Source organism: Chaetura pelagica, unplaced genomic scaffold (assembly GCF_000747805.2).
Source record: "Chaetura pelagica isolate M959 unplaced genomic scaffold, ChaPel_1.0 scaffold193, whole genome shotgun sequence".
In the NCBI taxonomy this organism is placed as follows: domain Eukaryota; kingdom Metazoa; phylum Chordata; class Aves; order Apodiformes; family Apodidae; genus Chaetura; species Chaetura pelagica.
The window spans coordinates 391499-447096 of record NW_009952562.1 but is presented as its reverse complement, the minus strand read 5'-3'; the positions used below and the strand labels follow the sequence as shown (position 1 = coordinate 447096).

The 55598-nt window shown below is 43.3% G+C and overlaps 2 protein-coding genes across 2 annotated transcripts; one reads left to right on the top strand and one right to left on the bottom strand.

The window, feature by feature from the left end:
- The first annotated feature begins 6294 nt into the window (after positions 1-6294).
- MYO1C (myosin IC) lies at positions 6295-34640 on the top strand. The gene is made up of 33 exons (XM_009993295.1): positions 6295-6312; positions 13916-13975; positions 15071-15226; positions 15824-15939; positions 18476-18674; positions 19488-19568; positions 20342-20521; positions 20711-20809; positions 21028-21141; positions 21671-21742; positions 22004-22123; positions 22335-22417; positions 22996-23101; positions 23476-23556; positions 23927-24018; positions 24234-24328; positions 24524-24570; positions 24847-24927; positions 25109-25214; positions 25729-25846; positions 26071-26184; positions 26367-26443; positions 26609-26677; positions 27038-27122; positions 27326-27485; positions 28118-28201; positions 30516-30609; positions 30718-30773; positions 31211-31346; positions 32496-32566; positions 32998-33095; positions 33352-33451; positions 34402-34640. Exons 1-33 carry the CDS (start codon positions 6295-6297, stop codon positions 34426-34428), a joined length of 3195 nt encoding a protein of 1064 aa, XP_009991597.1. The 3' UTR covers positions 34429-34640.
- A 1943-nt stretch (positions 34641-36583) lies between these two features.
- Positions 36584-48208, bottom strand: YWHAE (tyrosine 3-monooxygenase/tryptophan 5-monooxygenase activation protein, epsilon). The gene is made up of 5 exons (XM_009993293.1): positions 48011-48208; positions 43054-43160; positions 42079-42285; positions 41339-41475; positions 36584-37491 (listed from the first exon to the last, which is right to left on the bottom strand). Exons 1-5 carry the CDS (start codon positions 48206-48208, stop codon positions 37439-37441), a joined length of 702 nt encoding a protein of 233 aa, XP_009991595.1. The 3' UTR covers positions 36584-37438.
- Between the last annotated feature and the right edge of the window lie 7390 nt (positions 48209-55598).

The window sequence follows — 55598 nt, the reverse complement described above, 5'->3', positions numbered from 1 at the left end:
AAGTTTTTTTTATTTTATGCTTTTCAGTCCTAATCCCTTTCTAACACTAAACCTCTTTTCAGAAATGCAGAAAAAGAAATTTGAAGGACTAGGAACTGTCAGCCACCAATGTGAGCTATAAAGCCTTGTCTGCAGCCTGTAAGTTTTGCCTGTTCTTTCTCAGCCACGTTCTTCTCACTCAGACATAGTCATCCAAATGCTTTGGAAAATAAATTTTCTTTTTCAAGTTATTTTAAAAAGAGTGCAATAGGGTATTTCACCTGGATCTGCCAGGCTATCAATAGAAAACTAATGGCTGTGTAAAAAGCAACGATAATTGTATATTAATGAGGGAAAAGTTTCTGTTTTGCATGTGACATGAATGTGTATTTAAAGGAGACTGGTCACCAAAAGCACAGAGATAGACACAGGCTTTGAACACTTAATTTTTTCTGTGAAAACATTTTTTCCCCTTAAAAGGAAGATGTAGGTCCTGCCATTGGGAGTGGCTGTTTAGAAAGTCAGTTGGGAGGAATGTACATCAGCTGAACTGAGTCAGGCTGTTTGTATTAACAGCTTCAGCAGAACAGCTCTTCTTGTTCTTGCCCCAGACTCTGCAGGGGAGCTGCTTAAAATGATTGTATCAAAGTAAGGGCAAAGCAATCGAGCTGAATTCACTGTTGTTTTTAAACTCTTTGCTATTGAAGTTAGTTCAACAATTGCTGTTGGCTTCAGAATGGGTAGGGTGTGTTTGTACAAGCAGCTGTGGAGGCAACTATCTCATAGTCCTGTCAGACACCCCCCGAGCTGTGGCGTGGGCAGCGTGTGCGTGGGACAGAGCGGGGCAGCCACATGCATGAGACAAACTGGCATCATATTGTTGTTATAAAGCAGGACTTTGTTCTGATGGTTACTGTCAAAGCCAGTCATTCATTTCTGTTTGGTTCAGCAGAGAGCAACAACAAGGAAAATTTATCTTAATTTGTTAGATTAACCCAGTTTCAGTTTTCACTCACGTCACAGACCAGGCATCATTGTGTGTTCGCGGGAGCCAGAACTAAAAACGAGTGCTGCTTGTGTGCTTTTTAATCTGCCCTTTCTCAAACATATCTGTCATCGGAGGTATCAAAATAGTGGATAGCAGTTACAGAGAAAGTGTAGAAGTCCAAGGAGAGGTGTACACCTCCATCTTCAGTTTTTGTAATATTAATATTTTTTTTTCCTAATATTCTTGTGAAAGGATGAGCTTGGGAAGATAAGAAGCTTCGTGTTCTCACTGTTGAAGCTTTCTTGAAACAAACAAAACCAGTATTGACAGTATAAATTAGAATCCAAAATAATAATTTAAATATTCTTTGTCTTCTGGTTTTTGAACCCTTTTGGCCACACCTAACATATTCTTAAGCTTTTGTCTATAATCATGCAAATGCATCCACACAGAATTGGAGAATTTGGAGAATTCGTGATGTCATGAGGTCTGCAGTAAAATTAAGGACCCTGACCATCTTGAGACACCTTTTGAGTGAGTATAGTGGGCCTTTTATTTAACCTCTGTAGGTCTGCAGTTTCATAACTGAGGAGGAACGTTGTGTCTCCAGGGACCAGTATCCCGTGCCCAGGCTTGTTTGGGGGACACCAGGCTACTCTGACCCTGAGGAAAGAGGAGATGCATTAGTACGAAGAGGGTAGGAAACAGTGCTTAGCAGAGCTTATAGTATGGGAAAGAGGTTCTGCCTCATTATCAAACCTGTTAAAATATTTAGTGTTGGTTCTTCAGCAGGGCATTGATTGATTCAGTTATTGTGCAGTCAGATGTTCATCTTTTGCTGGAAAAGGGCTTTTTTTCTAATCAATGGGCTAAACATCCTTCAGACCCTCCATTTCCTTCTGTAGGGTGTCTTAGGAATGCAAGGTATTTTAATCAGTTTTAGGTCACTATAGCCTGGACTGCAGGACATGTGGTAGGTTAAAGAAATTACTATTTTTTGTTGAAGAAGTTCCTCTGACCTGCAAAAGGAAGGGCTCTCAAATTCCTGGCCTGTTTAGGGTGGTTTGTTTCCCATGGTATCTTTGCCAAGTTCTTTCTAATTATGGAATGCATGTTACTCTGTAGTTCTTTTGCAAGGCAGAAGTAATGAATATTATAAAAATCCAGAAAAAAGAGATGCATTGATAGATGGACTTGACACCCTTTGCTTTTGGAATAATGTAGATGTGATCCACAGTGATTTTTGAACAGCATAAACCCAAGCCAACATCTCTTACCTCCAGATTTATATTGTGCAGTGTATCTGGCATGGCAGGGGGAAGACTGGTTTGCTGCTGCTGCTTTACTGGGGCCAGACTCTTTTTCCAGCAGGGCCACTGCTTGCGGGTGTAGCTCAGCAGGTCACGCACTGCTCTGTGAGCCTGTTGAAGCAGGGCTGACAGGAAAGGTTTCCAGTCCCCTTGCTTTGAATGTGGAATTGTATGCAGGGAATCAGCTGCTTATCAGCAACGAGCAGAGCAATCCGAGAGCTCTAATCCAGGGTTTATGAGTCACTTCTAACTGGTGAGGCCTGGAAAACTTGATTCATCCCTCTGCCTGTGGTTGCCTGTAGTGGTAATACAGACCTAGCCAGCCACCCTCAGCAGAAATCACAGACAAGGGCTGGGCTCTGTGGCTTAAAAGGAAGAGAGCCTGGTTTTATCTCCTTCATATTTTGGGATCAAGATCTTTAAATCAAAATTATGTTGGTTATCTGTGCTTTCCAATTATTTGTTTCCCCTCCCAATTTCGGCTAACCCACACACGGGAGTTTTCCTTCTGTGACCTGGGCAGTAGTTTGACTACAGAAAAAAACAAGTTTTGATTATAGGACTTCCCAGTGAATGAATAAATAAGAGCTCTGTATAAAAAAGCCAAGGGACATTTGTAAAAAATGTGCTTCTGAATATTGGGCTTTTGTAAATGCTTCTCTTAGGTGGCATTTTCAGTGATGAGATGTGTTCTGAGTGGTCTTAGGAGGTGGAAACTAGGGAAAAGGTGAAGTTGTTGATGTGAATATAACTCTGTGCTAATATATAGCTTAAAATTGTAATATTAGTTTTATTGACTGTGTTGTCTGGCTACAACTATATTGATGTGAGAAATGGTGATGGAGAGCTGACATTCTCCTCCTGAGGAATTAGAGCTGCCAGGCTACAGCTCAAATTATATTTGGAGAACTCTGGCTCAGGGCTTGCTGTAGTGTTTTGGTAATGGCTGATGTGCTTCAGTTTGGGAAATGTAGCTTAGACTGCCTTTGATCCTATCTGTCCTGCACTGAGCTGTGCTGTTTATTTCTTTCAATGCTCTGAAAGAGACAAATGCTAAACCCACCTCTGAAACGTGTCCTGAGGCTGCCTTCGTTAATAATTCACCTAACTCCTTAGGAGACTGATGATAAGTGACTAAAAATCATGCCAAATAGTTGTGCAAGAATTGAGAGGTACTACGGATCATTTTTCCAAATGAAATTTGAGGGCAGAAGAGCTGGTGGCTCTTTCCAGAAACGTTATCCCAGCTTCATCACAAATCCTGGTAACTGATGGCACCTCCTTCCCGTGGGGAGTGACATTCACCCCAGTGCAGGATCCTTGGCATCAATGCTGTGGCCTTGGCTCAGAGCTAATTAGAGAGAAGGGCTGCACCAACCACTGCAACATCTGCTACACTTCTTGGGTTTTAAATAGCCTCCTAGCTGAGCAGTGGCAAAGCACTGTCTTGTTTTACTTTAAAAAGCTTTAAAGCAAGTAGCTTTTTTATATAAATATTTTTACTTTAAAGCTTGACTTTACCCTTTCTGTAACAGAAGTTGAAAAGTATGTATTGTGATAAGGAAAAAAACCCAAAACCCAACAACCCTCTTTAAACAGAGCTGACTGCAGATAGTGCCAGTCATGAAATAGCAGCAGTGGAGCATGGTTTCATGGTTCTGTCTGTTCAATGGTTAGAGGGCCTGCCTCTTGCTGCTGCAAAACGTGGGTGATGACTGCCACGAGGGACCACTTGAAATGGATTCCAGGAAATGAGGGGCTTGTAAATGTTAGGTCTGGGCAGATATTTAGAGAAGGGCTTACTCAGTAGTGCTTCATGCTGCCTGGGGTCCTGCAGTCACATCTGCTCTCAGACTAATGCACCTAAAAAGCCTCTTGCAGCCTTAGAGAAAGAAAATTGGTTTATTCTTTTTTTCTGTTATCCTATGATAATGAGAAAAGCCTTCCCACTCTTAAGAAAAGAAAAAGAATATCCTCAAAAAGAGTTTTATGATGACAGGAGGGCATTGATCAGTTTGCCACCCCTGTTCACCTGCATGTGGTCATGAGCTGGTGATTAGAGCTGACAGGCAGTGTGAGTGACTTCAGTGTGATACCTAAATTCCAGAAGTATTTGAAGAGATGCAGGAGAGAGGCAGCAGTAGTCTTTTTCCAGGAGATGATGCACAGCAGGAAAGTTTGTTCCCATCAGTTTTGATAAAGTTCTTGTGGAAAATCAGGTGGTGTTTGGATCAGGCTGATGTTTGCTTAGTGCAGATGTGGCCACATGCATTTAGAGCTGAATGTTCAGCTGATGAGTCTGCAGTGTTAGACTAAATCTGAGACTTCCTAATTGCAGGTCCAAGGTACGTGTTTTGCTCTGTGTTTGTGTGGTGCCTTGTACTCTGGATGAACCTGCATCTAGTTTGTAGCCTTTTGCTGTGCTCTTGGTTAATTGTAGGGTCCCATGTTATGGATCCTGTGGAGAGAGCCTGTTACATGGTGCAGATTGTTGTTGCCTGTGTTGAGAGACTTGCAGACAGAAACCCATCATCTTCATTAGCTGCTACTAGTCAGATCAAATAGCTGGCTAATTTTTTAGTCACTGCTGCTTGGAAATGTAAGGTACTCTGGCTCAGAGCAGAACTGCTCTCCTTCAGGGGTCTGCCTGGCCAGACTGCAGCTTTGCTCTTCTTGTGAACTGCTTTTGACTTGAACCATCTGAAGGTTGGTACCCCTTAGCTGAGCTCTGTGCCAGAGTAGCTTTATTTCCTATACCTGAAATTCACTTTAGGATGAACACAGAGCTTAGGCCATTGAGGAGCAAAATAATTAATACAGTCACAGAATAATTTTGGGTTGGAAGGGACCTGGTCCAACCCCACTTCCAAGCAGATCCTATTTAGATCAGATTGCTCAGGCATTGCCTGGTTGAGTCTTGGATAACTGCAAAGATGGAGTTTCAAAACTTCCTGGGGCCCTTGTCCCAGTATTTTACAGCACTCATTGTGAAAATAATTTCCTAATCTCTCACTGGAATTTCCCTTCTTCCAGCTTGTGTCCAACCTCTCATCCTTTCACTTTCCACCTAATACTAGCAAAAGCTGTCTATACATTTTTATTTTGCTCAAAATGCCCTTATCTCTGAGTGGTAGTGGTGGGTTTTCACACTCGTTGGTTTAGCAATGCCTGTTAGGTTTTTTTGTGTAAAACAAAACCCTAATGGCCTCAGGGAGACCTGAATGTGTCCTTCTGTTTGCAAGGGCTGGAGACAACAGGCAACAGTGGCTTGACTGTGACCTACTGGGAAGGTTTGTACTTTGTAGTGCAGGTTATTTTGTGATAAGGACCTCGGGGACCTCCATATGGAGTGGGTGTTTTGAGGGTGGATGTCTCAAAATGTTTCTGGAATTAAATACTGCTGAGCCAGTAAGCCAAGTCTGTGCAAGGGCAGACAGGGCAAACGGTCTTACCCCTGCACCCTTTGTGGCCCTTTGATCTACAGGGAGAGTGATTACAAGTGTAACTGTCGGCCCAGGAGGCTGTGCTGTGGTTGGGGTGAGCTGGGCGTGGGTTTGGGGAGCCCTCTTGCTGCTGCTTCCACGCAAAAACTTGCCGCAATGAAGCAGATCGCTTCCTGTCCCGTTGGCTGTGGTTTCACATGTCGGGCTCTGCACCAGGTTTTCCAGAGCCTATGATTACTTTTCTTTCCGTTTTCCCCTGTCACTGGGCAGCAGGGATTCCCCAGGCAGGGGACAGCTGACTTCTCTTCTTTGGGCTGCCTCTCCCTATCCGTCTACAGCGACTCTTCTCTTTGGAAGGGGAGTTCCTCTGCCTCTCTTTGGAAAACGCCCTCTCCAGGATGCTCCAGTAGGAGCTGGTGGGAGGGAGGCAGTTCTGACTGTGCCGAAAATGTAATGAAAAAAAAAAAAAAAAAGGGCAGTTGACAGAAGGGAGAACTTGCCCTCAGATTCCTGCTTTTTGTAGCAGCGTAAACTAAGTCTCTGCAAGTGCTGAGGGAGCTGGCAGGAGGCAGAAATGAAGTTCAGAGGCGCGGTAAGATTTGTTCAACTGTTTCAGCGTTTTTGCAGCTTTCGGGTGTGTATCTAGGCTGAGAAGAAGGGAGGTAAATTCTCAAGGCTTCAGGAGAAAAGTTAAATGCTTCAGCCTGCTTTGAGAAAGACCCGTTCTTTGGAAAATGATGTGAAAGGGGTTGAAATAGAATTAAAAAAAACAGGTGACACGTGTTTTGAGGAGCAAGCCAAGGTGAGAAAGTGGGAAGGGGGGGGGAAAGTCGTGCTCTTGGTTGGGGGAGAAGTAAGGGTGGAGTTTTCACTTGGGTGAAGGGGCATGGAGATGTGAACATACTGTACTGAAGCTGTGCTCTGCTTGGGTCCTTCCCGGGACGTGGGCTTCTTCCTCCATGACTGCCACCCTGGGGAATAGCAGGAAATACCTGCTCAGGGACTCATTGCCACTCAGTTCCTCCAGGGTGCATTTACTTCAGCAAAGCTTTATCCATGTTTTGCAGCAACCAGAAAGCCTGGATCTCTGTACTGCATTGCAGGACAACAACCAGGAGCTGAGAAAAATAGGTGGCAAAAGATTGAGAAGACTAGGATTGTTACCTGGAAAAAAATGAGTGAGAGAGGAGGGGAAAAAATAATATATACAGTAGTGCCACAGAGGAGGCAGATTATGAGCTCTCTTTTTTTTTGTGTGTGTTATAACATAGGAAGAGGGACATTCAGTTATGGTAAAAGTTGTCAAAGCGATGCACAGATGATTTTCATACAGTGCATAATTAGGCCACAGAACTCACTGACACTGGAAGATGCTGAGATCAGGAATGAGGGAATGTTATAAAAAAAGTGTACATGCGCTTCTGGGGTGGATAAGAATGTACAAGGCTTTAATGAGTAAACTTACCAAATTTAGGAAGGATTGAAAATGTCATGTCTGTAGAGTTAAGCAATTCTCTGCTGAGGAAGAGTTACCATGGGACTAGAGTATCCCATCCCTGCTCAATCCAGAGATCCCTGCATGCTTTCCTGAATAGCCTGGTGTTGACCACTGAGAAAGGGGCTTAGTATTGAAGGGAAGCACAGAACTTCTGGAGGCCCTGCCTAGTCCTTCCATGCAGCAGCACAAATGAAGGTAGAGATGACAGTGCTCGAGGGGCTTGTGCTTGGATTTCTGTTGGCATGTAGGATGGTGGAGCCAGGAAACCTCTGTTGAGCAGTGGATATTGAGAAAGGGTTTCAGACGTGATACGTGCAAGCGTGATGAGCAGTGATGTTGCCGAGGGTGGTGCTTGATGTTCTCCCAGAGAACATGTGGGTGTGGAAGTGCCCTTCACATGCCCTGGGAATGCACTGGAGTGCTTGTTCTGTTCGGAAAGTTTTGCTATCTTTGAAAGACATAATGGTCTGAAATGGTTGTGTGGGGTGTGTGGAATCCAGTGGAGAAGTTGGGAACATCTGGTGTGGGGAAGGGCAGGACTCTGCAAGGGTAACAGTGGGAGATGTAGGAGAGAGGGCAGGACATGAACACTGGGGGTCACAGCAGCAGGCACCTCAGAGCTGGCAGGTGAGCAGCTGCAGCTGTGACTCTTACCAGGGTTTGAGTGTCTGCTCCCCTCTCACCCGCTCAGTGCCATCTGGAAGGCAGTGGCAAAATATAGCTGGAAGGGCAGTGATCCAAGTTTTTGGTTTTTTCCATCTGTTTGTGTTCAGAAGCTCCTGGGACATGCAGAGCCTGAGGTCACAGGTAGCACTGCTCTGCAGACTCTGATCAGCAGCATCTTTCAGCTAGCAACAGCTTATGTCGTCTGTTCAGGAGCAAAAATGTCAGCTCCCTAAATATAGAAATTTAGTGTATTTACTTTTCCAGCCTTGGTGATCTTTCTTTGCCTAGTTCAATTTTTTTGCTGCTATTTTATATTTAGCTTGTGGATTGAAATATCAGCGTCCCCTCTTAAGGGTGAACATTCTTCCTCTCTCCAAATCTGCTCTTATAACCACCTTTTTCTTTTCGCTATGAATTTCTTCTTTTTTCCTAAGTTATTTCCTCCCCCCAAAACCCCATGAAGTCTAGAACATGCTGTAAACATTGAACAAATTATATTACCTGTTTGCCATGCAAATCTCCATGGCTTTCTTTGGTTTCTGGTCCACCACAATTTACATTTCTAATTTGCATTTAAGCTCCTTAGATGGATTCTTACTGTTCTTGATGTTGCAAATGTCAGATGTCACTGATTAGTATATTAAGAGTCATAACGAGTTGCAGCAACATCTGCACTCTGCATTATTGTTTTTCCAAAGATTAAATTTTTGCTTTCACAGTTCTAACTCCCCATGACCTACGTGCATTTGATAGATAATTAGAATAATGCATTCAGTGGGATACGTTGCTTACATTTCCCACTCTGCTGTGCATTTTAGGATGGGAGATTAAATGGTTCTCCAGCTTGGAAAGTGAGGGAGGCAGAACTTTAACTTTTAGGCAATTTGCTAGTGGGGATGTAAAAAATATTTGTGAGAGCAGAATGTGCTGTGTTGCCAATTATTTTATGTTTCATTGTATTCCAGCTTGTCCCTTCTCAAAATATGGAAGATGTCAAAATAAATAGTTTACAAGAATTAGTCAAAGAACCAGAAATGCTACTTTCTTAATATAACTTTTTGAATATGTTTTCTGTAGTTAAACCCTTCTGACATGGGGTTTAGGATTGGAAGAGAAGTATCAGAAAGGGAGAACCAGGTTCTGAGTGTGGGCAAGTGCTCCCTGACTCCAAACATTCCTTTGTTGCTTATGTATTGCTCTAAAAGAAGCAAGAATAAAAAATAATTCTGCTATAAATGGTCCTTGAGTGGCAGCTGCTGACGTTGTAACTTTTTTGCAGGTTGAGGTTCTTGCCTTTTAACTCCACTGGTCTGTGTCATCAGAGTAGTTATCTGGGTTTGATCTCTTTCAATACAACAGTTCTGATTTTTCTCACATTGTCTGCTCAGAACAACTTATTAGCACCTTGTAGGAAATATCTTCATGTGCCTTACATAACTAAAATAAAAATAAAACCTTTCCTTTTGTCATTTCAATTTTTTAGACTCAACAAGCTGAATACATGGTATTTCTGTCATATCCATTATTGTCTGAGCTCAGGTGGCTTCAGAAGGGACAGATAAATCCATGTAGTTGGTTGCAGAGGATTTTTACGTAAGACCCAAAACTGCTTCTCCAGGAACCCTCTCTCTAACCGAGCTGTTGACTCTGAAGAGATCTGTGACCAAAGTGTGCAGCTCATTTTCAGTGAGGATCCAAAGTGGCTGCACTTCAGTCTGTCAGGGATTTGCTGGCAGGTGGCAAGTGCTTGACTAAGATCCCTTGATTCGAGTCCACCTCAGCTGTTTTCATTCTTGTTTTCCCTGTGTCAAAGAGGAGCTATCCCACTCTGCACCGCAGGAATTGAGGCCATGGGTAAAATAATTGATTTTTGTCTGCTCTACTGTCTAGCCCATGCCGTGTCCAAACCCTTTCTTAGGCTGTAGAGTGGAGCAGAAATCAGAGGAATTTTTTTTCCTTCCTGCAGCTTTGGCATGGCAGTGAAGAATGTCATACTATCCAGGAGACAAATGCTTTTTAACTGCCACCTCCCCACAAGAAGTTCATTCTTGGTTCAGACTTCTTATTGTCTTCCAGAATCTAATCTGACTTTCCCTTCCCACTCACATTGGGTTCTTGCCTGTTCTTCCGTTCCCGGCTTTGTAACTATTTCTGGACTCCACAGATCAATCATCTTCCACTTGATCCCAGGATGGATCAGAGAGCACCCGCTTCCTGTGGTTGTTCTACTGCAAACCTTCTGGTCTACTAAATAGATACTAGCTAGGTTGTATAAATGTGCTGTCACAGGAAAGCACTGAAACGTCCATGTTAGATGTAGAAGCAGAAATCTTGCTTACCTGCCATGACTTGTCTTTCTAAATCAGATTATTATAAAGCCTCCCTGCTCCCTAGGATACCAGTCACGTTGACAATACCAGGTGCTTTTATGTGCATCACTTATGGATGCTCCAGGAAGGAGTGAGTGGCCTGAGCTGTCAGATGATGCCTATTCTCTCAGCAGTTTGGCAGCACGTGTCTGCCTGGGATTGCTGTGCCAACACTGAACACTCAGGTCCCTGTGGGATAATCAAGGCTGGAAAATGTTGGTGTAAAAGACTCCTTCCTACTGGGCTAGGTTCCTGTGCAGTGCATGGGCATAGACCAGCTGATGGACAAAGCAGGGGAAGGACTTTCTTGCTCACTTCAGCCCTGAGTTCCTGTGCTTGTGGCAGAGCTGCCCTCCATCTTCTGTCACAAAATTTCCCTGGTGTGCTCAGACTGAGTGACTCAAGTACTTTGGATTTCGTTGTGCAGAGCAAAATGTCTTGGTTTTATTTTTTGAGGTGTATTAGATCTCCAAGTCCTAAGCAGTGGAAAGTCTTTATCATACTTTGCCATTTAGCATAGTTCACAAGAAAAATGTTTGTTTGCACCTTCACAATACCATGTCAGAGAGTTACCAGTTCAGTTTAGGAAACTCTGGTACAGCTTGAGTGCTTTTGTACTCCCAGGAGCTGTTGTGAAAGTATTTTCTAGTCTTGTTGACTCTGTTGTATGAATACAGAGAAAGGCTGGAATCTCAGCCAACGTAAACCTGGCTCTGCAGTCTGCATTGAGCAGCACAAGTTTACATCAGCTGAAAGTCTCTCCCAAAATTTAATCACACAGAAGAAAAAGGCATGTGGAAGTACCACTTGGGTATTGGCACTGACTTGGTCCCCACCATTCAAGAGTGATGGCTTTTCCATTCCTGGCAGTGAGCCACTGTTGTGCTGGTGCCTCTGGAGAAGAGATCAAAAGCAAAGAGTGGGTTAAAATAGTGTGGGAATGAGTGCCTTGGAACTGTATCTCAGGGTGGGTTTGAGAAACACAGTGGCAAAAGTCAGCTTGTGCCTCTCTCAGGCAGAGGTGACCATGAGGATATGTTTTACTATGGTTTGGAAGGTGAGAGTGAAGGCACAGACACTCCTAAGCCCACAGGCACCAGGATCAGATGCAGATTGCTCAGATTTTTGTAATTCCCTGTTTGCAGCCTGTGCTGGGTGTGGCACTGGTTTGGTATCTCCTGCAAAGGTTGGGATCCTCAGCCTGGTCCTCCTTTTCATCCGTATAGGCAGGGTGAGGTTGCTCACCTCCCTACCTGTTACTGTCAGAAGGGCACCCATGCTCCCTCTGCCCCTTGCCCTGGGTCTGACACTCCCCTGGATCCCATGCTAAGGTGCTTCTGCTCACTATGCTGACAGAAAACTGCCAGCTTATTTGTTCCTGGTTTTTGTTTGCTGGATTAGTGAGTTGCATCAGTTCAGCTTAGAGAGGGGTAATTGCTTGTGTTAACACATGCCAGGGAGGCAAAGTCCAAAGGAAGGGATGCATTGGGTTTGGTGGTGATGGCCCTGGCACTGCATCTAACTTGCCTCTGAGGTGGTAGTTTCACAGGCACTTAAAACCATTAGGGACTTGCCTGCTGTTGAAATACTTGCTGCTGCCCATCTCCACTGCAGTTCCCTGTCATGTGTGGCTGGATCTGTCAGCTATTGTGAGTGAGTCTGTGTGGAACCAGTGTGGGAAAATGACCAGGATTAAAATAATAATAAAAAAATCTGAGTTAGTTTTAATCCATGCCAGATTTCCAGTCTATCTTATTGCACAAGTACTAGGGCCAGTGCAAGCCAGAGGGTGCAGCTGCACAGAGGGCAGGTTGGATGTGCCTTTCGCTGGGGTTCTCAGCGTCAGAACAGCTCCTCTGCCACTGCCACTCTCTCAGCAGCTTCCAGGAAAACTGATCTTCACAAGGATGGCTCTAATCAGACTGTCACAGCCCACATTCTCCTGATTATTTGGAATATGTACTCCCTGCCACGGGGTTTCAGAGTTGTCCAAGCTGATGTGTAGTGCAGCACTGAGCAGAGGCATGAGGGGCCAGTCAGCTGGAGGTGTGTGGGCAGAGATAAACACATCCACTGCAGGGACCCTAAGGGAGCCAGTCCTGTCCACAGGCAAGCTGCTTTAATGGTTAATTAGCTTCACTGGAACATTGGAGCCCCCAGACTGGGTTTTCCAGCATTAATTTACAGCCACCAGATTTGATGTCTGCCCGCTAACAGAAAATAATTAACATTTTAATTATTTTAATTTATTCAGTGCCTTACTGTCACACTCATCATTCAGGAGGAACATATGGTCCTCATTGTGATTGCTTTTTTCTAAGCAGTGTCTTCTTTACTTCCTTTCTTCCTTCTGTGTTAGTGTTCTATTTCCGTTTTGCAAAATGGCCTTCTTTTCACCTCTTTTCACCTCTGTTGAAGTTACTGGCAGTGAAATAGTTAATGTTGACATTTTAAGTTGGTGTTTGGCTTGGACATAAGCAGTTAAAGCAAATGAGCAAATCCTGGCACAGAGCAGCACATACTGCTCAGCTGTGGTTTATGACTGGTGTTTATATTTGCATTGAGCTCAGGCTTGTGAGTGTACAACACAGTGATTCAAGTTCATATTTTCTGGAGAATAGGTAACCTGGTCACATTTAATTACTGCTGAAAAGTTGTATGTAGGTATTTTTTTAAACTGACCAAAAAGGTAGTTAATTTTGTTTTCACAGAGAGAGGTTGCAATTGGATAAGAAAAAAATGTGAAGGAAACTGAAAGCTACTTAGCCTTAAATGCATGTCCCAGAGGAGGCAGCTGAAGTGCAGTTTTCTGTGTTTTAAGTAGGATAGATGGCAGCTCCTTGGGCTGGATGTGTGCAGCTGGGATCAGTCTGTCCCGAGCTGGAAGGAGTGGCTGATGAAAGAGCTGCTGAAACTGTTCAGTGACGTTTGCTGTGAAAGTCTTTAGGATTATATAAACTGGGATTAACTGCGAGAGTGGAAGCTTCTCCTCAGTTGTTTTTGAGGCAGCTGTGTTTTAAAACTGTTTTCATAAACGTACCCGCTTGAAAATGAGTTCTTTTCTATTGCTTTTGCCCTGGTGCCCATCACCTTGCCCAAAAGCTGCTGAAGGATTGCACTGTTCTGAGAGAAGCATTCTGATTTCTAGACAGAGTTTATTTGTAGGTGATTTATCTCCATTTCTTTTGCCTGCGTTGTCCTTTATCTTGCCACCTGTCTTCTCCAGGGCTTATCCCTTCACCTTGGCACAGAGGGGAGAAGAAAACAACAAAGAACTTTGCTGAAGGTGTAGAGGAGTTGCTTGGAAAGCTTTGGGCGTTTTAAGATGCTTACTTATGACAGTATCCACAGAATTCCTCCTAAAGCTTAGAAATAAGGCTTTCCAGAGCATGAGACTAATTGGAAAATGAAAAAAATAAAAAGGGGGGAAGTAAAATGAGGTTTCTTTGTGGTGTTTGAGCCATTAGAGTGGATCTGGATTTGAGATTTCCTAGTAGCTGGTTGTAGGAACTAATTTTTCTTGCTAAAAGCTGCTGGGGTTTTTTTTGGGTCCAAATTTATACTTCAGTGGGTCTTGCCTTTATTACTACTAATCAAAACTTAAGCTAAACTTTCATCTGACCAAGGTTGTGTTTATTTTTTGTTTCCCTGCACGCCATCAGTCCCTGTGCTCTGACCACTATTATATCTTGAGAAGGAGCAGAAAGGAACTACCTGACAACGTGAGTCAGCAAAAATAATCTACATCATTGTGCAGGGTTTTGGGATGCCTGGGGATTGCTATCAGTGCTTGAGCCCATTTAGGAACACATTCCTGTGGTGTTTGTGCCAGGGGTGGCAACATCCCAGAATGTAACGTTCTCTGAAATGCATGAGTGCTTTAGGGAAATGATTTAGGAGATGAGTGCTTGCTATGAGGAGTCTGCAAAGTAAGAAGGATTTGAGAATGTGGTAAGGAAATGCAGACAGATGTGAGGCAAACTGCTCAATACACTGTATCTCCTGTCTGATTTCTGTGATGTTCTCATCTTCTGTGCCTTGTACATGGTCTGGCTCTTGGGTTTAATTGCCTTTAGCAGAAATTTTCCCTGCAAGAGTGACTGAGTCACTTGGTGCATGTTTCCTCTCCCTGTTTTTAGTACATGAGGTTGAGTGAAATAAGCAGTCAGCAGACCCGTGTTTTCCGAAGATGGTTGTGTCTGAACCACATCATATTGAAATTGTCACCTTAAAAGAGGGAACAGAAGTTGCTTGATGCACGGAGTAGATGTTAGTGTCACCATAAATTCAGTGGCATGGGAAGCAGAAGTGCCCATTTCTCATTAGTTCTGAATTTTCCCATTGGGTGTCTTGCTAAACTGGTCAGCAGCGAGAAGCTGTTTGCTCATGAGATTAATCATCATTAGTCATAAAAGATTCCTTACCTCGAAACGCCTTCCTGGTAGGAAATGAGAGACAAAAGCAGAGAGAACATGTTGCAGTCTCACTCCTGCTGAAGGATACTTGGGAAGGGAAATTGTAATTCTACTCTCTTTATGAAATGCATGTTTGATGGATTGATTTCTTTAAAGTGATTGGAAATTCAGCAATAACTTTTCCCTAATGCTGGCTTGCCTGCCATCAAAGCAATCAGCATAAACCAGCTGATAAATCGTTAGAAGAGATGGAGCAGTGTGCTCAGCAGTAACTGCAGGGGGGTTACTCCCATATCCTCTCCTGTTTATAGGTTGTCTGTAATTGTGGGGGTGGTTCCTGTGGGAGTATGAGCTGTGTACAAACCCACAGAGATCCCAACCTTCCTCTGCTTGTGGTTGCAGGGAGCGGGGACTAACGGCATCCGGCTGACCATGGAGAGTGCCCTGACAGCCCGTGACCGGGTGGGGGTGCAGGACTTTGTCCTGCTGGAAAACTTCACCAGCGAAGCCGCCTTCATTGAAAACCTGCGGAAGCGCTTCAAGGAGAACCTGATCTATGTGAGTAGCAGGGTGACAGACACCAGTGTCCATCAGGCACCTGAACCCGGGTGTTTGCTGCAGGAAACACGCCATAGCTTTGCTCTGCATTTGGATTTGGAGATGGTGGCAGCAACATTTAATAGACCATGGTGGCTTGTGTCAGAACTGGTCTGGGATACTGTCCTGTCAGTAACTGTAGGGACTCACTGCAGTGCTCCACTTGAGGTCTGCTGGCATTTTCAGGTCTTGCCAGCACTAAAAATCCAACTCACACCACAGTCTGTGTTGAGCTTTCAGTAACCCCATGCTTGAACTTGATCCTAAATCGTTTATCAGAAATAATCCAGTGTCATTGTTTGTTAGAAGCTCTGTTTGCAAGTGCTGTTTATCCGGCAAGGATAACATGTCTAGTGTAACTCCTGCAATGCCATTCTCACTGTGTGGAGAGGTCACTTCTCCAGCACCCTCGGCCTCTTTGGAGCCCTCAGCAGCATCCCCAGTGTACAGGGCAGGCAGCTCTTGTCAATAATGTGGAGCCTTCACAGCAGTCTGGGCTCTCAGAGCACCCGCTGCCAGACCTTCTGTAACCTCTCTGCTCTGTGTTCTCTTTTTCAGACATACATTGGCTCAGTTCTGGTGTCTGTTAATCCATACAAGGAACTGGAAATCTACAGCAAACAGAACATGGAGCGGTATCGTGGTGTCAGCTTCTATGAAGTTTCTCCTCACCTGTGAGTGGCCTGTGGGTAAACAGTGCAGTTGGTGCCATTCCCAGGCAGATGTGTGCAGTAGTGACACGTGAAAACAAGCAAATAGGACTTCTCCTTGTCCCAGATGCAGCACTAAAAATCCCAGGGATATAAAGGATCCTTCAGAGGGTGTGGTATACAGCTCTTTCTATTCCTGTTCCTCTCTCCAAAGAGGATGAGTTGCCTTTGCAAGAGCAGTATTTGGAAAGGGAGTTGGTTCCTTCCTGGCTGGAGGAACAGCTCTGCTTACCCAGCCCTGGCAGGACAGGAGTTCATTGTTCCAGGGTTACTTGGGGTCTGTGTGTCCAGGCTGTGAGCTTCCCCTGCTGCTGCCTGGCTCATTGAGTAGGGGCTAACTAGGAAAGAGTTTTTAGGGGTTGCTTTCCTACCTCTGCTCTTACTGCCTGGCCAATATTTATCTGGTATTTCCCTTGTTGCTAAGATACAGTCAGGCTGTTGGAACAAGGAATGTATTTATTTACATGGTCTGGCCTGGTGAGCATTCCCAATTTCCCATTAAAAAAAAAAAAAAAAAAAAGTAAAAAAAAGTTTGAGGTTTAAAGTTATTTTTGAAAGCATTTGAATTTTTTTGTCAGACTGAAAGAGGAAGATGACTGAGAGCTGAGGGTATTTGGCTCCAAAATGTGTTAACGTTTTCTTTCAGGACCAAGAGCCAAATTCTGAGCACCTCTTGGAGGTTTTTTTGTTTTTTGTGTTTTGGGTTTTTTTGTGTGTTTTTGGGGGGCTTTTTTTGCGGTTTTTTTGTGATGATGTTTTCTTTTAAGAGGTCTTGGAAGACTAAATGGTATTATTTTTGAGCAAAGTATTTGGATTGTTTCTTATTACTGGCACGTAGCCCAAGAGCGTCAGCAAAACAGAATGCGTTGAAAGCACAGGGGGAGAGAAGCACCATTACTTGAGAAGGTCTGAACACTTGAAGTTGTCTTTGTTGTGATGAAAATGTGATTTTTATGGTTTTTTTCAGGCTTTTTGTGTGGCACTGTGTGGGGAATGGTTAAACCTGAAAAACCCGTGCTAAGACCTCCCCTTAATCTAGACGTGCCAACACGTGTCTGCATGCAGATGCCCCAGCTGAGGGATCTGCCCCAAGAAGGTGACTGGCAGCAGCTTAAATCAGCATCAGGCAGTTCCTGGTGAGGCAGTTGAGGGGTGCAGAGGTCACATCTCTAGCTACAGGTTGTCCAGCCTTGACTCCACTGTCAGCTCTTGCACATTGTTGGTGGTGCTTTGGTTCCCTTCAGCCCTGCTGTGCAGGCAGAGACCTGGCTGAGGTGCAGCCACTTCTGCCTCTGATCCTGGCACTCTGAAGGGCTTCTTTGTCCTTATATGAGAATTTTGTGACTCTGGAAAACTTCTGGGACTGTGGCTGCCTTTTTATTTGTGTGCAGTAGGTACAGGACTGAGCATGATGTCAATGCTCAGGTGTAACATGAAGTGCTAAGCAGATATGCTAAATTCCTGTATGTGCTACACAAAATTACTTAAAACACAGAGTAGCTGATTATTTCTGAGGCTGTTCTCTTTGTTGTTTTTGCTAGTCCTGTAAGAAACTGTAAAATGTGCAGCTTGTAAGTAAACCCTTGGGAGCTCTGATACCAAGTACCAGTGCTGCTCCAACTGGGAAAACAGTATTTCTTGTTAAATATTTTTATAGTTCCATTAAATCCCATTACATTATTAGATTATTTGTGGATTTAAAAATATTCTGAGGAGCACTGAAATGCTTTGTAGAGCAGCACTCTCTGCTTCTCCTTTTATAGTATTTCAGGTGCCTTTTTTCCTTACTCTAAACTGATTCTAGAAAGCCAAAATACCTCAATATTGCTATTCCAGTGTCAAAACTGTTTCAGGGTAGGCCTGAGCTCTGGGTTCTCTGAGGTGTGTCACAAGCAGCCATTCAAAGAAGAAACGTTATCCCTGTGGGCTTGAAACACAGACTTCCCAGAGTGACCTGTCACATCCTGTCCCATTTATAGCCTGGCAGGGGGTGCAGAGATGGTGTCATCTTTAAGTGAAGTGATTCTGTATGTGGTGTGAGCATCACTGCTGGCTTTCTGCTTGCACTTACAGCTCTGTAAAAGCACCCACCAAAGACATGCAGTCTAGAGGCAGTTCTTAACATTTAAATCAAATTAAATTTACATTTATTCAGCTGTTTTCAAAATACTCCAGAGACAGGATTGAGATGGGAGGAGAAGGACCTGTGGGGTAGGGGTGCAGTTGTGTTGCTAGGGAGCTCATTGGTGTTGCCTTAGCACCAAGTATTAATAGACTTGAGAAGGCCACGGTTGTTATTTTGGTGTGATTATTTCTAATTAATTTCACAGTGTGAGAGTTAACCACAAAAAAGGCGTATATAGAGGTGTCAGCCACTTCCTGTGGCGTCACCAGCCCATGGTCACATCTCTTTGAGGTGTCCCTGCTAGGAGCTCACTGTGGGATAGCTGAGGCACCTCTGCCCTGCACACACCCATGCCTGGCTGTCCTTGTCCCCCAGCTATGCTATCGCGGACAATTCCTACCGCTCCCTGCGCACGGAGAGGAAGGATCAGTGCATCCTGATCTCTGGGGAGAGCGGGGCTGGCAAGACAGAGGCCACCAAGAAGATCCTGCAGTACTACGCTGTGACCTGCCCGGCCAGCCACCAGGTGGAGACCGTGAAGGATCGCCTGCTACAGTCCAACCCCGTCCTGGAGGTAACTGCTGAGCCTGCAGCAGGGAGCCCTGCCTTGGAGTCACAGCAGCGCTCACAGCTGGACCCCGCTGGGCTGAGCGGGGTGTGCGGAGCTGTTGATGTGTCCTGGGAACGCTGCTTCACAGCACGTGGGCAGAGCCTTTGTGGTGCTCTCAGGGGAATCCCGGCCTGCTTCCAAGCCTGAGGAATGGCCCTTTGCTGCAGAGCTCACCTGGCCCTTTCCAGTCCACCAGGAGCAATCCTGGAGCAGCCGGGCTGCGGGGAGGGAGACGTTGGGTGTGGGAAGGGTTCTGGTGCACTGCACAACTTTGCCAGGCCAAAGCAGACACGTCCACAGCCTTGCTCTCTGATAGATGCCTCTAGATGCATTTTCTAGTACTGTGGTGTCCTCTAGTGTCCAGTCCTGAGCTGCGTTTGCAGGGCCAGGTGCCCCCCCCCGAGAGGGGACAGCCTGGCAGGCTGTTGGGACAGTGCCTGCTGGGCTGTGGTGGCTGCAAGCAGATAGCTGTGATGAGAGGAAGCTTTGAAAAGACTGTCAGCCATGGCATGTGTTGTCAGCAGAGAGCTGGCATTCAAATGAACTTCCTGGGGGGTAGAATTGTTTCCAGAGGCATGTTCCCTCTGCAGTGCCTGCTCTGGCTGCAAAGATCAGCATCAGAATTTGGGCAGGAATCTCTTTCCTCCTTGGTTTCCCTTGCAAAAAGGACAAACCTGGGCTATAATGGCTGTAAATGCACAACTGGCAGCCTTGCCAGTGTTTATTTATAAACTTATTTGATGCTTACTTGTTTTTCTCTCCTAATTTTCATTTCAGGCCTTTGGAAATGCAAAAACTCTTCGGAATGACAACTCCAGTCGATTTGGGAAATACATGGATGTGCAGTTTGATTACAGGGTAACTTAAAGACTCTTTTATACTCCAGAACTGGTCCCAGTCATAGCAGGTCTCTGTTGCATGTGCTTTCTTGTGCTGTTGTGTGTGTGGAGCAATTGTTTTGCATTCCCTTGATGATGACATAAGCAGAGTCTATGGGAGCAAAGTTTGGTTCCAGAGGATTTTATAGAACACGCTTCCCTTTCTTTCTTCCCTCATCTCTCTATAAAAGGAGGCAGACCAAATCCTCATAATTCTAGGGTATATGTGCACCATGCAAGTGGATAGTCCCAAACTAAATCCACACAAACCAGCTGTGATCTGAAGATAATCTCTGTCCTGTGTAACTTTGATAATGTTTGTTTTGATTCTGATCCAGAATGCACCACACTGGGAAGATTAACATAGTATAGAACTGAGTAGTTGGGAATACTGCAGTGGTTTAAATGTCTCAGTATGTAATTCCTCCACAGTCAGAGTTTTGTTGCTTTTCCTTTGTGTTGAATTCCTTCTGAGAAGGAATTGTACAGATCCCCTTCAGGATGTGCTGTAGCCATGATCTGTATAATTGCACGTTGTTATCACTTGGTAGCTCATTTTGTATACACTTCAAAACTGAAATTGCCACTCTGTTCTAGCTGAAACAGATATTGACACAAAACGATGATGATTTTTCTTTCTGTCTGACAAGGCTGTCATCTTGTATCCTGTTTGTCTTTGAGCAGACCACCAAGAAGTACTAATATTTTCCTCTATGTTGCTGAACTATTTCACTGTATCTGGTTTGATTTTAGGGGGCTCCTGTTGGGGGCCACATCTTGAACTACCTCCTGGAGAAATCCCGAGTTGTGCACCAGAATCATGGGGAGAGGAACTTCCACATTTTCTACCAACTGCTAGAAGGAGGGGAGGAGGACTTACTGCGGAGGCTGGGCCTCGAGAAAAGCCCACAACAGTATCACTATTTAGTAAAGGTGTGCATTAATTAATGAGTTTTATAATATTTTTATTTTATGAAACCAGTATATTCTCCGTTGACTTTAGTTTCCTCCCCTCATTTAAAAAATAACAGTGATGACTGCTATGAAAAGAAACATGGCAGAAGTGCATCAAGCATGAGTTAATTTCTGTTTGACAATGAATTATGTCAACTGTCTTTTTAGGGTCATTGTGCAAGAGTCAGTTCCATAAATGATAAAAATGATTGGAAGATCGTGCGACGAGCCCTGTCCATCATAAGCTTCAATGACAGCGAGGTGGAGGTAAGACATGTTTAGCAGCACAGCTGAGTTTGCCACTTTTAAGGAATTTTTCTGCTTTGATTTATTCTTTCTGACCAAGGGCAGCCTTCAGAATGAATGTATTCTCTGCAAAATTCCTGGAAAAAAACCCAAAACATTCTTATAAAATGTTAATTGACACAAGAATTTCACTGTCTTTGTTTCATCATTTTGGTTTCTGCCTGTTGCTTCCATCCTAGGATCTGCTGAGCATCGTGGCCAGTGTCCTGCACCTGGGCAATGTGCAGTTTGCTGCTGATGAGCAAGGGAATGCCCAGGTCACTACAGAGAATCAGATTAAATACCTGGCTAGGGTGAGTATCACCACTTAGAGATACATCACAGGTAAATCAGAGAGTTTCCTTAATTTGAACTTGGTACCATTGTGCCATTTTAGAATATGATTCAGAAGCTTTAATAAATTAATTTGACCTAGATAAAAATGCAAATATTAACATCAGAACCCTTTCAGTGACAACTCCTCTATTTACCTCTTGATCCACCACTGACTTGAGGTTTTCACCTTCACCTTCAGACAGTGGGACACGAATAGACCTACTCTGAGGAAGAGTTTTAAAGACAGATCTTCAAAGAAAGATCTGGCTTTACTTAGTCAGTTCCTTGTGCCAGAATAAGCAAGCCAACTTATTTGTTAGGTCTTATCACTGCCAGAAGGGAGGTGGTGTGTGGGAGGAGAGGACTGACGTGTCAGTGGGAATGGGAAAATAAAGGGCTGTTTCACTTGACATTTTTGAGGACCAGCTTTTCTGTTCTCTTCATATTGTTACTAATAAATTTGATTTACTGCTCTGTAACTTAATTGAATATGCTACTGCTTTGCAGCTTCTAGCAGTTGAAGGCTCTGTTCTTCGAGATGCATTGACCCACAAGAAGATCATAGCAAAAGGGGAAGAGGTAAGAACAGGGAGTGGGGCCCTGGGAGGCACATGGGGCTGAATCAAGGTGGTGACAGACACTCTCAGCACAATAACCAGGCTATTGTGTCGCCAGTGCAGGAGCCCACAGCCCAGCACTGACCTGCCTGTACAGCCACAGTGCTGTGAGCTGAGCCCAGGCAAAGTGTTGTTGAATGGCTGTTAATGAACAATGAACTGGGGAAATGGAATTCCTCCCTGGAATGGCTGTTGAGTGGCTGTTCTTTCCTGCTGCACACAGCTGATCAGCCCTCTGAACCTGGAGCAGGCAGCCTATGCCAGGGACGCGCTTGCCAAAGCGATATACGGACGCACCTTCTCCTGGCTGGTGAACAAGGTGAACAAGTCTCTTGCTTACAAGGTAAGTGAACCTTTTGTTTGCTGATACCCAACCAAGTGTGAAAGGAAGTTCCAAATACTTTCACTGCAAAGAAGTGGTAACCCCCATGCTGGACAGTGATTTCTAAGTTAAGAAGAGGTTTAGAACTAAACATGTAACTAAATGGGTAAGACTCTGTGAAGGATAGTAGCTGTGACCACACACCAACCTTTATTTTCTTTTCCTATTGCAGGAAGGAGAGTTTCCAGGCTGGAGGAGTACAACAGTTCTAGGATTGCTTGATATCTATGGGTTTGAGGTTTTCCAGCACAACAGGTTTGTTCCAGGCAGTGTCTGAGTTTTGAGTAAACTCTGCATGACTTCATTCATGGTAGTGTTTTCTCTCTGTTGTGAAATAAGACATTACTCCATTCTCCTAGTAAGAGAGAGATGACATTTAAACTTCAGTAAATCAGTTGAATAACTGATAATCACAGGGCTTCTAACACTTGGGGCATCCAGCTGATATTTAGCATTTACAGCTGTTTATGTTCCTGGTATTTCAGAGAGATTGTTGAGGAAAGAACAACTCTAAAATGGAGTGTGTGACTGTGCTAGAGTCTGGGACCTGACTGGCAGACAGCAATGAACTGAGACTCTCAGATTTGCCCTTCTTAAAAGTTTTTGTGTTCCTCTGTGTTCCACCCTTTATGTCCATTTTTCCCTCCCAGAACTTTTGTGAGAGTCACTAAACTTATTAAAGTTGTAACTTCAGTAACTAAGCATTTCACTAAATCTGGTCTGTTTCTCTTGATTTACACAGAAATCTATTTGTGCTGCTGCCCACTGACTGTAGCTTCTTTTACTTGTGGTACAGTGTTAGTGATTATTTTCCTGTTTTTTTTTTTTTTCAGCTTTGAGCAATTCTGTATTAATTATTGTAATGAGAAGTTGCAGCAGCTCTTCATAGAGCTCACCTTAAAGTCAGAGCAGGAGGAGTACGAGTCGGAAGGGATAGCGGTAAGAACCAGTCACTTCACTGTCCCCTTTGCAGCCCCTCCTGCAGGCCAGAGGGCAGACCATTAGAGAAGGAGCTGCTAATCATGGTCTGCAAAGTAAATTAATTTAAGAACTTACCTTTTTCCTTTCTTTTTAAAACACTTTGGTAACTCTGTGGTACAGCCAGAAGCTATTAATGCCTTTCCAATGTTTTACTCTGATTTTTAAAAAAAAGCTTTTTAAAGGGAATGTAAGGAAAACAAATTTGAAGAGTAAAAAAGCTTTGTTTCAAGTTTGACAGAAATATTATTTAAATAAGGTGCTGTCTGAAATGTTTTTGGTTTTTTTCCAGTCTAGAAATGTTTTCACCACAGTGTGATTTCTTTTCTTTGTAGTGGGAACCAGTTCAGTATTTCAATAACAAAATCATCTGTGATTTGGTAGAAGAGAAATTCAAAGGCATCATTTCTATTCTGGTGAGTTGGCAACACATTTTTAAATGAATAATCGGGGGCAGGGTAGTGGAAAACAAGGAGAAGGAAACAGTTTGAGCTTCTGTTGGGACTGTTGGAGCAGGCGGGAAGAGCAGTGATACACAGAACAGTGACACCACTAGTAGTCACATTGTATTGCCAATACTATATTGCCTCCATCTGCTGGCAAAGCAGCTGCCAATCCAGGCAGTCTGAAAGGAGGAGAGATTTTGGCTCAATAGTTCTTCACCTATTGAACTAGGAGCTGGTCTGCCTGTGGAAAGGGCAAAGGGTCAAAGTGGGGCAGCAGTAGAGCTGCCTAGTGTGCTGGCAAGCACGGAAGAAATGAACACTAGAATGGGTGTGTTTGTAGGATGAAGAGTGTCTGAGACCTGGGGACGCCACAGATACAACATTCTTGGAGAAACTGGAGGAAACTGTGAAGAACCACCCTCATTTTCTCACGTGAGTGTTCACAGAGCTGAGGTCAGTTACACTGGTAGGATCTCAGCGTGTGACAGAGCCTAGAGCTTCAATTATTGCTGGGTAACATTATACCCCCTGCCCACCTGCTGTGTTCATGTAGTCCCTTTCTGGGGTGAGATAGAATCAGAATTTGAAGTGAACCCCGCCATGAAAGAAATGTTTGCTTCACATGAAGCTTCTTCCCTTTCTCCCAGGCACAAGCTGGCTGACCAGAAGACTCGCAAGTCCCTGGGAAGGGAGGAGTTCCGGCTGCTGCACTACGCCGGGGAGGTCACCTACAGTGTTGCAGGCAAGTGTGGGCATCACCTCTGCTGGCTGTCACTCCTGTCTTCTGCCCTTTGAATTAGAACAGCCTCACTCTAGTAAAGAAAAATCTGGGCATAGAGTACATCCACACATCATTGGATTAACCAGATGAATTTCCCATCTCCAATTCCTGCCTTCCTGTGGTGGTGACAGCCTGAGACCTTTCTTTTTCTTCCAGGTTTTCTAGATAAAAACAATGACCTTCTCTTTCGGAACCTGAAGGAGGTGAGTGTGGATAAAGGGTGTTTCCAATACTTAGCAGAATAAGGAGCTGGGTTTAAAAAAGGATGGCACCTGAAGGAAAAGATTCCCTAGACCCTGCCTGGAGATTGTCCCCCCATGGGGCTGCACTATGAAAAGATAAAATGAGGTGCCCAAAGTTCATTTTATTATTAAAAAGCAAAACAAAAACCCCCAAACAGAAAGTTTTGTCCCATGTTTCTCTGATAGATCTCTGGGGAATACTCTGTACTTTATCTCTGAAAATGTCTCTCTCTGCAGACCATGTGCAACTCTGAGAACCCCATCATAAATCAGTGCTTTGACAGGACTGAGCTGACAGACAAAAAGAGACCTGAAACGGTAAGAGCAGCAGAGCTGGCTGGGGGTGGGACTGTTCCTCTTGCTTCAGACGTGTCCTGTCAACATAGTAATTGAGTGTAAGCCTTGTACATGCAAAGCTGAGAGCCTGAGGTTTGTTCTGCAGTCTCAAGTATTAGGTACAGCCCTCCCTTCATACAGAGTTTTCTTTCTTCTCTCCTAGGCAGCAACTCAGTTTAAAAACAGCCTCTCCAAGCTCATGGAGATTCTGATGTCCAAAGAACCCTCCTACATTCGTTGCATGAAACCTAACGATGCTAAACAGGCTGGTATGACCCTGGTGACTCTTCCTCTTTTTCTCTGTGACTGCTTATATATAGATCCCTAGATCCCAGGCAGTGGGGCACAGAAAGGAGCTCAAATGAAGTCCTGCCAGTTTTCTTTTCATTTTGAGTCTGCCAGAGCTTCTGGTAGGGAGGTGGGGGCAGTACCAGCAGCAAGGAATGGGCATGGCAACTCTTGGGTGGAGTAAGATCATGTTTAAAATGAAGAATGATTAAAGTACCTAACTTCCTTTTAATGACCTTTATTCCCTCTCTTTTCTTACTCGTGTGTAGACAGAACACCCTAAAGGAGAGCTTTTGGGAACTAAATATAAATGTATCTTAAAAGGAGGGGGGGGAAAGACAGGAGACGCAAAGTCAGTTGTGTGGGACTTGAACCTCGAGGCTGGGTGAGAGGTTAAAAATGTTTAAATAGAATTAAGAAGTGAGCATCCCCCTTCTCCAGCTGGAGGGACAGCTACACATTGATCATGCTTCTCTATTTGCATCCTCTCTCAAGATCGATTTGATGAAGTTCTGATCCGCCACCAAGTGAAATACCTGGGGCTGATGGAGAACCTCCGCGTGCGCAGAGCTGGCTTTGCCTACAGAAGGAAATATGAAGTTTTCCTGCAGAGGTAGGACTGCCCTGGGCTGCTCCCTCCCTGCTGCTCCCTCCCTGCTGCTCCTCCCCTGCTCTCAGTCCCACAGGCTGGGGAGCTGTTCCGAACAGCAGTGACAGCCCTTACACCTGACCGAGTTATTTTCTTGAGGGAGTGAGAATCAAGGCCTCTCCCCCTCCCCATCACCCTGTGGGGACTGCACATCTCTACCTAAGATTTCTTCTGCTGTCACTTTCCAGGTACAAATCCCTGTGTCCAGACACGTGGCCCACTTGGGATGGCCGGCCCCACGATGGGGTGGCTGTGCTGGTGAAGCATCTTGGCTACAAACAGGAAGAATACAAAATGGGACGGTGAGTTCCTCTGTTTTCTTAATTTGAGATGATGAATCATTGGCCGCCCATGTCATTGCTTTTTAAAGAAGGCTTCTCTATCTAATGCGTGAGGAAAAGATTAGAGATCCCAAAGGGGATGCCATGGGCAGGAAGCAAACTCCTGCAGCACGTTAAACATCATTCTGCATTTCTATTTCTAGAACAAAGATTTTTATCCGCTTTCCCAAGACCTTGTTTGCGACGGAAGATGCTCTGGAAGTGAGGAAGCAGAGTCTGGGTGAGTCACGCGCTGCGGGAGCTCCGTGGACAGTCTGCTCTCTGTTTTCTCTCTTATTTTTCAGCTGTTTATTTGGGGAGGGATTTTTGCTTAAAAAGTTGAACCTTTTTGTACCAACATCTGCTTCGTCACCATTTCAAACTGTTGGTTTTCTTGCCATTTCAGCAACAAAAATGCAGGCCACGTGGAGAGGTTTCTACCGTCGAAAGAAATTCCTGCACATGAAACATTCAGGTATGAGAGGAAACTGCAGCACGGTTTGAAGTGGCCATTGTGGCACATCATTGAGTTTGATGTGCAGGAAGGAACATTCCCAAAGCCTTGCTGGAAGTAGAATGGCAGATGTTGGTGTGGTTCCCAGTCCTTCCACCTTTAGTCTGTGAGACTTTGAGCAAGAGAAGCAGACTTAGCTCATGTTCACACAGCACTTCCCATCTGCCCATGTTTTATATTGGCATTCACACATTATATTCCTTCCCATCCTGTTGATTTCTAGAGGGCCTCCCTTGAGCCCTCTTTGTTGCCAGTTTTGTGTGGACTCAATGTTTGGTTGGAAGGAGCTCACCTGATGCAAAATCTGTGTGTTTTTTTTAGCCATTGCAATCCAGTCCTGGTGGCGGGGAACCCTGGGGCGCCGGAAAGCTGCCAAGAGGAAGTGGGCAGTGGAGACTGTCAGGAGGTGGGTGAGGAGGGACCCAGGGCACCACCTGGTACTTGGTTCTTAAACCTAGGTGATAAAAATAAACTTTATCATCACTACGGTATCTGAGGGCTTTTAAATAAATTACATCTCTTCAATAAGGCCCAGAAAATGGTTGGAAGAGACCTCTAAATATCACTAATTTTGATCACTTTATCTGATCAAGTTTTCTTCTTCCTCAGGTTCATTAAAGGGTTTATTTACCGGAACCACCCTCGCTGCCCGGAGAACGAGTATTTCCTGGATCACATCCGCTTCTCCTTCCTGATGAATCTCAAGCGGAATTTACCAAAAAATGTTCTGGACAAATCCTGGCCCACGCCCCCCCCGTCCCTCTGTGAGGTGGGCACAGCTGAGGGCAGCAGAGAGGACCACAGGCCACCCAAGGCCTGAGGGCGCCAGCCAGGTTCTGGCTTGCTCAAGTTCTACGTTTCCTTAGCATCTCCACTAGTAGGATGAATTTAGGCACCACCACGTGGGTGTAACTAGCATCTCTAAAATCATTAGAGCTGCAGCGTTCCTGAGAGTGTGGAGCTGCTGCAACACTTATTCTGCTGGTTTTTTAATCCATTTCTGAAATCCTTCCCTTTTTCTCTCAACAAATGAAGTTCCCTCTGGCCAGTTAAATGGGCTGCAATGCCTTTGTGATTGCCTGTGAAGAACATCTTAAAGTTCTTCTATTGCCATTATTATTCTGCATCTGGCAGAACTGGGTTTGAATCTGATCAAAGCAAAATATTGCAGAAAGTCCCAATTACCTTATCCAAGGCCCGAGTTTGTTTGGATTGCAGGTACAGCTGGAAGCAAGGGCAGGCACAGCAGTGTGGAGTGCTCTGGTGTTCATTCTCCTTCCTAAAGCAGCTGGAGAATGTTGCAGGGCAAACTCTCTTAGGAGGGTGAAAAATAAACTTCCTTAGATGATTTTGTCAGTAATTTTGAGCCATTTTCCATGTACTGTGCAATTTCTTCTCCAGGCCTCCCAGCTCCTGCGCCAGCTTTGCATGCAGAACATGGTCTGGACCTACTGCAAGAGGATCAGCCCTGAGTGGAAGCAGCAGGTAGGAAAGAAACTTTATTTCACAGACTGCAGAGCAGGAGGGGGTTTCAGCATGATCACTGTGCGGAAGGGGAGGGCCAGGGGCCCTGCTGCAAGGGTGGGGGGAAGAGCTCCTGAGTCACTGCCTTTCTCCAGGGCTGCTTAACAAGTTCCACAAGAACATTCAGATTTTTTTTAGGTTCGAGACAAAATACTAGAAGACTAGAATGTGCATTAAAGCCAATTCTGTACATATTTCAACGCACACTGTGTAAACAGTGTTGTATATACATCATTCTATATTTTTTTATATATGTGATATTGTTATAGGTAAGGTATAATTATAATATTACATATATATAAATTAATATATTAATAATATATAATAGTATATTATTATATTATCTTCCATGTACTGTGCAATTTCTTCTCCAGGCCTCCCAGCTCCTGCGCCAGCTTTGCATGCAGAACATGGTCTGGACCTACTGCAAGAGGATCAGCCCTGAGTGGAAGCAGCAGGTAGGAAAGAAACTTTATTTCACAGACTGCAGAGCAGGAGGGGGTTTCAGCATGATCACTGTGCGGAAGGGGAGGGCCAGGGGCCCTGCTGCAAGGGTGGGGGGAAGAGCTCCTGAGTCACTGCCTTTCTCCAGGGCTGCTTAACAAGTTCCACAAGAACATTCAGATTTTTTTTAGGTTCGAGACAAAATACTAGAAGACTAGAATGTGCATTAAAGCCAATTCTGTACATATTTCAACGCACACTGTGTAAACAGTGTTGTATATACATCATTCTATATTTTTTTATATATGTGATATTGTTATAGGTAAGGTATAATTATAATATTACCTATATATAAATTAATATATTAATAATATATAATAGTATATTATTATATTATCTGTATAACTTCTATACTGAGAGGCCCCATTATTTTTCTTATGGAAGACAAAGATGCCAGAAGCTGCCTTGTGCTGGCTGTACCATACAGAGAGTAAGAATTCTGCAGACACAAAACTAGTCATTTTCCAAACAGAGAAGTCACATGAACACTTACAGCTGCTATTGTAGCTAAAAAGAATTAAAATGGTACTGAGATTTGATTCATCATAGTCATGGTAAGGTGGTGTGGGGATTTTTTAATTATTAACAACTGGCTCAGTAAAGGGACATAACAAGAGCTGTGCACACTGCACAGTCAGATGGAACAGTCCTAGGTGCCTTTAAGCTCTTTTCCTGCCCAGTGCATCCCACTGCTGGGGGCCAGCAGGTATTTAGCACATGTAATGAAATGCTGGAGATTAGTTAGTGGCTGAGCCTGTGATTAAGGACACAGGATTAATTCCAGCCATTACTGAGCTGGAGGTGGAAACTCAGCAGAGCACTTTCTTTTCCCCAGCAAACCAGACTCACTAATAAATAGCTATTAATCTTTTATCCACCTGGAAACCATCTCAGGTACTTTATACATGTAACAACACCCAAAACGTGTGTGCCCTAATAAAGCAAAGGGGCTTCTCCTGCTTCCTTGACTGGTTTTGTTCTTACCCTGAGGAAACGCACCAGGGAGCTGAGCACAGGAGGTACTTAGAGTGAGGGTGACAGGAGCATTGCCCCTGCCAGGGGGACCAAAGGTTTCTGGTGACTCAACACCCAGCAGGAACACCAGGGCAGTGTGGCAGCAGCTGGAGTTGTGCTGTTTGTCAGAGGATAAGGCAGGGAATACTGAGTGCATCAGGGAGCTGCAGTGAGTCTGGTAAATGGTGCTAATAAGGCTGTAACTTTTCTTTCTGTCAGTACTTCAGGCAAGGATGTTGACCAGATGAAAAGGCTTTGGGGGGAGGCAATAATCTGAACCATGAAAAAGCCACATGGGGATATGAGGTAGGGCAGGAGAACCAACTGTTCAGCTGGAGGAGGAAGAGGGTGAGAGAAATGCTGCAGTGGGAGAATTCTGACTTTTTAAAACATGGGAACTGTCAAAAGCCAGAGGCTGGATGCCATGTCCAGATAAATTCAAACCTGAAATATGATGCACACTTGAGATTGAAGGAGGGGAAAAAAAGGAACTTCTTTTCTACCCTAAAGATAGGGCAGCTGTTGAAAATGTAAGGGATGTGTGGAATGTTTTGGGTAATTTTGTGACTAGTATGAGTCAGAAGGTCAGAACTAGGTGGTGACTGCTAAAAAGACAAAAAGGGAACACCTCTTTTAAGACAAAATTATATTTTTATTAAGGAGAATAAGAATTTATTTATTAAATAACATTAACAATAGATTATAATAATAATTTATTAAGAACACTTAAACAAGAATGTATGTTTTGTCCTTGCAGTTGGAACAAAAAGTAATTGCCAGTGAGATTTTTAAGGGTAAAAAAGACAATTACCCTCAGAGTGTTCCTAGACTCTTCATCAACACTCGACTTGGTGAGTAGGGGCTGCAAAGTTTAACAGGGGGAGGGAAGGGGGGGACAAATCTTCTCTTTTCTTGCTAGAAAATTCTTCCTGACCCCCACCTCTTCGGTTTTAATATAGGTAATGAAGAGATAAATGCTAAAGTCCTTCACGCTTTAGAAAATGAAGCAATTAAGGTGAGATATGTGTCCTAATACTTGTGTTAAGCTTCTAGAGTTATTCAGCAAAGCATCAGATCAGATTTCTGAAGAAATTACAGCAAGTTTTGTGTTATCTTAAGCTTGTAATACCTTAAGAGGTGGTCTGTGGGAAGACCTGATGGCTCAGAAATATGATCTGGAGATTTGGGCAAGTTTAATTATGTCAGTTAAGAACTGGAAGGGTTGCAGCTGGCAGGGCTGGGGAGGAGAAACCTGCACAGATTGAAACTAAACCTGGACTTTCCAGGCCTAGAGCAGCTGAGGTCAGAGAGTGACTGTTCAGAGCTGCTCTGGGGCAGCAGGGGAGGCTGGGGCAGAACTGAGTCTATTGTCTGCATTCCCAGCCTGCCACCCACTGCAGGCTCTCCAGGCTGCACACAAAGCATGTTTAGCTCTGCTAACCCTGGTTTCAGTATGCAGTTCCTGTCATCAAGTACGACCGGAAGGGATACAAAGCGCGGGCGCGGCAGCTGCTGCTGACCCAGGAGGCCGTGGTCATCGTGGAGGAGGCCAAGATCAAGCAGCGCATTGAGCACGGCAACCTGACAGGTGGGGTGTCCCCTGCTGCACTGAGAGTAGCAACAAAATAACCAGCTGGTCTTTGTCCTGGACAAGAATGGAAGTACCTGATATCAAAGAGCTTAGTTAAATCTGTAATAGCATGAGGGTTTTTTTTCTAAAACCAAGCTGCAAACATCACCAAAATTACTCAATTCATCTCCCCCAGGTTGTTTCCCAGTTGTCCATCTCTACCCCAGGGGAAATTAACCATTATTGCACAGCAGCTGCTTGGCCTCTGCTGGGTATTTGAGACAGATTTGATGGCTTGAGAGGGGAACTTGGACAGAGAAAACTGCTCAGGCTGCTGCGCAGCAGTTGTTACTTGGCTGTGTATGAAAACTCTCCCATAGCCACCTCAGCCATGGGCTTGGGGTTCTGTGACTCCCCTAAGATGCTGTTATGGCAGAGATGTGTGTTTATCCATCACCTTAACTACCCCCCAACCCCTTGGAGAGGACTTTTTTTCATTGAGCAAACATGAGCAGCCCAGGGCAGAGGCTGAGCCTCTTGCTTACTGTGTGGCCAGAGGGCACAGCTGGCGGGACAGAAATGCTGACCTGGGAGCCCAAGTGGGGCACAGTGCAGCAGCTCAGTACAAGAGCACCAGCAAGGGGCTGGGCTCAGCCTGGCTGCAGGGCAGGCACTGATCACTGTTCAGAGCCAAGCTCCTACAGCAGCTCTAGCCTTTTTTACCCAGTGTGGGCACTGGGGGGAAGAAAGCAGCAACCCCCTTGTTCCAGCTGTCCTTAGTACCCCAGTAACACCAGGGCTAGTGTGAAACATCTGCCCTGGGGCTGCTGAAAAGTAACATTTTGGTCATTTGGTCCCTTAAAGTAGCTTTTCAAGTCCCTGAGGCCCCTGACAGGTTGTACACAGGCATTCTTCCTGCTTCTGATGGACAGAGGCATCTAAAAGTTTCTTTTCCAACTTAAAGGAGCAGAGTTAGAAGCTGACTGTCTGTCACCTTGTGGTCTCTCCAGCCCCTCTGCTGCCACAGTATCACAGTGCTGCAGTGCAGCTGCTCAGCTGTCAGGTGTCCTGGTGTGGGAGCAGCAGTTGCTGCATTCCTGGGGAGGTTCTGGACACACAGGAATCCCCATGGAGCCCTTGGGTGTCAAGCGTCCTTCTCTGTTGCAGGCATCTCTGTCAGCAGCCTGAGTGATAACCTGTTTGTGCTGCACGTGCGCTGTGAGGACAACAAACAGAAGGTACTGGGACTCCTCCAGCATTTCTCCAACCTCCTCTAAAAACAGTTTTGAAGGCACAAAGAGCAGAAGATCCACCTGGGGGTGTGGGTGGAGCACATAGTGCCATGTATGGGTGAGCACCCCCCTGTCTGTAACTTACGTTGTGCCAGCCCTTGGTAGTAGCATTTCACTTACCTGTGCTAGTGCTCAGAGGTGGGGCTGAGCTGTCCTTCACCCCCATTACTGATACTTGTAAATAAATTCACTGCTGTAGCTACAGCATCACCCACAGCAGAGGCCCCAGAGATCACCACCAACCCTGGCATGTTTGGAGAAGTGTTTTTCCATGCTAACCTGTGGAGATAGTTCTGTCTCTGTTAATGACAGCAGGATCATTTGGGCACAGACACTGCAAAGCCACTGCCATGAACATTGTCTCTTCTCCCTCCCAGGGGGATGTTGTGCTTCAGAGTGACCACGTGATTGAGACCCTCACCAAAACAGCCATGCAGGCAGACAAGGTCAACAACGTCAACATCAACCAGGGCAGGTAAGTGAGGACAAGCCCCTCTAACAGCTGCCTTGCTTTTCATGTTGGTTCTAAAGAGGGCTCTGCTTCAGCATTAGAGGGCTAAAGAAACACCTTGCATGACAGAAAAATGTACCTTAACTGAGGCTCCAGCACAACAAGCAGCTCCACTGGAGCCCAGTGTCAATACAAAGCAGCCACTTAGACAGGAAAAGGGTGACACCAAACTAGGGAGAGGTCACATATACTGATCAGATCTGTTCTTACCTCTTTGCAGCATAAAGTTCACAGTTGGGCAAGGCAAAGAAGGCATCATTGACTTCATATCAGGATCAGAACTGCTCATAGCCAAAGCTAAGAATGGTCACCTAACAGTGGTGAGTACAGACAGGGCTGGTGGGAAACACGTTCATTTCCAGGGGATCCAAACCCACATTTTGGCATCAAGCCTCAGCTGCAGCAGATGGACACACCCCCCAGGCCTGTGCTGCTCCTCCAGCCTTTCCAGAGCTAGAGCTGGGCAGTGTATGCTCCTCCTGCAGTCTCCAGGGACTGTCAGGCTCACTCAGACTCATCACATGATTGTCCAATCAATTATTTTTCTTTCCCTCCCAAAGATTCAGGCTTTAATGCTTTATACTCTGTTGCAAATGCAATTCTAGAAGAAAGACTTTAAAAACACAGGAAGAAAAAAAAAAAATCCTCTTCCCTTCTCAGTGTTCTGCTCTTCCTGCTACTCAGATACAGTCACACACCTGATTTATGCATGGTCAGATTGAAGGTTGTTCAGAAATAACTCCATAACACCCTCAGGCTGCACTTGCCCCCTGCAGAGCTGGGAGCACAGCCCTGCCACAGGATTCCCTGCTCCATGGAATGGCTGCAGGCTGCACAGACAGGACTAACTGTGCAAGCCTCTGGAACCAAGGACCAGGCTGCTTCATGTGTCAGCAGTAAACAGGAAACAAGTTACTTTCTTGGACTATGAAGAAACACATCGTTTTTTCCCCAACAGTCTTTTATAAACCATCCCTAGGAAGTTTGTGTTTTGCTTTTGCCCCTTCTGGGCCACAGAGTCCAACTCTCACCTCAGGACTAGAGGTGTCAGAGCCCCATGGACTCCCTCAGTTAGGAATGATCTGCTTTTGTTTCTGCCCAGACTGGCCAACTTCATCACTTTGGAGTAGAACAAGCCTTATATACTGTGGCACAAGAGCTAAATTCCACAGGCCAGTCCTTGGTGCTCTTTAAAGATATTCAGGAGCTAAAACTGTTGCAGCATCTTTGTTTTCACCACACTCTCTAGCTTGTCTGTCTTCTCCTGCAGGTCGCTCCTCGTTTGAACTCTCGATGATAAAAGGTGCCACCAGGACAGGACCTTTTCCTCCATCAGTCTGACTGCACCCTGTAGCATCAGCTGGACCTTGTTCCCAGCAAACTGCCCCCTCCTTCCTCGCTTTGCTCATTTTGTTTATTGTTACCAAAGACCTGCACTTTCAGAAAAAAACAAAACACCACAAAACACATCTTGCTTTCTTGTCTTAATACGAGAGATCCAGGAGAAAGGCCTTCTCTTCCTTACCTTAGTGGCAAAGGCACAGGTCCAACACCATCTTGGTCAAAACATGGCTCATGAAACCTTCAGCTGGGCTTTGAGGGAGAGGGAGCTCTGAATAGAGCTTCAACCCTGATGGAAATGACCAAAAGTTTGTGCTTGTCATCATTAAAAAGCACAATCAGAAAACAAGTAATTGCTGCTTTGTCAGCCAAATCAATTAAATGCCAAACTTTATATTCAGAAAGAATGTTTTATGAAGAATTTTGCTGTTTTGATGCTTTGTGTTACAATATATTAAAGCCATATTGTGTAAATGAGTAAAACCCTGTAAATATTTTATAGCTGAGTATGAGATGCACTATGAGAAACGGAGTTGACATGGAAGCTTTTATGTTTTAGATTTGGAATTTGTTATTTTTAGTTTATGATTATAAGGTATTAGCCTGAGAAACCCATCATGTAACTTCTTCACTGATCCAGAGACTCTTACCTTTTTTGCAGTCATCTGTCCCATTTCTTGATCTATAGTGATATTTTTATACCATAGATCTTATTCATATCCCTACACCCAAACAAAATGGCAGTAATAAAAACTGCAGAGGCCACCATCTCACTGTGCCACTCTAGGCTGGAATTGAAACCTGTAGTGCTTGGCCACAGGATGTGAACATCAGCTTTCTCTCCCACCTTGTCCCTGGGTGTCACCCCACACAGCTCAAGAGCAGCTCCAGAAAAATATAAATTGCTTTTTCTCTTTTTAGCCAGAACTGGAACATTGAATTCCCACAATAAAGCTCCACAATGTTTCTAGAACTGCCTCTCACTACTGCCTTAAATGGGCAGAGAGGCCCTATCCAGCACTGCTGGCCTTACTGCCCAACTTCTGACAGCTCCTTTCTATGGAAGCATCTTCCTAAGCCAGCTGTATCACCCAATGCTAACCCAGCTCTGAGGAGACACTGGCAGCTCACAGAGCACCCTCATTTAACCAGAAACCCAAATGGCTGCAGCACAGGCAGCTCCATGTCATTCCCTGCTGTCTGCAGCCACAGCTCCAGCTCCCATTGCCAAGGTCTAGACCTCAGTGGTGCAGTTTGCACCCCACTTGCCTTAGGGATTCTCCACCTTCCTCCTCTGTCCTGCTGCAGCAGCACCAGTTTCAGGAAGCCCTGAAGAGAAGATAACCAACATGTTGCCACTCACATCCCATCGGCTCCATCTCCTACTTTTGGTTTCTGCCCTGGTGCAGTTACCCAGCACTGCCCCAGCCTGGAATGCTGTGCCCACTGCAGGACACTCCCCACACCCCCCTGTGCTGGGGGCATGTACTGAGCAACGCTCTGTGCTCTGATATAACCTCTTCAAGACTAAGCTCAATAAATTTTTACAACAAACCAACACACCTTGTCCTCATTGTAAAACTGCTTCATCATGTCTTAATTTTCTGAGAGGATGTGATTTTGTTTCCTCATTTGTTCCACAGCCCAACTGAAGCTCTAGTTCTTGGGCCCACTCTGCCTACAAAGGCAAGCCCTGTTATGTCCACTACAAGATTATTCCTAAAAGACATTACCAGGATATCAACTAAGGAGGGTGGACATTAAGATAATGTTTCCCTTCTCTCCATCCATGTAACTGGACTAGATGAGGAGTCCTGCAAGAACTGAGCAGAATGCACCAACTGGATCACAGCTTTTTTGTGCATTCAGCAGGGAAAGACTGAATAAACGGTGTGGAAAAGCTCCTGCCTCCTGGAGCAAAGCCCCTGGCTGCTGGGGGGCTGCTCTCACAGCTGGGCTACTTACGCCTGAGACCAGGATCTCACTTTATCTCCTGTCTTAAGAGCAATGCTGTCACTTCTCTCTCTCTCTCCCTCCACATGTTCCTATTGCAAGCAACAAAGGAAAGTTATTCTTGCTGAAATAGCTAACATAAAAGAATCATAGTGGTATTTGGCATTTTTAATTTAGGTTTGTTTTATTTAAGTTTAATGTTAATTCCATGCTGTGTTTCAGTAAGAACAATACAGATTCTGTATCTGTGGCTCCAGTCAGATATCCAGTAGTACAAATTAGCTTCAAGTTACACATACTGAACAAAAGAGGTTGAGCGAGCGAAGGGAGATGGGGAAAGGGGAGGGAGAAAGAAAAAAATATTGAACACGCATGCAGGCTTATCAATGCCACCTTCAATGCTAACCTGCTTGGAGGAAAAGTAAAGAACAGGCAAGAATGAGCAGCCACGGATTGTTGAACTGTTACCAGCACCACGGTTTTCAGCGACATTTCAGCAGTTTGGAAACTTCAGTAAAACTACTACAATGTATGTCCCAATGCAACCTGTAACTTCAAGCTAAACACCCAATTAAGTTGAAACATTGGTATAAATCTCAGTTTTAACAGTTATAAAAAAAAAAAAAAAGAAAAAGAAAAAAGCCACCACATGCACACTGCCTTGCTGGAACAATTCTCTCTCCCCTACAAGGGCCTCCAGGTGGAACACCCACTTCTAATGGCAACCTGGCCACAATACAGTAATGCTGAAAGAGCCTGTACCCAGTCCTGTTAGTGTCTTAAAGAACCTAAAAGCTGGCACCAGTAAAATCCACAGAAATTCACTCTTGCCTTTAAGAACTTTTAAACTGTGTAAAAAAAAAATAAAAATAAAGAAACCCAACAGGGCAGGAACCTAAATTCTGAGACCCAATGTAAAAGTCAGATTTGGTGGTTCTCAGAGTGACACTGAGGGTTTTTGTGGGGAAGGGGAAGGGTGGTCAGAGATGGGTTCTCTTATTGGCCTTTGTGTCTCACTGATTTTCATCTTCCACATCCTGCAGCGCTTCTTTATTCTGTTCTTCACCTATGAAAGTGTTAAAAGGAAGGAAGACATTAACTTTTAAATTTGAGACCTGCAGGACAGCTCAACAAGCATCCAGAGATTAATAGTTTCATGCAGGTACATAGGGTCACTCACACACTTGCATAAAGGACACACACACTCCTAACAGCCAGGTCTGGAGTGCAGCGTTTCCATGGAAATTAAGCCTTGTAATCACCTCCTGACATTCCACACAACTGCAGCACAGGCTGTTATTAGACATTGTTTTAAAGGACAAACAACAAACCACAAACCACCAGTTCTGAACACACAGACTGTGTGTGACCAGTCCCATTGATCAAGAGATGAAGAGCTAAGAAGTCATCAGAACAGCTGTAGATCAACATCCTTCCATCAGAGAACATCTTCCCAAAAGCCTCACCTCCACCCAGAGCACCAAGGACAGCCCTTCGCTAGCTACAGAGGTGAGAGCTTGTGTTCAGCCTTTTTCTGCCCAATCCACTCCAGCCTCAACAACAAAGTTCTGCAGTCCCTTGTATGAAGGATCACTGATGGTGTATTAGTAAAGGTACCAAAAGAAGTATGAGAAAACATCCCTACTTCAAGCCCAATGTGACCAGAAACCCTAGGCTTGGGGTTAAGAAAAACATTTTGTGGCCATCAACTTCTCTTGAAAAATGGCCGGTTAGGACATATTCAGCCAGGCTGCAACCTATAGGGAAATGGGAACCTGCCCCTAAGGGCTCCTGCAGGAAGGGCCTGGTTACAATCCAGCTGCCCTAGGTGAGATGCAGGCAGTGCCTTCTGCACAGCTCTGCCCAGCTACTGCAACAGCGAAAGTTTAATGCGCCTTAGCTGCGCCATAAGACACACATGATTAAGTTAATTGATAAGAGAAACTGAAAAATGTTTTCTTTACCATTATCCTTAAACATGTGAAATGGTACTCTTTCAAGGGCAAGGAACAAAAACTACCCATTTCAAAAAACCAATTTACAATAAAATCCAATCAAATGAGACTAATGACTTTCAGCACAGAATCAGAATGCCTGCTCAGAGCATGTCCAGATTCAGAATTATCACCAGCTACAATGCAAGGTAGATATTTGAAGAGGTGGCCTAGGAGACGAGACATCTAACATTCAACAACAAAACTGACATTTTAAATTATATAACAGATCATTGAAGAGAGGAAAGCAGAGACCTTAACCCAGGGAGATGATTAAAAAAGATCTGAGCATGCTCAAGCCAATACACTTAAGCAAATACTCCTGGTAACAGGCAATAGTGAAAATACTTTTCATGCCTAAATATTCGTAATATCCATCCAGGTATGCAGCTCAATTCCCAAACATGTCAGTTACTCTGGATCTTAGTCAAGGGTATTTGGACCTGGGCAGGAGTTACAGGTCACCAGTGGGTAGAACGTTACTTAGCCCTGGAATGGAGTCAGGCACAAGCAGTACAGCAGCAGTGACAGAGGCAAGCACGATTAGTGACTGGAAGAAAACTGATGCTGAAAGGTTCAATGAGCCATGAAGACAACTTACAAAGTAGAGTTTTTAGGAAATGAACAGTTGGACTTTCCTTTAGGAATCTACACAGCAGGAAAGAAGGGGAAAACAGGAATTGTGTGAGGACGACATTACAAGCGTGAAAATAAACCAAACAGCTCCTCTATGACATGGTTAAAAGATACAGTACATGAGATGGGAGAGTGTAGCAGCTGAGTAACACCTCATTTTAGACTGTCATTCCCTACAACCCCACCCCTGAGGAAACCAGTCACTGTGATGATGTCTCTAAATGCCACCAATCTCCAAAGGCTCCACCTGTTTTTGAAACACAGGATTGTGGATGCAGCAGCTCTGAATGCACTGGGTCAGCTCATTTAGCTGTGTCTATTCTGTGGATCTGAAAAACTGCTCCACTGTTTAAAGTAGTTCTCAGTATTACTAATTTTGTAATCCTAACTTTTCTGGCATGAACCATAAACAGTAACTAGGAGAATCTAAAAGTCTCCAGGAAGAACAAAAAAAACTATTTTCTGTGCTATGGAAGTAATTATGAAACAAGAAATCTGAATTATGCAAAAAGAAATATAGAGAGCCTCTGTAAATAATCTTGTTGAACTTCTACAAGATACATGAGACATGTTAGACAGCTCAGATGCAAATAAAAAGCCAGCTTTTGGAAGATGCTCTGATACCAATATCTCACATCAAGATGGCTGACATGGCTGCTGCAGTGCTCCCACAGAGCACCAGGGTATTTGCTGCCACTGAGAAATATAATGATACCATATCTTAATTGTGGGAATTAGGAACAAATTGATTAGAAGAAAATTTATTTTTCCAGTGCCTCACCATGGCAAGGAAGGCATCTAATAATACCTTCAGAATTTACAGCAGATCCAGGATATGTACATATCCTTCTGCACCATGAGATAATCTTGTATCTTTGCAAGGAAGGTGTGGGCCCTGGCGAGAGCCCCGAGCACTGGGATACAGGGGAACCTTGGGGCCAAGACCCTGCACATTTATTTTTCTGAGTTCTATCAAAAGTCCAAAGAAAACATGACCTGCAACACTCAATACTTCTTTAAAACAAACCTACCAATCCTACACAATAATGAGTGAAAAGCTAGGAGACTCCACAACTGCTTTGACATGGACACTGCACCAATCCTGTACTCCCAGGTACCCTACGTGACTGTGCTTCAAGTAAAGCTTACAAGCATTTAGGTCATTGCTTTCTGGAGTTGAGCAGCAACATTGTTTCAAGCCTCTATGCATTTCTCAGTACCCAAACATACTTGAAAGCCTTTTTTCCCCCTCCACATCAAAAGGAGGGACAGCCAGCTCTTTTGTCCTGTCTCTCTAGCACACAGTTTTTGCAGGAGAAAACGTGTATTTAGTCTCTAGAGAATGTGCTTAACTCACTACCAGCCAGTGAAACAGAAGGTGTAATTCAGAAAACCCTACAAGAGTAAATTTATACTTAGCAGCGTATGTAAAAGAAGAAAAAAGTCCATTCAGAATGCCAAAAATACACTTTCTACAATTTAAATAACTACGTATGTAAAAGAAGAAAAAAGTCCATTCAGAAAGCCAAAAATACACTTTCTACAATAACTATCAGGTGTCAGTGAACATAAGGAATCAATGTCCCTCCCCCAAATACTGCCAGGGATTATATCCAATATCTGCTCTGGCAACACTCCACATCAGGAGTCAAAACCCAGCCTTTGTGGGAGTGTTAAAGGAAGTACTTCAAACTTCAAGTAACAAATTAGATCTCCCCAAGCTTTTTTGTTTTGCTGGTAATTAAGTCTTTTACAAAATCCCTTTTCCTTTTTCTTCTTCACTCAACTCTTCATAAGAGAGGAGCAGAAGATATGAAATGTGCTGGCAGTTTAAGTGATTAGTAGGGTAGCAGTGTGTCTTCCACTAAAATATCGAGTGACCTGAAAAAAAGAGGTAGCTAAGTAATTTGCAGCACTTCCTCTTGCACTGGAAATTCACACCTGGTTGGAATGACAAGACATAAGAAAGGAAACCTGAAATAAATGAAGTCAGTGCTTCCAAAATAACTACAGGTGACTAAACAGCCAGGTGGGGGGAAAGAAAAATATTAGTGTTACTAATTCTGTATCTCCTTCCTTCATGTGAGAGCTGAAAAGCTTCTCAAAAGCAGCTAGTGTCATGTCACCTCTATCAACTGTTCCAGTGTTAAGGAAAGACAGAACTTCAGGAAAGTCAACTATTAGGAAAGACAGAAGTAAAACACAAAACCAATCTGCATTTCCATGCTCTGCTTTCTGGGCAGACACTGGGGACAGCAGCATTTGAGAGCACAGGTTACTTACCATCACCCTGCATGTCTGAAGTCCATAGTGTCAGATTATCACGTAACAACTGCATGATAAGTGTAGAGTCCTTATAGCTTTCTTCACTCAGTGTATCCAGTTCTGCAATTGCATCATCAAAAGCTGCTTTTGCCAACCTACAAGCACAGAATACATCAGATTTAACATGTTGCTAAGCAGAATGCAGAAGTACTCAAGTTAAACCAGTGCCTCTCAACACCTCTCTTCTCCTTTGGCTACGTAACACCAACAGCTTTGTAACCAATTTTTATATTATTTAATGGTGTTCAGATGTTCATCCAGTTACCTCCCATCATCAAAACCACTTCGTGTGCTTAAGAACACTATCTTTTTACTCAAGAATATTTGCTTTATGAAACATTTCTACATCTTGTGGTATAATTGATCACGGTCTGCTAAAAACTTCAAATGTTACAGGGGTATCATGGCAAGCTGTTCAACTGCCATTAGCTGATCAATCCAAGGGTATCTCCACTCTGCTTCTCAGACATGACCTACTGCCAGGTAAACTAACGGGTCCTAACTCAAAAAAAAATAAAAATGGCCAAGTTGAAAACCTTTCCAGTGAATTGATCTCAAACAGAGCAAGTTATCAACTACCAGCAGGAAGAAAGCCAGCCCAGTGTTCCAGCTGAGGAAAAGCAGTTATCCAAGCAGCAAGCTCTTCTGGCTTGTCTGGTATTCACAAAAATGTCCCCATCTTCCCAGTCAGTACCTACCTGCAGGCACGATCAGGAGAATTAAGAATTTCATAGTAGAATACAGAGAAGTTGAGAGCAAGTCCTAAGCGGATGGGATGTGTTGGTGGAAGTTCTGTCATTGCAATATCACTAGCAGCCTTGTAAGCCACCAAGCTGTTCTCTGCAGCCTCCTTCCTGTCATTGCCTGTGGCGAACTCAGCCAGATACCTATGGTAGTCCCCCTTCCTGAAAGCAAGAACAGTCACACATCAGCAACCCCTATTTCCCCAGCAGCCACTACATTAACAGCTTAGCTCTGAACCATGTTTGCTGAATTACTGTCTAGGCACCACTGCAATAATATTCAATTTTAAATCGGACAGGAAAACAGTTTGGGTTCACATACTTTCTCACATTACCTTCTGCATTACCAACCTGTGCCTCTGTGCAGCTGCATCTCATCTAAACTAGACAAGTTTTTGATCTAAAGGGCAGAGGTATTTCAACCAGAGGGGAAAACACTGATCATTTCAAGATTTAAACTAATCTTCAGAAGGTAAAAATATGCATCAAACTGGTGATTACAGCACCATAAACGAAGGCCAAGTTTCATTTCATAATGCAATTGTGAAGTTAACCCTAGCTGGTTATCTAGCTACCTGATTTCCTTCTCTGAGAGTGTACAGCTCATACAAGAAACCATTGAAGCAGGAACATGATTTCCACATTAGCTCAATTGAAGAAAACTGTTGTTTCTTATATCTAAGACCTGCACAACAGCTTATTTTAAGTTCTCATGACCTTATTCCAAACACATCACCTATCAAAAACACACCATCAGGACACCAAATCCTCAAGAGTAGCCAAAAAGGGATGTTGGTTGGACAGGACCAAACTGCTGTCTTCTTGATGAGGTTACTGTGGTTGAGTGGGCAGAAAACATGTCTATCTACTTTATTTCCATCTCTAGTTCAGATACAGCAAGAGGTCCTTGCCTCACAAGAAGATACTTACATTTTGTAATAGAAAACCTTGGACTCGCCAGTGTTAGCTGCTGGAATGAGGTGTTTGTCCAGTACATCCAGAATGTCACAACAGATTAACTTCAGTTCAGTCTCAACCTATTAAAAAAAAAAAATCCACAATGAAAAGAGGAGGAAGGTTAGGGCTATTTCAAAAACACCCAAATATCAAACAGGCAAAAATCATTTAAATCCAAAGAAGGGAAGGACATTAAAAAAACAAACCAGCTGCTCCCCAGGTGCACTAAGCAAAATAGGGCTACATCATTAGCTGGCACACAGAAGAGGCAAGGACTGATGTATGATGACATGCCTAATTGAATAGTGGAATGAAAAATTCCATGGAATACACCTTGCTAGACAGTTGCCTTTAGTTTGTCTAAGGACTGAATTCTTTACTGAAAGGCTTGCACAACACTTAATTCCTTAAATTTTTGATCCTGTAAGGCCCTCAAAGTTGCAACAGTAAAGGAGACAATTTGGAGGTAATGAATACTAATCAGGTAAACTCCTTTACACCTCAGTTACATGGCATCTTCAGAAAAAAGCAAGTTTCAAGTGACTTCTTGGGAGGCAAACTCTAGAAGAACAGCCTTAAGACAAAAATAATGGAGTATGAAAACAGAATAAAGCTGGGCTACACCAACAGGTCAGATACAAGAGGAAAATACACTCCAGAAGACAAAGACTTCAGAAGCAGACAAAAAAGGCAAACTGCAGCAGCTCAGAGAAAAAGGAGAGATCATCAACACTAACAGTGAGATCTGTGACCAAAGAAAATATATAAAGCCTTATTTAAAAAGAGGTATCAAGTGTTAAGAGCCCAAGCTGAAAACATAGTCACATCAGCTTCATTTTTTCAGACTTAGAACATACAGCAAGGTTTATGAGGTTGGTTTTACCACAGAAAGCTTCACAGCTGAAAGCAAAGAAACTAAACATACCAAAAAAGCTAAAAACTCTATTTTGACCCTGAAATTGCCAAAACCAGACTTGCTCTGAGGATCCCATGACATTCACAGTTGAAGTGGTTGGTTAAGTGCAAACAGTAACCTACTGCAGCTCCTTCATGATTTCACAGTAACTCTCACAGCTACAGCTGAAGTCAACCCTGGCTCAAGCTACTTTCCTGTACAATAAAGTAGAGGTTTTCAGGCAAAGATATCAACATCACTTACAAGAAGCTACCAGAAACTGCATGTCTGGGATCACAAACACAGCCCCACTCAGTCCACTATTCCATTCTATCCTCCCACCCATGCAGGTTCTTTTCCTTCTTTCTTTAAGCATTTTTCTTGCCAAGTAATATTTTATCACCATATAGCTCCCAAACTATTAGTGTTTGTAACCATGACACCTGTCCTCAAATGCTGTTAAAATTTTAAGACCAAGATAAATGTTAAACTGGCACATACGTACACATACCAATTTGTAGAAAATTACTTAATATATTTGCAAAAGTTCCTTTAGGAAATTTAATCTACAGCAAATTTTATGTACAATGTCAGAATGCCCTAACATTCAGAGGAAAAGTTAGATGCTGTACTTAAGAGTTATGTGACAAATGCTTAAGGAAGCTGCTGAAATATGGTTTGAGAAGAATCTACTTCATGTATTCTTGGGCTACAAAAGCTAGAAAACCTTTGGCCAGCAGTCAGTTCCTGCAAACTTCTTTCCTCTTGCTCCTCTTTTTCAATGACTTCTTTTGCAGAGAGATCTTCAGCAAAACTGCAAAGAATTAAATCAGTTTCTAATCCTCTTTTGTTAAATAACCACACATGTACAAACTTCTACTTAATCTCAGACCTTTTTCAGCTTTGCTTAAAGGATCAAACATGCAAGTTATCAGATCAGCTGCTGCCCAGGGCAACGTAAATGTCCTGATCAAGCTTCGTTTAAAAAGATTTGATACAAATCAAGTTTACTTGAGAGCAAAACAAAAATCACAATAAAACCCAAAAAGCTCTTTTACAAAAAGGATCTGTTCTAGACAGTGGCTCAATGAGCTCTGCAAAGCAGCAAACCAGCACAAGAGCCCACACTAAGACTGTTCAGAGCATTCAAAAAGGCAGGTTTAGGATCTATTACTATTCCAGCTCTAAATACAACACCTGGTGCTACAGGCTCTGACCAGCAAGCAAAGACTGCTTGCCCCAATGGGTGCATGGAAGCCCCTCCAGTCCACCCTGCCTCTCTGGTAGTGGTAGTGCTGGCTTAATCAGATTCCAGACCATGTTCTTAGCTCTGCAGATACAAAAGCTTGTAAACCACCTGGTGATCTAAATAAAGAAACTTACTAGAAGCAAGGAGGGAAAAGGGTAGCCTGTACTAGTTCTTTGACCTGATTTAATATGTAGCCCCCAAAATAGCTGCACCTCACAACCAAGATGCAACATGAAACTGGAACGGTAGGAAACAGTTGTTAAAGCCTGTGATCTCCCTCCCACCCACCCCTGCCAAACCAGACAGACAGACCACCCACATTTATGCCAATTCATAGCCTGATCTTTCCAAGAAAAGGGGAGGGAAAAGACAACATTGCAGAACACAACCCAGGTTATAAGTCAGAGCACTAGAAACACATATTCTCATGCACCACAAAGACAGAGCAGTGAGAGGAAGGTGAATACTTGTCTTGTGCTATTAGGGATTTGGTTTTACTGCAAGGAAGTGAACTGCATTATGTGCAGACACATACCACCTCACCCTCCCAAGGACTAACACAAGTCTCTGTTCTCATCACAGCAGTGCAGTCAGATGAGAAAGCCAGGGGCTCTACTTTTGTGTATCCAAACGGCCACAGGACCCAGAAAAGCAGCCTGCCTACAAAGGAAGCCAGTAAGTGGCATTTTCCCCCATAGCTATATGTGTTTTGCTACAGTTCTCTTAAGTGGTTTGGGGAGAGACTCAGCCTGGTGTCTTCACTCCTCTCTGTGTTGCTTAGTCTATGCCTGGGACAAAACCAGTCCAGCCCCACTCTGAAAGCTAAAGTTCTGTCCCAAGTCACACTGGCTACTAGGCTCAAACAACCTCCAACCATTTTTTAAGAGTCATGCTAAATTACAGTAAATACTGATATAGACCAAAATCATCAAATAACTACTTTAACATAAACTACACCTTCCAGTTCAACTGAAGCAGCACTCTATAGCTGAGCAAGGTCACATCTGGTTCTGGTGGTGGGTAGCAAGAGATATTTTTCAAGAGATGGTAGTTTTCTCCAACTCCCCAGTGCTTTAAACTTGACTTGTCAGTCCTCAGGGAAGGGTTCTCGCGGTTTTTTTGTTTGTTTGTTTCTTCTTCAGAGCCTTTCAAGCCTGGCTAGGGTCTCCCAGCAATATTGAACTTACTCTGAAAAATGCTACAATAGTGGGTATTTGCTGACAAGGTAAGTGTGGCACCTAGAGCTCTGCTGAGCCTGCACTTGACCTTGTCTCTTTTAGAGTAGAACTGAGCATGACAATAGGGCATGTTGTTTCAGCAGCAACAGTGAGATGCATCACCCAAGACTTTGCAGTATGTTCTTTGGGCCTTTACTGCTCCTGTGCCATCCTGCCAAACCCATTAACACTCTCCTTAGAGCAGATGCTAACACAGTTGGCCTCCCAGCAGTTACAAACAGGATCTGGTCTGCAGCTACAGACAATACATAAAAGCCTCTTGGAAATCTCAGGCTAGAGCAGATACAGGGAGTCCTTTTGCCCTGTGGAACTACAACACAGCTCTCCACAGCACTCTTCAACCCAAAGCAACTGTGACAGCTATTCCCATTTTGGATTTAACAGCTGAAGACAGGGCTGGCAGAGCACTGCACTTCATGGGGCCTCTCTCTCTGTAAGATACTTCAAGAACTATGTACATTTATTTCCTGCACACCAGTCTGTTTTGCATGGTCCTTGATCTCTTTTTAAAAAGAGAGATGCAGAACACCTTTTCTACAGTCTTTCAAAAACAAGGAAAAAAAAAGTCTTTTCACTATTACAGGATCTTTGATAGAATATAGTAACCACCCACAAAACATTATGCAGAAAAACTTGGAAGCACACAATGGAAGACAGATTAATCAACATCATCAGATATGGATGAACAAGCTATTCTTTTTATATGTTCTGTTAGAAAGATTTAGACACCCATCAAGAACTGGTATTTGGGACTGTATGTAACTGGCAGAACCTCATCCCATCAGCATGCCAGCATAAAATTAGAAACTCACAACTTTAACAAGTCCATAGAGCAGCAGAAACCCTGTGAGTCAACAGAAAATAGTCTAGAGCCATTCCTGAGAAAAGATTCCCAAGCCAACATCATTTCCATTGGTGGTATATGAATCAGTGCCAGGTGACATAACAGACTCCACTGTTTCTCTGGAAGTGAAGATCTCACCCATGTGGAGACACTTGTCCTCAAATAACAGAGATTAAGTCTCTGCAGAAACATGTGGGATTTGAACAGCCCAGGAGCACATGCCTGCTCCGTGCTAAACCACTGCTTAAGGGCAGGGGGAGGGAGACAACAACTCACTGTTCTAACAGCTGAAAGTTTCATCAGCCTTCACCGATGAGAGTCAAAGCTTGCTCCAAGTTCTCCATTTTAGGTAAAGTTGCACAGACTGACTGGACTCAGCATTAAGTTATGTGCACCAATTTTCCCCTCTCTCAAGAGAGGGAACAGGAAGACCCTAGAGGATATTACACATGCAAGTTTAAATAGTTAAAAGCCCTCCCCTTCTCCCTCTTGTCTACTGCCCTTTTGAGTGTTTACACCAAAACACCCAACCTCTCCCCTTCACAAGCATATTTGTTCCTTGTTTGGAGAATAAACTCCACCTTCACCTTACCACAGGTCTCCACACTGCACGCACTCCTGAATATTGGGGCAGTTTATGACAAGGATAAAAAAACTGGACCTTAGCTAAAAGGCATCATGCCCTAACACCAGCTCCATCTTACCATTTGCCGATATTCCCGAATCATTTTTAATTTGTCTTCTCCACCTTTGTTTTCTTCTTTCTGTTCAATGCTGCTGATTATTCTCCAGGAAGCTCTTCTGGCTCCAATCACGTTTTTATATGCAACAGAAAGCAGGTTTCTTTCTTCCACTGTCAACTCCACATCCATTCCAGCCACTTTCTTCATTGATTCAACCATTTCTAGGAGGAAAATATCAGAATTAATCTCCTAGCTGAAACATCTTTTAAAACCATTCAACAGCAGCTGTACGTTAATGACAGTTTATGAAAACAGGCTCCCTCCTCCTTCCATACACAGTTATTCCTCACTTTTATACTGGAGTGCTCCAAACAAATCAATGAACATGTACACAAAGGAAGTATCTGATGTTTTTTTAAATGCTTTTGACAAGGGTCCCAAAATAATCTTTGGTTTTGTAGGGTTAAGAGGCAGTACAATAATCTGTACAATCCTACAGGAATGAATGTTCCTCAAAGTGATTCAGAAAAGGCACTGAATAGTCAGAAAAAGCATGAGCAAATGTAACCTGGCTTTCAGCAAAGTAGGGATAAAATTAACAATTACAGAATGCTCCACTGATTTGTCAACTGGAGTACAGGGTAACATGGTAATTAACAAAAAATAAATAAATCCAGATTTGAATAGAATGAGTACTGCTATTAGGGAAGTAAGTCAATGTTCCAAGAGGAACAACAAGAACAAAAAAATGACGTGCTCAGAGAAGTAACAAAGTCAACCTGAGGATACCTCAGAGCAACTGTATCTACCCGTGCCAAGCAGCTATTTACACTACAACGTAACACACAAAATATACATTGATATTTATAGTTTAAACCTTTTGAAAAGAAATTCTAAACATTATATTACAACAATTATTACTAAATATAGCTTTCCTATACTCAATTGGAAGTAAAAGCTTGAACTACTTAAGGAAGATTATAATACTTTCATTACCTAACCACATTATGATTGTTTGTGGGATATTAGAAAAAAAGCCAAAAGTGTTAAATACAAACTAATTGAGTGCATGGCAGGAGACATGCAAGAATCACAGGTTTTGTCCTGCCCACAGTGCTTCAGTTCATTCATCACTTACCTTCCAGTTTCTAGAACTGGTGGGAACCCCACAGGCAGAATACAATACCATTACTGAATGAGACTAAACCCCAACTACCCATCCACTCAATAGGACAACTGTTTCATGGCTGGCTGGCTGCCAGGTAGCAGGACACTAGAATGACATATTTAGCTTCTCCTAAAAGCAGAATGACATGATTAGGCTATGCACCCCCAATATGATGCCTTATTGCTGTGGCCTATCTCCCTTGCCCACTCACTCATCATGAGTGAGTACCTCTGCCAAGCTCCAGCAAAAAATGCATAGCTTGTCTTCAAGCTTAATAATGCTTAACTGCCCTCAGACAACAGTAGTAACAAACTGCACTACACCTGCAGTTTAAGAAATTAACCTGTACTTGTGAATGCACAGCCCTCCTGTCAGCCATTAGTTGCAGACGTTCATGAGCTGATGAGATACACTCTATATAAATAAAAATAACCAAAGTGCAGAAAAAGGAAGGGGTAGCCATGCCATACTTTTCATCTGTGATGCTCATTCTCAGGCATTCACCATCACTCTGAAGATCTTTGGTCTCATCCAGTATCACCACTATGCTTTAATCAAACATGCATGGTTTAGATGTGTGGCAAGCTTAAGTAACCAAGATCACATTAACTCTGTCCCATTAGATCTTCTCTGAAGTTATAATAGCCAGAGGAAAGTGAGTAACACTAATACCTTGTCTGCAGCTGGCAGGTTTCTGAAGCACACCACATCTTTTTCAATTACGCTTACAATGGGGGGGAGGGGGCACCTGAGGTTTTCTTCATTTGTGCTGAAGAATAAAACCTTCAAGCTTCATCAACTCTTCATAGTAGGCACACAGCCTCTCAATACAATGATAGAATGAACTGAAAAGTCTTCTCTTCAAAATCTTAATCCTGTTACTAGTTAAATACACAACCACAGATTAGAATCCTGATCATAAACAAGTATCTTACCTTATCTTAAATATTTATCAGCCTACCTATAAAGCCAATGGAGAAAAAAGGTTTCTAATTTAATAAAGAGCCCAACTTAACTTACAATACAAAAAACTAGGCTGATATTTCAACAAGACAAAGTAATGCATTTTATCTTCATCTTCCACAATAAAGCCATGATCCAGCCCTGATGAATAATCTTCAGAACTCAGGCAATACAAAAGCAAAAGGACATCCTATCTGTATCTCCTCCAATAGAAAACCAATTCTATATAAAAATCAAGCCATCTACAACAGCCAACAGAATATTCTATATTCTAAGTGCAGATTTACCTGTCTGGAAGATTCCAGAGGGAGGTGAAAAAGCTCAAAAACCATTCAAGACAAAACAGCATCCTCATACTGCATTTCAGTAAGAAGGATTATTGCAGTAATAACAACTCATTGCATATAAGATCAGGAGATGCTTACACTGCATTATGGAAAAAGTAGTGTTACAGATTCAAAAAGACAAGAGATTGTTGTTTAAGTAGTCAAGTTCCAGCCCAGTGCCCTAGTGTCTGATTTTTGTTTGTTTTATGAAGCCTCAGGGCCCTCCTAATTTGATTTCAAACAACATGTAGAATCTATTTCAACCTCACTGCTGAAGTAACTCTCCCTTGACATTGCACACAGTTTCAACACTACTGCAGGAAACACAAGAGCTAGGAAATCTATCAGAAGTGTGCTTAACTTCCAAAAGAGGAATTACTTACATGAGAATGGTTATCAAAGAAAGATCAGGAAAAGCACTTGTTGTGTGAAGAAGGGATAAACATGACTTGATGGTCATCATACTTAAGGCTCAAATCCAAATGAACCTTAGGAAAAGCCAAAAGGTTGTAGCAGAAGCACAGCACTTCAGAAAACGGAAGCTGTGTTTAAAGTTTAATCGCTTGTGTTCCCCTTACCTAAGAATAATAAAGCAGACCAAGATCTTCAAGCTTCTAACCTGCTGCTCAGCATTTCAGGACCTACAAGCTGCAAGCGAATAACCAGTGTGATGTAAGGATGTGAAGAATACAGCAGAAAAAACAAGTTTTTCCACATGGGTTCATAACAGAAGATCATGCACCAGAACCAGTATTCAGACAAGACTCAGTACTAGTCTTGTACTTGTTCATTCTTGGAATGAACCACCAATAGCAAGTCAGTGCCTGATCCTAAACATCTGCATATAACCTCTCAGTTAAGATCCCAACAGCAGCAGCAGCAAACACCAAGTGGCTAATGCTATGTCAGTCTTCAAGAAGGGTTCCAGCAGGCAATCAAAAGGAACTACAGAACCATTAACCTAACACTCACAAGGGGTCAAGTTAAGAGGAATTACATTAAAAAAAGCAGAATGACTTGGCGTATGCACAAACATTGCATTGTAGAGCATGGCCATGTCTAAATGCAAATAATACCTCACAAATCTACTGTGATGCTTTGAATGAACCAAGCATATGGTCAAGTAAGACATGATTGATATAGTCTACCTGGAGTTCCCAAATGCATTTGACAAGGTCCCTCACCCAAGGTTCTTTAAGGAACTCAACTGCCACAGGATAGGAAGGAAAGTCCTCACATGGATAAACACTTGGCTGAAAGACAGGAAACAGGGTATGAATAGAAGACTCAAGAGTTCAGAAAGGAGAAAGACCATCACTGGAATCATGGTGATCTGTGCTGGGAAGCATGCTAACATTTGTAAGCGATTCAGAAAAATGGAAGGTATTAACTTGCTAAGAACAAATGCAAAGACGAAACAGAGCTGAGGAAATAGGGGCAAGCATATCTTAATTAACTGACAAGTGTAATTGGGAACACTAATGTTCATAGATGGTATCTGCCATAGAACTACAGGCCTTCGTCACCTGGCACCAGTGGGCACCACCCCATTCACTGCAATGATGAGCTCCAAATTCAAGGCAAGAGAAAGTAGGGCTTGTCTTTTCACCTATTAGTAACTATTCTGGAAACACTGTTACACTGCCCACATTGGGTTCTTCTGCTCTCTTAAGAAATCCTGCATTTTGGTAAGTTAGACTTGAGATGGCTAAACCATCAGCAGCTTGCAGGGAGATGGGCAGGCAGCTCTCCCCTCCACCCCTATGTCACTTCTGACCTCTCAACTGGCCGATTCAGGTCACTGGCTCAGAAAACAACTACTCAGAAAAAAATAAAATCTTGCTTGTAACTTAGACACCTGGACTGGCTCTAAGGGTCAAACCAGAATTCAAGTAAACATGAGAAATATCCAGGGAGGGGATGACATCTCGCTTTCAAATGCATAAAGCAAACACAACAACATTTACTCTTACACACTACTTCAGCTTCTGTGATTTTTCTTCAAGGTCTCCATGTGCTTGAAGTATGCAGAGTAACTATTACAGGCAATTAAAAGCAAGGTGGAACTACTTAGATACTAAAAGATAGTTCTACTTTAAGCTCCCTATCCAGAGCATGCCACACTTAGCACAGTCTCCAAGTTTTATACAAGAACCTAACAACTGCATTCCCAGAAATTAAAACAACAAACAGGCAGGAGGGGATGGGGGAAAATACCAAATATCCATCCTTCACATTGACTTAAGTCTATGATTTTGTGGAGAAAGTAGCAGGTTATACTGCTATTCCTTGTATAAGGTTTACAACAGCTGCTGCTTCCACTGTTGGTCTGCATGACTCTGCAACACACAGTTCTCCAAAAGCACACTTTCACCTTTCTGCACGCAAGAGAAATGGATGGGTTAAAGCCAAATTATCCAAGTGTCAGTGGTATTTTCTGCATAATCAATCCTATAGAGTATTCTTGTAAGTCTTTCCTGTAACAAGATCACAATAACCAAGTCATCTCTATCATCTATTCAAGCTGTCAAGACATGCTTTTCTAGAAAAAAAAAAAGCACATTAAAGCACAACTCTCCAGTACTTGTACCAAAAACTTGCATTTGAAAGCAAACAGGCAAATCTAGAAGCTGAGCCTGATTGAACATTTCCCTGCTTCATTGAGATGTACTACTAAGAAATCTTCTATTACAAGTATTCAAGTGTAAGGGACATCAACTCAGTCTCTGGACTTCTTGCAGAGAACCAAACCACCTAATTTTAGACGTTTGTCTCCCTTCTCTTATTATAAAGAATTTATATTAGTAAGGTAATTCCACAAACCAGCACAATGTTACCTACTCCTGTTGCTTAAAAAAAACCAACCATTTACTGTTCTCTATTAATAATTGTCTTTGAAGAAACAGCAGTAAGCTACATTTCTCACACAGCTTCCCACACTACAAGTAGGCTTCCTGGCATTTGTGATTTGTCATGACATGCCTAAGCAGATCTGTGAAGACAGTCAGACACCCAAATCTCTTTGTATCTCTAGAATCAGGGCTTAAGTGCCACTTACACTTGCAGAGGTACCTAGAAAGTTGTCCCCTTAATCTGGGCCAGTGTACTGAGGACAGCACACATACAGGCCTAGATTTCCCAACAGTTCACAAGCAGAGCTTCCAAGACTTAGTAAATTTTGAAAGTGGGTCAGGTTAACACCAAAGAAGCTGCAGTTGGATGCCCACCTTAAGTGCTTCTATAAATGTGATGAAACATCCATGAAGAACAGCCCACCACACACGAGTCTTAAAAGTCTCAAAGAATACTGGAAAGAACTGAACACCATCCTAACATTAATCACAAAAAAATATCCTTGTGTAACTTATAGTCAGTTACACAAGAGATCTGTATTCTTTACCATCTGGAGGCAGTACTTACCATTTAATATGTGCCAATTAATAACTGATGTTATGATCATGTAAATCAAAGATCAAATGGAAAAGCAAAATTAATAACTAACACCTTCACCATACTGCTTCCCCAACAATTTTGTTCACAGAATTATTTAGCAGTCTCAACTATGATCTTGGCAGAACTGCAATATTTAATATAAACAAGAACAAATTATGCTAATAATTTTTGTTTCAGATGAACAAGAATACAGAATTAGATAGTAAAACAGGATCTATAGTACATATTCTTCCAGGCCATGGACATAAGACATGAAGATGCATTCTAAACAGACAGAAGAATTAGAGGGTGCACCTTAAATCTGTTTACCCAACTTGATTCCAACTAACTTTGGAAGTCTACAAAACACAGCATTGATTTAAAGATGACAACTTTAGTTGCTTAGTGCTCTCTCCTAGCTGCTAGCAGTCTCATTACCACTAAGAAGTGATAAAGCTTAAGAAGTCCCCCACATTTTGATCTAGCCAGCTTGTTTTGCAAACATCAACAATACTGGTACAACAGAAAGTCCATCAAGAGAAATGCTGCACCAAGGCAATCCCTACTAATCAATTTTTATTAGTTGACAGAAAGTGTGATTGTTTTGCACTGCAGATCTCCACAATGGGGTAGAATCTAATTAGTTCATAAAGAACTGATTTATTGCTAAGCTAAGAAAACACCAGAAAGACAGTCGTGCCTCAAAAGCTCTAAGCGATGATGAATCCTCCAGGATGTTGGCCAAGCATCCAACTTGGGTTTCCACTCAAACCAAAGCCAATACTTTCAATTGCACTGACTCATCCATACCAACTGGAGAACCCTTTCCTCCCAACTCACCAAACCAACTCCAGAAATACTGCTAGAATTGAGATCGGGAAAGGAAATTTGTCTTTCACACCTTTTAGGGTAGGCAGTTCAGACAGTGAAGAAAAATCCCTCAGCAGAAGTTGCACACTTAACTGTGAAATATGGATTTGCATTGGTTCCTCCACCCATGTCAATTACACTGTACCCCAATATCTGGTTTTTAGAAAAGTATTTTTTTCTCTAAGTCCTTAGCGCTATTGCAGAGACTGTTTGACTCCCCTCATTTAGTGGAATTCTTAATCCTAACAGAACTTGGACATGTTGTGTATGAAAATTACAAAGAGAAAGTATCTGAAGTGTCTTCCTACCTCTACATGAAATGGAACTGCACTCACACTTTTTACATACAAAGGTATTTATTTAACTTTAAATTAATAAACATAAGGTCTTAGGGGAAAAGTAACAGTCCCAGAAGAGTAAAATCATCGAGAAAATTAAAGGTCTTTTCTATTACATGCAAGGGAAACCTGTTAAAAGACAGACATTTCTGGGGCTCGAGACATCATGTAGGGTTACCAGTTCCTCCCCTCCTACCACTTTTTCCCCAGATATTAAATGATCTGGCATAGCACACAAACTTACAGGGGAAAAAGAATTAAAAGGCACTTCTGGTAAAGTAAAATGACCTGTAATAATTTCTACCACATAATGAAAGCCTATGCATTTTCTTTAGGCAATGAAGTATCGTGTACCATATGCCTTCGGGGTGAGAGCTCGCTGTGGGTTTGCCAGGGGCAGCAGTATCTCCGAACGAAGGCAGAGAAAGAAAAGCACCAGACCCCTCCACAGGGACACAATGCGGCGAGCAAACCTCTCCCTAGCATCGCCCGCCGAGGGGCCGAGCGAGCCG

What these genes read in the sequence shown, in the direction of transcription:
- YWHAE (XM_009993293.1), bottom strand. Translation starts at nt 48,208, where the DNA reads ATGGTTGAATCAATGAAGAAAGTGGCTGGAATGGATGTGGAGTTGACA. An exon ending in TTCGGGAATATCGGCAAATG is followed by an intron (nt 43,161 to 48,010) that starts GTAAGATGGAGC and finishes TTTTTTTAATAG; the next exon opens with GTTGAGACTGAACTGAAGTT. An exon ending in TCTCCTGATCGTGCCTGCAG is followed by an intron (nt 41,476 to 42,078) that starts GTAGGTACTGAC and finishes CTGTGCTTGTAG; the next exon opens with GTTGGCAAAAGCAGCTTTTG.
- MYO1C (XM_009993295.1), top strand. An exon ending in TCTTTCGGAACCTGAAGGAG is followed by an intron (nt 24,571 to 24,846) that starts GTGAGTGTGGAT and finishes CTCTCTCTGCAG; the next exon opens with ACCATGTGCAACTCTGAGAA. An exon ending in CCCCCCCGTCCCTCTGTGAG is followed by an intron (nt 27,486 to 28,117) that starts GTGGGCACAGCT and finishes TTTCTTCTCCAG; the next exon opens with GCCTCCCAGCTCCTGCGCCA.